The sequence below is a fragment of the Micromesistius poutassou genome (genome assembly GCF_964030765.1).
Source record: "Micromesistius poutassou genome assembly, chromosome: 15".
Lineage (NCBI taxonomy): Eukaryota > Metazoa > Chordata > Actinopteri > Gadiformes > Gadidae > Micromesistius > Micromesistius poutassou.
The window spans coordinates 6,239,021-6,311,109 of record NC_140285.1 but is presented as its reverse complement, the minus strand read 5'-3'; the positions used below and the strand labels follow the sequence as shown (position 1 = coordinate 6,311,109).

Genomic DNA, 72,089 nt, shown 5'->3' with positions numbered 1-72,089 from the left:
TAAAATAGTCTCCACTGGGCTTGTTGGTGTACAGCTTCTTGTCCAGATACTCCTGACTGTGGAGGACAGAAAGAAAAACACATACACATTGCTCTCATTCCATGTTGTACCCTATCTTATAATATGTTAATATAACTCAACAGATATATTCTCCTTCAAAGCACCATGTAGGCTGAATGTGTGTGTGTGTGTGTGTGTGTTATTGTGTGACTGTGTGCGTGCGTGCATGTGTGTGTGTGTGTGTGTGTGTGTGTGCGTGTGATGTGACTGTGTGTGTTCTTGTGTGCATGCATATGTGCATGGGTGCGTGTGTGTGTGCATGCATGCGTGTGTGCATGTGTGGTGTGTGTTTTTCCATCCTCACTGTGCTTGCTGCTCCCTGGCTAGCCGCATGTTGTACTGGTCCAGCTGAATCTTCCTCTCTCTCTGCAGCTCTCTCTCTTTCCTCTCCTCCTCCTCCCCCTTCCTCGCCAGACTCATCTGCTCAAGGTCCCAGGCTGCCTCCCTCGCCCTCTCAGTCTCCTGCTGCTTCTGCACGGCACCACAAAGAGAACCAGTTAAAAAGAACCAACTAAGTCTTTGACAGCACACAGTGTAATGCGACCTTCAATATTTGATTCATCATCTTAATTATAATATGAGAGGAACTTTGTGAATCCAAGACAGGAAATGAGGGGATATATCAGATTATATATACATTATCTGGTAACTCTTTACAATAAGGGTGCATTTTTAACGATTAATTTACATGCTTGGTGCGCGTGTGTGTGCGCACCCATCTGTCTAAACACACGCAAATTAAACACGTAATGCATAATGCAGTCCATGGCGATGTATATTAACAGGGGGACACATGCATATTTTGAACACAAGTCGACAACGATAATGTATACAATACTGGTAACAAACGATGTTTGTTAATGTATTGCTGCATATCATTAAATAGACCCACAGTTGCGACCATCGAGGACCGCGTCCGCATATGTTTTAAGTTGTCTTTGCCGCAATTTACATGATGAATCAGTGTTTCTGAAGTTGGAGAAGAAAACGCTATTCCATGTGTTAATTATGCCTATTATTTGGCCATAAACTGAGCCATTTGAAGTTTGAAATTCATGTGGTCATGCATCTGTCTCAGCGGAGACTGCAAACACGCTGTTAAAAATCAACTCGTCAAGTCAAAATGCGCTGGCTCTTAAAGGGGATGGGAGATGCCACTCTCATTGGTTTATTGCATGTTACACCCAAAACACACCTACGGGTTTCAGCCCAACCCATTTTAGATTTGGCGCAAAGCTAATTTATCTCGCCGTCATAATAGCAACAGCGCCATAGAACCGCCCACAAAGTACTTTGACTTTGCGCCTTGACGTCTGCTAAGTATGCTATAGGCCTACTGCATGAGAAACATTTAGAACGATATTGCGCAACAATCGGGAGATGGGGACCCCCCCGAATATTGAAGGGTATTTTGCACACTGTATATATATATACATAAATGACATTGTCACATGTTATAAAGTCCATGACAGATGCTTATAACCGTAGCATCTACAACACGAATGTCCTCATGAGTAAGTATAGTTGTCAATTGACACAATTTGGTTGCATTATGAGTAAGTGCACCTGTTTGCAGAGCCGCTGTTCCTCTCTCTCCCAATGGATAGCGCTCAGCTGCTGAGGAGTCATCCCCCGCCACCTGTCCGTCAGCACCCTGCCCTGGCCCCTGTCTGCAGCCTTGGGGCACTCGGTCAGTATGTCGGAGGTCACCATGTGGCCCATCTCTGCCAGACTCTGCCCTTCCTCCTTCCGGTGCTGCTCCCTCAGTGTCTCCGTCCGCTCTGCAGCCTGCGTGTGTGTGTGTGTGTGTAGGGGAGGAGGTCAGCATGGCTGTATCTTCTAAAGGCTAAAGGCTGATTCATACTTCTGCATTGAACAGCTGCCATAGTTCCACAGCAGGGCTCTATGTCACCTGCCTTGCCCAGAGAGGCCACCCCCATAGATTACAATATCAAAAAGCATTGGCTAGAGGTGACGGATGCCTGTAGAATGTGATTGGCTCATTCTAGATTTCTGGAGAATTTCTTCTCGCAGTGAAAAACAACACAGATCAAAGAGAGTCTCATTGAAGAAGAGGCTCACATACATATAAACGTGTACAACCCTTCATCTTCAACCTTCTTTCGAGGTCTGCACGTGCAGAACCGTGATCTCCACGGCTGACTACCAGATCCGGGCCCCGGCGCCATCATCCATCACCCCCCCTCTGTGACGGAGATGGGGGGTGACTCCAGGGTAACCTGAACTCCCGCTCTGCGGTTGACTCCACCCGTGGGTCTTGATTTGTTCGACCACGTATTGAAAGCCCTCCAGAGAGAGAGAGATGAGTATTCCACTCTGCTGCTTGTGTGTTTACGAGTGCGCCAGGGCGTGTGAGTGGGTATTAAAGAGGCCACATAATTGACATGGAAAACACCATGACCTGGAACGTTTCTAATGAAGCCTCCCACCGGAATATTCACCCAAGTGTGTTCAGGCAGGATGAAGGGGGGGGGGGGGGGGTCGTCTCAGCCTAAATGTGGGGAGGGCTTCAGAAAAGAGATGAAGACCGTGCATACATCAGAGCACTTACACCAGCCATGTTGCTTAGCACCCGCTAATGGGGTACCCCTCCCACGCAGAAAGTGTCTATGCATCATTTAACATCTTTAATTAGTCTTTCAAATCTTGGGAAAGAAAACACCTGAGCACGTCCTGTCACCATCCAAAACCCTACTGGGTGCTGCAGTGAAGAACCCATCACTATGGATGCAAATGTGTGTGTGTGTGTGTGTGTGTGCGAGAGAGAGAGAGAGAGAGTGTGTGTGTGTGTGTGTGTGTGTGTGTGTGTGTGTGTGTGTCTTTGTGAGAGTGTGTGCGTGTGCGTGTGTGTATGAGTGTGTGCATGTGCGTGCGTGCGTGCGTGTGTGTGTGTGTGTGTACCAGAGCATGATTGTAGTTGTTGAGCGCCATGCGGACAGCTCTCCTACACTCTTCTTCCAGTGCTTCGAGTTCAACAGCCCTCAGGTCTTGATGCACTAGTGTCTTCCTTACGAGTTCCTCTGAAAAAGCACACACACACACACACACACACACACACACACACACACACACACACACACACACACACTCAGACAAACAGACACACACACACACACACACACACGCAAATTGGAAATCACAAACTGAATTGTTTATCCCACACTATAGCAGAGCACTCCCCAGCCCTTTGCTCTGACACATATAACAGCTCTGTAAGATGGGCATCCATCACTGTCACCTGGGAATATGGTCTGTGCGTAGGAGTGCATCACAGTTTGTGTATGGGAGCGTGAAACAAAGGTCCATGAGTTTACAAAGGCTATGCAGTGTGAGTTCACACTACAGTGATCCCTGTGTGTAAATCACCGATACGCTTCTCCTTTGTTCGCCTTGTCTCTGCGTCCTCCTTCTGCACCTGTAACTCTCTCTCCGTCTTCGCTATCTGCTCCCGCCTCCTTTGGTTAGCTTCTACATCCTCTCCCTGGGAAACAAAAGACAAGGAAACCTAATTCTAGAGGTATTGGAATATTGTAGTTAAACTCACATGCATACGATTTGAATTCAGATTGACTTTATTGTAAATGTATGGGATTAGTAAGGCAAGTACTATTCAAACACAAATGCCATGTTAACCAAAGTCAAATTCCTTGTTTGTTTACGCAAACCTGGCCAATAAAGCTGATTCTGATTCTGATTCATGGTGCGCTATATAGGCAGGAATCACATTTAATAAAATAAAGGACAATAATTTAAAGACAATTGTAGCGAGAAATGATTGTAGAAATGAATACGGAGAAATGCTTCATTCAAGAGATCTGCCCCCCACCAAAGGCTTACCAGGAAAACTTGCATACTGGATGGCCCCAGCTCAGCCTCTGGAATCGTGAACTTGGACGCCCCCTGCTGGTAACATTTGAGATCGGCATCACGGGAATCTTCTACTCGCTGATGAGTGGCCCAATACTGAGCAAGGTCACGATTTATTGCAGAAAGGCTCTCCTCCTCTTCTCTATCTTGTTCCAGCTGCGCTCTATCTTGACTCCATCTCAGGTGCTCTGTATTTTAATTGCATTGAAGTATTTTAATATCGTTTTATTGTTTGGTTGAATTAATTGAACTCGAGTCCTCCATACAATCCCTTGTTTACCGAAAGCTTTTTCTCGTTTTCTCTCTGCGTCTCGTTGGAGTTGTCTCTCCTCCACCTGCTGGTCCAAAGTACTCAGGTCCACGCCCATCACCCGACTCCGTGTGTTGAAGATGCGGGCCTTGCGCTCAGCCTCGGCGGTTCGTCTGTGCTCCGCAGCCCTCTCTCTGGAGCCGTCCTCTGGGAGACCCATCTCGTACATTCTGCAGCACACACATGGAGAAGGGAGCTTAAAACGACCCTATTACTAACACTAACCCTATTACTTACATAAACCAAGTCATTACTAACATTGTTAACACTAAACCCAGGCCAATTCAATTTGAAAGGATATGTTTAATAGTTCTGTATGTGACTGATATTGCCTCTATTCAAAGCTGAACTAATTATGTACGTTTTACGCAGTTTTCAATTCCGCAGAAAATGTAAACATACATAATTAGTAGGTCTATAGTAGCTGCCAAAAACGTTTACATTGACTCACTGTTCAGTGTTGAGAATTTACTTTTTAGATTGGTTTCTGTCGACACTAAGTACATATCGGAACGTTTTTGAAACACTTAACACTTACTTCTGACTTTACAGTTCCAATCAATAACGCCTGAAAAGTCGACCCTTCACAATGTTCTTCTGTTAGACTTCTTCGTAACCATAGTTACATTCTGCGCATGCTTAGTTTCGCTGGTTAGTCTTGATCCAAGTTGTAAGTGTATTAAATACGTTTAAATTATTTAAGGCAATCTTTCATCATGTCGGCCTTTTATATTATGGTGTAGGCCTAGCTGTTGTAAATTAACAGTAATGCTGTTGTAAATTATTAATAATACATATGATAAGCTATTGATCTTCCAGCCGTGTCATGTTTTTAATTGCCCCAAAAAAGTCATAGGTACATATCAAATAAATAATGGATTAATGGATGAAATTCTTATATGGCAATAATGATAACCTATCATTGAAAGCCAATGTTATTTTCTCACGTGATCTCGCGAGAGATTATACAGTCACGCTTCTCGCGCGCACTAGTTCTCCTGCTGGATTCTAAAATGGCGTATTGTTGTCACAAACGTAGCGTTATATTTTTGTAATGAGATTTAAACAATGTTCGGTATATGATGAGATTTATGCATGCATCGTTTTTATTTTAGTAAAATAATCAATGTGTTTGCTTGCAGCTTCACTTGAGACGGCTTCTACGGTTACCGTCGCCAGTTGGATTTAACTACCATTTAGCTAACACTACAAGCCACTTTTCCCGCATTAACCGGAGATTGTGCAAACATGGGGCAGTTAAAATTGATAGAAATTGAAAACTTTAAATCGTACAAAGGAAGACAAATTATTGGGCCCTTTCACAAGTTCACTGCCATTATTGGACCCAATGGATCAGGTATGTTGTCAATTTGTGCTAACTAATTAAAGCTAGCGGATCCTGCTAGCTCCTATGTAGCTTGTAACTATCGTCACTGTGTTGTTGAAGATCGGATATTCATGTGTACATGTACAGTTGCACACGTATTTTACTTGGTGTATGATATAATCCCAAGTTTTGCAATTATATAACACCGAACACCTGAGTGGTTTATTTGTAATGTTAGTGTATTTGTATTATGTCCAACATGTTTAGATATCAGTAATGCGTTCCTAAAATAATGCATTTGTTGGAATTAAGCAAATAATGTATAAATTGTAGTGTACGAATTCAATGTTCTCTTCAACCAAGGTGATTGTTTTGTGATTACTTCAATCTTAACGAATTGGTAACATCACGGTGCAACAGTTAGGTGTCATCGCTACTCTTCGCATGACATGTTGAGGTCACATACACTCTGCTGGGGAAAATACAGTTAATTGTAACGTCTCCTGGTTAAATTTAGATGGCTAGATCGGTATCTTGTATATCAATTAAATGTCCTATGTTTTGCAGGATTTTCAAACGAAAAAAAAAAGTTGTGACAAATACATTTTTTATTGATCTTAATTCTTGTCTTAAACTTTAGGTAAATCCAATCTTATGGATGCCATTAGCTTCGTCTTGGCAGAGAAGACAAGCAATCTTCGTGTGAAAACATTGAAAGACCTGATCCATGGAGCTCCAGTGGGGAAGCCAGCAGCCAACAGAGCCTTTGTCAGCATGGTGTACCAGGAGGACAGTGGAGAGGAACGCACCTTCACCAGAATCATCATCGGTATGCCATGCTGTTATGTGTTTTAAATAAAGAAGTTCGACAAACATGTCCTTCTAAAGCTAGCTCTAGCTAGCTCTGTAGTTGGTTTCAGAAAATAGGACGTGCAGCACTAGAATCTTTTGTAAAAGGTTTTTATGTATGCGATTGCACGCTAAATATCAATTTAGAAATTGTTTTGTTAAATTCACCAGAGCTTTGTTCTTTAATGTGTGGTAGGTTCGTCCTCCGAGTACAGAATCAACACAAAGGTTGTGAACCTGGCGGAGTACAGTGAGGAGCTAGAGAAACTGGGCATCCTCATCAAGGCTCGCAACTTCTTGGTTTTCCAGGTAAGACCTAGCTTGCAATGTACAAACACAGATCCCAGGGGTTCACAGAAAATAGGTATTGTTTATTATTAGTCAACACAGTATGAAGACTGTTAAAAAAAAAAGAGTTTCAGTGCTGATGTTTTTTGAGCAATGCATATTATTACTAACAACAGTTATGAGAAGTATTGTTCATTTGGACACTGACTACAAGGCTTTAATACAGACCAACGTCCTATAGAGACATGGTAACAGCCTTGGGGTTTTATCTCTTTTCCAGGGAGCGGTGGAGTCCATCGCAATGAAGAACCCCAAGGAGCGGACAGCTCTGTTTGAGGAGATCTCCCGCTCCGGGGATCTGGCCCAGGAGTACGACCGCAGGAAGAAGGAGATGGTGAAAGCAGAGGAGGACACTCAGTTTAACTACCATCGCAAGAAGAACATTGCAGCAGAGCGCAAGGAGGCCAAACAAGAGAAAGAGGAGGTGCGTTGGGCCTGATTTTTCTAGTGGGCATTATTTAGAGGCTACATATGCCTCTATGCCTCTCACAACAAATAAAATATGGTGGGCTGCTCCAGAATTTCACTAGTTCACCTGTACTACTTGATATAATATCGCATCTCCCTCCCTCTCTCCAGGCTGAGCGGTACCAGAGGCTGAAGGACGAGGTGGTGAGGGCCCACGTGCAGATGCAGCTCTTCAAGCTCTACCACAACGAGACGGAGATCGAGAAGCTCAACAAGGAGCTGTCCCATCGCAACAAGGAGATCGACAAGGACCGCAAGAAGATGGACCACGTGGAGGAAGAGCTGAAGGAGAAGAAGAAGGAGCTGGGCCGCCTGATGCGGGAGCAGCAGACGGTGGAGAAGGAGATCAAGTGAGTCACTGGGATGGAGATCGTTGCGCTCCTCTTGCCCTGGGTTTAGTTTCCGTAACAGGGCAAAGAAGAAGCACTGTCAACTTTGTGTCTCGGCCGACTGCAAAATCCACTTGTTTCTTGCTTTTTAAATTCAAATACATCCAGTTGTGTATATGTAAATGACATTAATGACATGGATCTTTGAAAAAAAATTCACTGCAAAGCGCCCCCTTGATAAGCTTGTTTGTAAAGCAAGTAAAAGTAACAAAATACTGTAGATTTACTTTGATAATCAATGTTGGATTGAAAGTATCCCATGGACCAAAATTAACCTCCGACCCCTTGCTCCCCCTCACAGGGAGAAGGACTCAGAGCTTAACCAGAAGCGGCCCCAGTACATCAAGGCCAAGGAGAACACCTCCCACAAGATCAAGAAGCAAGAGGCGGCCCGCAAGTCCCTGCAGAACGCCCAGAAGATGTACAAGAAGCGCAAAGGGGACATGGACGAGCTGGACAAGGAGATGAAGGCCGTGGAGCTGACTAAGCAGGAGTTTGAGGAGCGCATGGAGGAGGAGGCGCAGAGCCAGGGGCAGGACCTCACCTTGGAGGAGAACCAGGTACATTTATGAATGGGTCATTAAACCCATTAAGAACTTTTGCAGTAATAATAGACGGCTGCATATTAGGTTGTCTTGTTTGGAAGGTTGCAGGCCTTTATTCCAGGACAAGTGGTAACGTTGATATGAATTCCTCAGGTCAAACAGTACCACCGCCTGAAGGAAGAGGCCAGCAAGCGGGCCGCCACCCTGGCCCAGGAGCTGGAGAAGTTCAACCGCGACCAAAAGGCTGACCAGGACCGTCTGGATCTGGAGGAGAGAAAGAAAGTGGAGACAGAGGTATGTGAGCTCAGGAGGTTGATGAGTTTGAAACAATTTCTATGTGTGTGTTCCCTACCAATAAGAGAGTTTGTTTAAAATGCCAGGGTCCAAGTTTCAACTTTTTCCCGTTTTAGGCCAAGATAAAGCAGAAGATCCGTGAAATTGAGGAAAACCAGAAGCGTATTGAGAAGCTGGAGGACTATATCAACACCAGCAGGTACCTGATCCCTTCCTTTGCTGTAATAAACCCATACTGTATTTTGTAAGGGGTGGGCCATGTTGGTAATGGATAAGTGTAAATGTAAATCAGTGGTATTCTGAGAATCCACCTAATGCAAACATTGTAAGCATCACCCAAATAAGTAATATTATAACATGGCAATATTGAAGAAAAGTCAAATCAAATGAGTATATTCTCATCCTGTATCTGTGCTCCTCATTGTTCATCACAGGCAGTCCCTGGATGAGCAGAAGCGCATGGAGGAGGAGCTGACGGAGGAGGTGGAGGGTGCCAAGAGGAGAATCGACGAGATCAACACAGAGCTGAACCAAGTAGGGCACCCCACACAGGGCAGATCTAAACCCTGTGATTGTGTTGCGTCTTCTGAAACAAACATCTATCCAAAATAAAACGATACATACATAAATAAATATATATGGCTCATATTCATATAGGTGTATAAGGGCCATTGCTTGCTGGTAAACTCTGCTTAGCATCTCACAACCACCCCTCTTACGACCGCGTAGGTCATGGAGCAGCTGGGGGACGCCAGGATCGACCGGCAGGAGAACAGCCGCCAGCAACGCAAAGCTGAGATCATGGAAAGCATCAAGAGGCTGTACCCTGGCTCCGTGGTACGGCAGCACCCGCCCCTTCACCAGGCCAACCATGCCTCCTCCCTTTGAAGTGTATCATCAACCGCTGCCTGAATTCACACTGTTCCCGTCTTCTGTGTGTTTCTCTGTGAAGTACGGCCGTCTGATCGACCTGTGCCAGCCCACGCAGAAGAAGTACCAGATCGCCGTCACCAAGGTGCTGGGGAAGAACATGGACGCCATCATCGTGGACTCTGAGAAGACAGGGAGGGACTGCATCCAGTACATCAAGGAGCAGAGAGGGGAGCCCGAGACCTTCCTTCCCCTCGACTACCTGGAGGTAACGTTTGCTGTTGGGTTGAGGATAGTTTGGTGGCCAGAGTGCAAATGTAGTACATAAGTAAATGGTGGTTCAAGTCTAATTGTCAAATGCGTTTCCAATGATAGTTGATCATTCCTAAAACTCGTACATAGATGCTATGGCTGCATGATATAGAAGTTTCAGCAATAGTCACAAATAGCCATGTGAAAGACATTAATTCATGCAACTTTTTTTGCTGCATGATACAAAAGGAAACTTGCAAGGTTCTCATTTTCCGAAGAAGAAAGGTCTGATGTTCTGATCCTTTGACTTGCACTTAGAAGTAAATAAAAGAAAACCAAAGGTAATAAAAAAACGATAATGTTCATTTGACGGTTTATCACAGGTTGCTTTAAAAACAATCTTCCCAGGGCGCTCGTGAACCACAAACTATCAACCAGGAATAAATCAATAATGTTAACATATCGAGCTACACAGACATTGCAGTTAAGGAATGCGAGATGTTTGTGTTCCTTGAGGCCATATATATGCATACAAGATAAATTTGCCTGAACTTTAGTGCGCAAGGCAGAGTGCAGCTTTACTTAGTTATGCGTTACGTAGTAATGTGTACACTTTTTTCATAATAACCCTAATAGATACATAAACCAATCAGTCTAAAATGAAAATAACTTTCTTGCATTTAACTCAAGTGGTTTCTTGAACATGTAACCAAACATGTGTGCCCCCCCCCACAGGTGAAGCCCACTGACGAGAAGCTGAGGGAGCTCCGCGGGGCCAAGCTGGTGATAGACGTCATCCGCTACGAGCCCCCGCACATCAAGAAGGCCTTGCAGTACGCCTGCGGCAACGCGCTGGTCTGTGACAACGTGGAGGATGCCCGCAGGATCGCCTTCGGAGGGCCATACCGACACAAGGTCACACAATGAACATGATCATACACTGAGCATGATCACACACTGAGCATGATCATACACTGAGCGTGATGGCACGAAAAATACATGATCTGTAACAGCTTTTCAATACCACTCCTTGGGAAGTGGGGGTTTTGTACTACGTTTTGTGATACCTCCCATAGTACACTGCTAATGCAATTACTAATTGCAACCATCAACTATTTAGTTATTTAACCAAAGGGATTAATTCGATAGAACCTAGCGTCTCACAATATGTTTTCTGTGTTTCTTGGTGTGTCCAGACGGTGGCGCTGGACGGCACCCTGTTCCAGAAGTCCGGTGTGATCTCTGGAGGAGCCAGTGACCTGAAGGCCAAGGCCCGGCGCTGGGACGAGAAGGCTGTGGACAAGCTCAAGGACAAGAAGGAGAAGCTCACAGAGGAGCTCAAGGTAACTAGAGAGGCCTTTCTGACGGTCATCATGGACAAAGACATCCAGAACCATCACACAGATGGGTTTCATATCCCTCATATCCCAGTTAACATGAACCCTTTTCCCACAACTCTCTCACGTCCTTTGGTCCTAGCCACACTTTCCTCTGCATATTGGGGACCTAAACCTAACACCAATTGTGTCCTTTTAAGAAGTAGTTGAAGTTGACCCTCCGCATTATCTGTGTTTTTGTAGGAGCAAATGAAGGCCAAGAGGAAGGAGGCGGAGCTGCGTCAGGTGCAGTCCCAGGCCCACGGTCTGCAGATGAGACTCAAGTACTCCCAGAGCGACCTGGAGCAGACCAAGACCCGCCACCTGTCCCTCAACATGCAGGTAGGCCGGCCTCAATGTACTATCCTACCAGCATTGTATTAGATCTACATTGTGAATTGGCTCATATTTCACAGTTAGTTTTTTTTACTTGGTCATGTATCACTTAAATTTTTTGTAGGGAATATAATTTACGACAATCTAAAATGTAACTAATTAATCAACTTTTTTCGCCCTTTGTGTTGTGCAGGAGAAGTCCAAGCTGGAAAGTGAGCTTGCCAACTTCGGGCCACGGATCAACGACATCAAGAGGATCATCACGTCCCGCGAGAAGGAGATCACAGACCTGAGGGACCGCATGAACCTGGTGAGCACCACAACCGAGCTAGCTCAGTTTCTGAGCCTCTTCCTGCATCGTTGGCCCTGACACAGCCATGGCTCTGCTCCCCAGGTGGAAGACGAGGTGTTTGTGGAGTTCTGCAAGGAGATCGGCGTGAGGAACATCCGAGAGTTCGAGGAGGAGAAGGTGAAGAGGCAGAACGAGATAGCCAAGAAACGGTGAGTCTCGATGGCGATTGAGCCCTTGGGTCGGCCCCACTTTCTGTCAACTCCTCCCGGCGCTAAACGTCTGCATGTGCCCCTGACTGTGTGTTCAGGCTGGAGTTTGAGACCCAGAAGACTCGACTGGGGATCCAGGTGGACTACGAGAAGAACCAGCTGAAGGAGGACCAGGAGAAGGTGATGATGTGGGAGCAGACCGTCAAGAAGGATGAGGCCGAGATCGAAAGGCTCAAGAAGGTAAAGGCATCCGTTTTACAACTTCACACTTGTTATGTCATCTTCCCTGGGTTTAAGTTCAGCTCTCTTACTAGTGGATCGCTTACTTTGGATCTTCTCTGTGGTCACACATTTACCAGTGGTCATTTATTTATTATTTGTCATTCCACGCTGGCTGTAGGAGGAGCACCGGCACATGAAGATCATCGACGAGACCATGGCCCAGCTGCAGGACCTCAAGAACACCCACCTCACCAAGAAGTCTGAAGTCAACGACAAGAACCACGAGATGGAGGAGATCCGCAAGAAGCTCGGCGGGGCCAACAAGTCAGTGGCTCCAGAATAATTCAAACTTCTGAAATTTTCTGCTGTAAAGAAGTAAAATAGCCATGTTTCAATTGTAATAACTGACGTACGTTTTGACGGCTGCCCTCCGCAGGGAGCTGACCCAGCTGCAGAAGGAGGTGACGGCCATCGAGACGAAGCTGGAGCAGAAGCGCAGCGACCGCCACAACCTGCTGCAGGCCTGCAAGATGCAGGACATCAAGCTGCCCCTCCGCTCAGGAACCATGGACGACATCAGCCAGGGAGAGGTGAGCCCCGCTGGTTGGCGTTTACCACTGCTGATATTGCTATTGCCCTGTTTACTTCCCTGATATCAAGGACATTATGAGGCACCTTGGGGGGGGGGGGGAGAACATGTGTTAAACATTGTCCAATGTGTAAACAAGACTCATCTGAAGTACTTTTCATGGATTTAATTGTTTGTGTTACGTCTGTCTACCTTATATGTCTCTTTGAATATTTATTTTTTGATGGGTTTTATGAAACTAAACTAAATAAGTGTCTGTTCTCTTAACGTTTGACGGTTTTGTGCTCCACTAGGGGAGTCAGCAGCCCGAGGAGCCCAGCAACAGCCAGAAAGCCTCCAGTACGGTCCTGGCTAAAGAAGCCCTCATTGAGATTGACTACAGCAACCTGTCTGAGGACCTCAAGGTAACTCAGGCGGCTTGGCACTCACACAACCATACCTACTTATAAATAGACATCATTGCATAATTGTGTGTGTGTGTGTGTGTGTGTGTGTGTGTGTGTGTGTGTGTGTGTGTGTGTGTGTGTGTGTGTGATACGCAGTATTTGTGGTACGCTCTGTACCCGACTGGGTGTTTTTAACGTAGTCCCACCACCACTGACCCTGTCCCCCCACCAGGACACCCTCTCTGAGGACGAGCTGAAGGGGGAGATGAACACGCTGCAGCAGCGGCTCAACGAGCAGCAGAGCATCCTGCAGAGGATCAGCGCGCCCAACATGAAGGCCATGGAGAAGCTGGAGAGCGTGCGTGACAAGTTCCAGGAGACCAGCGATGGTGAGATGAATGCGGCCGGGCCGGGGTGGTTATTCTGTTTGTGTTGATGGACATGCCTGTTTTTAAAAGCAGCTTTTTTTTTTTTACCTGAGAGGTTTGGATGCATGGTTGGATGCATGCTCGTTCATGTAAATCAGAGGAAGGGTCTGTAATGAGGGCAGAAATTGGAAAATAGGACTTGACGGTTGTAATTATTGTATGCATGTATTGCGTATCTTTTCTTATTATCTTTTAAATGTAGTTTGGGTTGTGATTTAACATTTACAAAAAAATTGTCCTAAACATTTCTCAATTCAAGATATTTTAATATTCATCGACTGACTGTCAGACTGTGTTCACTCATCTCCATTTACACAGTTCTACTATTTGTAGATGGCTGATGGTGCAGCCCAGCCCGACTCACCGGCTCCCTTGTGTTTCAGAGTTTGAGGCGGCCCGTAAGAGAGCCAAGAAGGCCAAGCAGGCCTTCGAGCAGATCAAGAAGGAGCGGTACGACCGCTTCAACGCCTGCTTCGAGTCGGTGGCCACCAACATTGACGAGATCTACAAGGCTCTATCACGCAACAGCAGTGCCCAGGTCAGCACTGAGGACCAAGTGTCCCGCCGGTTTAGCCGTCACACCGGACCAACACAATTTACTCACTCACCGCGGAGGGCTGGGCATTTGTAGTCACTCCATTGTGGCCCCTTTGCTAGGCTTTCCTCGGCCCAGAGAACCCGGAGGAGCCCTACCTGGACGGCATCAACTATAACTGCGTGGCCCCGGGGAAGAGGTTCAGGCCCATGGACAACCTGTCCGGAGGGGAGAAGACGGTGGCCGCCCTGGCCCTACTCTTCGCCATCCACAGGTACAGCCACAGGAAGTGGTCCTGTCCTAATGCCCTTATTAGTGAAGTCGTTTAGAGTTATTTTTTAGTGATTTATCATTTATTTGTATTACTATGTGATTGCTATTTTACTTAGTTTCGACTTCATTGAAACGATCGCAATGAATCACTGACCTCCTAACTAGACAGGGGTGTAGTTTATGTGTTTGTTGATCTCTTGTCTTACGTCATCTCACTAACTTACTAACCTTCATCGCTATGTCAGCTACAAACCTGCACCCTTCTTCGTCCTGGATGAGATCGACGCTGCTCTGGACAACACCAACATCGGCAAGGTGGGTGGAATGCAATCAATAGTTAAATCCGATATGAAACAGATATTCAGTATTCAGATGTACGTTCAGATGTTCAACATGGTTGAACATCTGGTGATGTTCAACCAGAACTGATCAGACGGTGCGTCTCCGTTCTGGTTAGGTGGCCAACTACATCAAGGACCAGTCGGTGATGAACTTCCAGGCCGTGGTCATCTCGCTGAAGGAGGAGTTCTACACCAAGGCCGACTCCCTCATCGGAGTCTACCCAGAGGTGAGCATCTTCACTCTGACATTTGGTGTTGACGTTGCCCAAGGACGTCACTTTGTGTGTATGTCCCACTTAAATGCCCGACATACATGCCTCACAGGGTTGACATTTAAAAAGGGTTATTTATTCTGAAAGAGTAAAAACACAAGGGATTAGGATTTAGGTAGGTTGAGTTTAAGGTGGACCTGCTGCCTTCAGGGTTGAGTTGAGATTCACCAACGCCACGTTTCTTTATTACCAACCTCCAACTGAAGATACCACTAATATTCACAATTATCTCAATATACAACAATCCCAATAAAATAATCTCAAAGTAATAAAACCATCACAGGGTTAAGTTCAGGCTGACTTTCGTGGCTTTATTCATCGTTACCAACTGAAGAAACCAGGCAGATTCAAGGTCTGGATGAAATGCTCCGCTTGCCGTAAACAAGAATGAGATTGTCAGGGGAAGTAGTGCTACAAAAAGCTATAGAAAGATGATATGATGGCTTAGCAGAAACGACACGCCCCCTGTTCACTAGATGCAAAAACTTTTTTTTATTTTCTGTTCCCTCTGTCATCTGCAGCAAGGGGATTGCGTCATCAGCAAAGTCCTGACCTTTGACCTGTCTCAGTACCCTGACGCCAATCCAAACCCCAACGAATAGGACAACACAGCTGTTTGAGGTGTCAATCTGCCACTGGATTGCTCATGTAATCACTTAAGTATTTGCTAGATTGTAATGTCACTTGTTTAATGTTTTTAGGTTTAGTTTGTTTTGTTTTTATTTCTTCAGCGGGAGGGAGTGCTTTATCGAGGATGGACTGGGGAGGGGGTGTGTTCTTTTATAGACAGTTTCAAACTGAATGTGCATTTATACAAGGCTGCGCTTTATACGTTGATAGCGATAGGTCCACACAAGGCTTTCCCCCCATTGAAAGTACAATAATGGAAGTTCAATAATTGTAAATCTTGTGTGAAGCTGTTAACTATTGTTTTTTTTTATATCATGTACTGCTTGTATGTTAAATGCTAATAGAAACGTGTTTTCCCTTCAGATCCTTTTGTAATAATCAAGCTCCTCTTTTCAAGTGTATCATTTGAAGCCCTGGTCAACCTCCGTCTCGTGTAGCTGACACGAATCTGTACTTCTTTATCACTCCTTCTACTTCAACTCCCTTTGTTTGTACTGGATCAGGAAGAACCTTTTGGTTAACGTTCCGGTTAAGTTGTAAACTTTTTAAAACCCCTCATCTGCGAACATACAGACGAGTTGAGCGAGTTCTCAATGTCACTGATATGAGGCAGTGAGCTGAATGGGCCAAACGGTAAACATCACTTTTAATGTAATAGGCTGGAACGTCCTGTTATGTGTCTCTTTACTAACTGTATGGATTTCTTTTGCTTAATAAATACATTTCGAAATATTTTCAATTCACGTTTGACAGATATTCATTTTTTTTATCCAAAAGGGTCAGTCTGAAAGCACTTGGATCCTTTTCTTTTCAAATTAAAATTAGGCAAATGAAGGCTAAGACGAGCTTAATCAAAGACCAAACACGTAAACCACAGAAAAATGAAGACCAAGTGAGACAATCTTTTTTAATAGATTTTAACATTTCCTTGTACAATCTGTACATAACAATAAAGTCAACAATTTGCTCATCAATTTTGAATCAATTGCAAATAATGAAATGCATACAAAAACTTAAGGAAAATATAAGTTATAGAAGTTATATATTTATAGAGGAAGGGCATGAGAACAGATGCTATAGCCCATATAGATCTGTAAAATACATATTTAAAATTATGAAATCAGAATGTACAACAAGGCTTATCATACAGTCTCTTGATGCATAGCCTATCTGTGTTTAGAGCAGTGAACAGCAGTGGCCTGTGGAAACAGTTCAGGAGTGGCGGTTACCTAAGTATGGCGAAATGAAAGTCATAGACACCCTCAATTTTGAAAAAGCGAGAAAGTCGGAAAAGCATTTTTTTTTAACGAATACAAAAAAGTAGTCCCTCCTGGCTGCCTGCAAAGTGTACGGCGGTTGCTATGCAACACACTGTAGCGTCCTTCAGAGAGAAGGCTAGGCTAGAGACGGTAGCTTGGTTCGCGGCAATTTAATCTATCGAGTTCACTCACCGTGTGCCTATTGCTTTACAACATTTCCACCCTCTCCAGCAATCAACATATTTTTAGGCTTCAGTGAACTATGCTATTGCTTTTATATATAAATAAACAGTTCAAGTTAGGCGCGGAGTGATACTGAACTCTGTAAACTGAACGGGCGTCATAGCTGTGTATACGCTCAATATACAACAGTTGGGAACCAATCAGATCGCTTGATTTAAGCCACCCGTTTTATAAATATATAGTCAGATGTTGGTCATTCAAGCCATTTAAAAACATAATCATAGAAATTACATAATGTGAAATTTAAGTCGTTGGTACCAGTCCTAAATTTTGATGATCTAAGTGGTACTGCAGTAGGCCTGCAGTTGCTGCCCTCTGGATTTATTGTTATTTTTGGGGATTTGTTGTATTTAAGATGAGGAAAAATACAGAAACAAAAAAAACGAATTGTGAATGTGTTGAAAGCTTCCTTCCCCAGTTGTAAGTCCCTTGGTTCTGGAACACAAGGAGGTACAGCACATCGGGTGGCCTCCAGGAGGTCCTCATTGGTTTTGTATGAATTTTGGAATGAATAACTTATGTTCCATCCATCCTGCATAACACCTCTATGTTCTAGGTTGTGCAAAAATATTGAACAGTTGTTACTTTCTTTTTTGAAGTGATGTTCAAAAATAATTAGTGAAATTAGGCCCACATGCTTTGATAAAAAAAATAGAAAATAATGATCAGCTTCCCCCAAAGAATATATCCAGAAAACTGAAACTTAACGACCAAAAAAACACAAACAAGATTAATACAAGCGCACCATGAAAAATATGGTTCATACAGCGGTCAACCAGCAGAGGGCAACAAATCCAAAGACAAACATCTACAGATATTGCGAGCAATTCGCCCGTTACAAACTAGTTCTCAAATAAAACACAAACTGTTCGGTCTCCCGGTTACGACCAGTATTTAATCTTTTTTTTTTTCTAGAATGCAGGAAACCATCGTGTCAAGAGAGAATGATCCACTGTATTTTCACAATTCCAATTGGCAAAAAGACCTATCTGTCCTGCCACAACATCATCATCTCTATCATTACGTGATCTGCTTCGCATCACTGCTTCTAACACACACAACAGTTCAAGAAAGTCTTGTGAATCATCACTTGGCAGTTCCTCCATACAAAAAACTCAGCAGAGTGTGTTATTCCATGCGCATGTCAGCAGGCGTGTATTTGTGGCGGACTATTAAGGGATTAATTGTGCTTTCATTGGCATTTGTATGTGACCTCATGTCACCATATGAAATGAAGGTTAAACACATGTACACACACCCTACACACATTCTGAGACAGTAGTAATAGCCCACTGTTGAGAGCGTATGTGTTGCATGCATAAATGATTGAATATTGAATAATTGATTTACTTTAAATGAAAAGACAAAAAGGTGGACTTCAAAATCCTCTTGTTAGGGGGTGCCAGATTTGCCTGTCCTGGGATCAATATACTTTCTTAAGTGACAGGAATTGATCAACACTTAGAAAGAAGAAGCGGGTTCCAAGTCCTTTGTGTTTCTCAGGCCCATGTATAAGCCTTCAGGGCTGGTCTACTTCAGACTGGTCTACTACAGCTAACACTGCGCTCCGTAACACGTAACAGTTCGTTAGTGCTCAGATTTGTGGAAACGGTCTCACAGAGTAAAGGATATAAAAGTAAAAAAGCACTTAAAACCCCCCTCATAGCTGTTATTCGAAGCGACAAGCACTAGCGAAGCGGAGGCCAGCGTCTTTGTGAAGTGGCCTGTGACGGCTGTTAGCCCGGCCACGGTGGGCTCGGAGAGAGGAAGAGGGGGAATGATGGTGTTCAGCAGATGTACCGCCGTAAATATACAGAGATTTTATGACTAGCCTCAAGCAAAAATATAAATAGTAACAGGAAGTGTGTGTTGCTGCTGGCATTGTTAAACGGAACTGGCCTGATGTGCAGCTCAAAAGCACCACAGCCTGGTTTTGGAAGTACAATACCAAGAATAAGAATGGTAGGCGTATATGTAGGGGTTATTTGCACAATAAAACATATTGCAAAATGGGGTTCATACTTGGTTGTATATTTGCTGCCTGTATATTGGCTTCTAACTGAGCACCACTAACCTTCTATGTGAAAGAAAGTGGTTATTTCTGAAGTGCTTCAGGAATTGTGAATCGGAGGAAAACAATGCCTGGAACGTGTTTTACAGCTTTCCTTGATTATTCAACTCTTTCGTCTTTTCTAAGCTCTTTCTTCTTTTCTAAGGGATCTGGCTGAAACTGGAAATGCCCAACGCATACTCTGTGCACGCTCTTGTGTTAAACGTGGAAAAAACCAAAAGAAACACAGAAAAAGCAATACACACATGGCGTAGTGTGTGTGTCTCGACGATAAAACATAATGCCTTACTAGTGGATGCCTTAAAGGACGGTTCTCCTGTTTTGTGGTCCTACATTGTTATGACCCTGTTCTCCTTCACGGCTGTTCTCCCAGTGCGTTGGCTCCACACAGGCGGAGGATACCCAAGCAGAGGGGGCTCGGTGGTGGTTGGATGGTAACGTTTGGCGTAGCTTGGCTAGGTCCGGTCTAGGACCTGTAGTCCTTTTTACTGTAGGGCTTGTTCCCCAGAATGCCGTCCACATCGTGCACGATGGACGAGGTGAGCTTTGGAAGAATCTGTGGAGGTAAGAACCAACCATGGATATAACGGATATTTGTATGGATTTTATTTTTAGTGTTCAGGGCATTGTGCTCAAGCATGCCTACTCATAGCTTGGGACATTGGGAATTGATCTTAGTACTTTTCAGCTGGGGGGTCATACACCGTGCTACCAATTATACTTTCCTTTTCTTTAAGGTTTGAATGTTCAATAATTGTCCAATTTAAATCATTGATTTATTGGAATGTTGCAATAAAAATATCTAATTTCAGTAACCCAAGGCTTCTTGATGATCGGTGACATGAATATGTAATAAGAGGTGGTGCTCTCTGGATACAGAGAGCAGAACTATTCAGACATGATGCCCACACTGTGACAGCAGCAGATGAGGTCCCGCACTCAGGGGGAAAGAGATTTCCCTCCCTGGCTTAAAATAGCACTCTCTACGTCAATGAACAAACAGTCACATGTCAATATGTATACAACGACATGTAAATGCTCCAGAAATCCAATAGGGCAGACATTTGTTGCATGTTTTTCAAAACCCTAGACAGCCAGTTCATCTGGCACTTTACTGCCACAGAGGGACGGGGATGTTCCCCATCCCGGCCTGTATGGGACCACAACTTTAGTTCTCTGGTAGGAAAGCAGCAGAGGGGAACCCGGGTTCTGGGTTCGAACCCCAACATCTGCGGTTTAAACAATTAAAGGTCCATTAAGGTCCCTTTGCAACTACTTCAGTGGACTGTACTGGCCTTTGTTGTGTAAGGTGCCAGTCTGTACTTCCATATAATCCGATCATTTTATTTGAATGTTTATACTATGTTATTGTGTCTGTGGTCGAAGAGAGCGAGTGCCTACATGGCGGCCCGTGGTTTACCTGTATGGCTCCTATGTTCTCCATCAGCTGGTCAGCACTGGAGGCACCTAGGAGGACAGAACTGACCCCATCGTTCCTCAGACACCAGGCTAGAGGAACGAGGCGCAGAGCAAAAATAGCTTTAGAGAAGGACTACACTGGCTGACTGGCTGACATTTAGGTTACGTACGTACTATCCAAATACACACCATTTTCCCAATCTACAACATATCAGTTTCCAAATCTCTGAATGTGGGTTTGGGTGGGGGTTGTTTTCTGTTTACTTTGACTGCTGTGTGTGTTGGGCAAGAGGGAGAGACATGACCCTTTAGGGGACATGAAGGGATGGAGAGGGGGGAAGGGAGGAAGGAGAGACACGACTTGGGAGGGGGACATGTTGGAGGGAGAGAGAGGGAGATGTAGGCGAGGGAAGGACATGAGGGAGAAGACCATATGTCGGGGGTTGGGCCATCTGGGCTGCTGGATTTACAGGTGTATAGTAGAGTAGGGCTGTGCAGTTGAAGCACAGTGTGTTGTATTGTAATTGTACTGCAAGTGTAGTTTATGTAGTAGTGATGCGAGTGTAGTTTAGCGTGTAAAATAATAGTTGTAGTACCGATAGCCAGCTCTGGGGGGGATGTAGTAGTACTTTGAGTGTAGTGTATAACAGTGGCGGCTGCTGGTCTTTCAAAGAGGGGAAGCTCATTTTCGGCCTACATCAGATAAATTGTCAATTGATGTCTATATATATATATATATATATATATATATATATGTATATGTAAATTATGCTCTCTGTTCCATTTCAAGGAAATGCTCTGTCATACCAACTAGCTGTCTTTTCCACTGACTTGACCAGTGTCCTCTCAATGGCCAGCAGAGCTAGGCTGCTTCAACGGCCTTGGCCCATCGTGTTATGGGTGTAGGACTTGAGCTGCTTTAAACAGGAGAAGCTCCTTTCTACACCTGCAGATGTAGCTCTAATTGTTGCCACTAATGAGAACAGATTGTAAAGCTGAGGCATTGCACTGTCCAACTCCATGTCTTTAAGGAACACCAAGAAATCACACAGCTTTCCCCTGTCACCCTGCAAGTCCTGATCTGAATACAGGACTTGAAGTTCAAACCTCAGGCTCCCTGAATCAAAGTGATGGCCAACTACCAAAATGATACTAAACTTGAACAATGGGGAACAATGTGGGAATTCCGTTAAACTGAAGCAAGGAATTGTGTGAATAAGTGTATGAAATGTATGATGAAAATTGTCTAGCAATTTCGCCAAGCAAATATCAAGAAATAGGTTGCAGTTCGTATTTCGACTCGCTTGCAAAATCCGCGATGGGACTGAGGAATGAAGACAGCTCCGGCAAATTTTTATAGTTCAAAATCACTGTCAATCAAATGGCAACTCAGTCTTTCGCAGACCCTCCAATCATCACGCAGAAGCCCAGCGTCCAGGCCAGCCCACTCCTCCATTCACCGCCAAAGACGCTGAGCGTCCATGGGAGGGACATAATCGCAGCATTATCCAATGACCATCGACTTTCGACGCACTAAAAAAAGCTGTTCTATGCAGCCCCACTGAAGTGGAACAGGCAAATGCACTGTGACTCTACGGGAATGTATGAGAAGGAAATCGAGTCAGTCGACCTGCGATAAGCAGCTGATTCTGAACAAACTCGTCTTCGAGATGGACGTGTTCTAACACATTTTTAGTCAATGAAATGTTAACACAACAGTATATATTTGACCATTTCATTTTTGAAATTTTAGGGGAAGCTGAGCTTCCCTTGCAGTCTTAGAGAAATCGCCACTGGTGTATAAGTATAGTTGTAGTACTGTTAGCTAGCAGGGGGAGGGTGTAATGGTACTATGAGTACAGTATATTAGTATAGTTGTGGTACCGATAGCGAACTGGGGGAGGGTGTAGTAGTACTGAGTGTATACTAGTATAGTTGTGGTACCGATAGCGAGCTGGGGGAGGGTACATCCCAGTCGCTCAGCGATGGCCAGCAGCTCCTTCAGCTTGGCCTGCTGGCGACGCCCCTCCTCACTCAGGATCTTGTCCTTCATCCACTGGTAACCCTGGATACACAGTATATAGTACAACAATATGTAGATTGAATGTACATTGTGGTGTATATATCTATGTCTATATCTATAGATATATATATGCATATTTTTTATATTTCACCTCTGGTTATTCCTAACTGTATTGTGTGCGAGGGGATTTGGGCTCTCTGTAGCTATCGGCATGTTCTTCAGATGTATCAAGGTCATTTTATTAAAAAATGTTAATAGATATCTTTCACATTTAGTGGAACTCTTTAAGACTACAACAAACCATGTATTAGTGCGGCCCGTCCTACAAGAACTAAAGATCACAACTGTTTAGCCAGCTGTTGAAGATGTCTAGTGACAGCACTCTTAACCAGTCGAGTGAAATGATCATCCACTTTGATTTCAAAAGACCAATTTTTTGATGTCCTTTCTCTGAAATGATGAGTCAACTTTTGATGTCCTTTCTCTGAAATTATGACTCATCACGATGTGTTTTATCAGAAGAACTGTGCACTGTGAAATTCCACAGTTGACTGAGTCATCAAATTAAGAGGTGCTATCTATCTTACACGGACAAACATAATCGAGTGAGTTGGATTTTAAGCTTAGAGTAATAAATCTATCTTTGTGTTTGCATGAGATCTGAGCTCTATAAGTGTAATAATAGAAAGGCTGTGACACCAATAGAATGTTCTCCCATAGTCCCATAGATGAAAACATAAAAACCATAAGACCAGACTAGAGTACTGATAATAAATCGTACTGATAATAAAACATTTGATTGAGAAGAGGAGAATTTAAAAAAATGATGGAAACAAAAAGCACTAATGGTAATGTAAATGTAAATGTCTGTTTCTGATTGGCCAGTTGATCATAACAACGAGTTATTCAATTGGCTCAGAGTTGAGGGGGCGTACCTTGAGGGACGCCCGGGAGAAGGCGGGCACGCCGCTGGTGTACTTCCCCGAGATAATCCCACATGCCAGGGGAGACCACGTCATGGCTCCCACCCCTGCACACACACACACACACACACACACACACACACACACACACACACACACACACACACACACACACACACACACACACACACACACACACACACACCAACTTTGTGCCTAGTGCTGCCTTGTATGTATCATATAAATAAAGAATATAACATAAAACACGCACACATACACATTTATATATATATATATATATATATATATACACACGTTTCTTTAAATTCTATCCATAATTAATATTACGTTACATTATATAGTACAGAGTAGACTGTACCCAGATGTTTTCAAAGGGTATCAAGCTTGCTACATTAAATAAGCATGTGTTTCACTGAGCTCGCTCATCTTGATAACATCACTATGTCTTGTTCTAATGCTGTGGCTCCTGTCTCCGGCCTCTCACCTATCTTGTGATAGAGCTCCGGCAGCTGCACCTCCACCTTCTCCCTCTGGAACATGTGGTACTCGGCCTGCTCACAGATGGGCGGGATCAGGTTGAACTGCCGCGCCACAGAGTACGCCTCCTGGAAACACACACACACACACACACACACACAGAAGGCCCATGACAACACACGTAGCGACCATAGTTCAAGGCAAGCCTGTGGTTCTTTGCTATATGTCATTCCCTTTCTTATAACCCACTGTCCTGCTTCTCTTCCGTCTGTCCAGTCTATTAAAGCCCACAAGCCCAAACAATTGCACTTTAGAATAGACACAGGGCCTCTGTGTTCAACTCCTAGCGTGTAGTAATAGTAATATCAACCACCCAGGGCCCCGTTTCCCGATAACGATGGATCCTTGCTCGTGAGATCCATCGTACGATGGATCTCACGATGCATCGTTCATTTTAGGGGAGCGTTTCCCGAAACTCATCTTAACATGAACGCGCGTGCTCTGCTCTTACGACGTCGTAGGATTGTAGCTGTCTACTGACACGGTGCTGAAATGGGCTCGGTAGGAGGGGGAGACGCAGGATTGTTGTTGGATTCAACTATATTTTGTGGCAGCAAAAAAATATCTCCCCATCAAGGCCAACAGCAGAGTAGCCTACGAAAAGAATAGACTAAGATGAATGCTACAAATATTAAAACACAATTTATTAGGTCTAGGCCGACATATGCTATATCAGTCCTAATCGCGAACGCACCGTGCGTACATTGTTTCACGGCATTTTCTCCCCTGAAATAATTCTATATTAAAAAAATAAAAAATAGCATGTGTCTGTGTGACAACTAGGCCTATAGCATTTATTTAAATGTGCTGATTTCTGAAACATGCTTTGCGCCGCAAAGAGGGCAGACTTTCTCTGATTCCTGCATTCCGTTTCATTCATTCATTCATTCAGTGATTGACGCGCCGCGCACTCTCTAGATACTTTGGTGTCAACATTAAAAATGCAACGTTCCATTCATTCATTATCATTCAAACGCAGAGGCATTGACATGGCTATTGCTGTTGCTGGTCTAGATCGATTCCTGCCCATATTGTTGGGCAGGGGGTATGATGGTGCGGGCAATGTAAGCGGGAATGGCACGCATCGCAGCACAGTTTCCCGCAGCAGTCTACGTACAGAAAACCACTCTCTCAACTTGGCGATTGTGCACTCCACTAAGGTCAGGGAGTTCGTAACACGGTCCAATAAATAGTGAACTTCATCACAGCCTCACCGACGCGCCTACAGTGCTTTATGGCAAACAATCGCAACAAAAAACGCCTGCAGAAATTCTCCGACACCCACTGGTTTCAGCATGATTCATATACAGTATGTCTTCTGTCATTGATCAATATGAGGACATTTTAACCACGATGGTTGAATTAAAATCAGAGGGAGACAGCAAGTTCTGCTCGCAAGCGACCTCCCACACGAGCAACGGAATCATTAGATTTTATTATATGCCTTGTGATAGGGTTGCCTTGTGACGTGGCGTTTCATCGGTACATTTATTTTTGGAATTTTAAATTACTGCAATAAATTATATTTGTGTTGACTTCTAACATGTCTCTGTCTTTGCTGTTTAAATCTAACATTAGTCTACGAGTAATATATATGCGGGAACCACTGTTTTTGGGCTATTGCGAAATAGCGCCAGCTGGATATTCAGTGGTATTGGATGACGTGTTTTAATAAAACACATCCAATACACGGAATGTCCAGCTGGTGACTCCACTGAGGCTATAGTAACGATGCATCCTAGTGCTTAACGAGTACCCCTGTAGGCGTCGTTAGCTACGAGGGTTTTAACGACGTCGTTACGTAACGATGCTTTCGGGAAACGGTCCGAAAATTCTGCGATGATCGTACGACGGTGTTAACGACGTCGTTAGGCTAACGATGCTTTCGGGAAACGGGGCCCTGCACCACAAGCAGCAGCAGCAAGCAAGCAGCGCTCAACTATTGTTCTTCTCAGGCGTTCTTCTTTCTTTCTTTCTTTATTGTACAAATGAGTTTTGGTAGCCTACCCCTTCCACAATTTTTTACAGATGCTCCATTCCACTTTTAAAATGTTACTATTAAGAAATTCCATTAAGAAATTCGACTATTTAAATATAATTTTTTTTACCAAGGAGGTCTATGGGATTCGCACATTCTCTGACACTTCAACTACTTCAGACTTTGCAACTTGGTCAATTTTTAACCGGTAACCTTCGTTCAAAAATTTTAAAAATCGACACAATCGATCTTCAAATATATCTAAACAGGTTTTCGATATCATTTATACTTTTTTTGGGATCAACAGTTTAATTTCATACCCGCTTTGTATATTTTCAGTTGTTCTTCCGTTGAGGCTTGAGATTTTTTAAATGGTGTGCATGTTTACATTGTTTAGGCCTACTCTATTTAGACTTTTGAATTCTGTTCAAATCTTTTCACTTGATTTAAGCCATTCAACATTTCTTTACCTTTTTAACTATGTGGCTTTATTAAAACATATTTTCAATGTCACTTTGCATTACAGCACTCAGGAAATACATTTTCTAGTTATATTTGGATATTCTCACCATGATCTCCATTGCACTCCAGCGTGACGTGCCCCAGTACATCGCCATCCCCTGGTTGATCACATGGGTCATGGCCCTCACCGTCTCTACCAATCACAACAGAGTACACACACAAAGCATCAGCTATTGGTCAGATACCTGGTTTATAATACAGGACACAATGGAATCCACAGGCAGGAAGACGGAAGAACATGAAAACCAGATTATCGTCTGCATCTTAGGTCTGTCTCTCTCAAAAGCAGGTTATATTCAGAGGCAATGGAGTGTAACACACAGTAATGCATGGGAAGGTAGAGGTAATCACACCAGGTATCCACATTTCCTGCCAGTTTGTCAGGGTTGAAGAGCATCTTGCAGGTCGGCATCCCTGGTTAACCAATTTGGGGTGGCTATGTAGCAAATCGACTAAAAACTATAGTATTCTTTTGAGAAAATAATTTGAAAATATTTATTTAGATTGTTCATTCCAAAAACAAGTCCAGTGTTAAATCCAGTCAAAATGATTTGAGTGGCCAACCTGCAAGCTACTCTATAATGCTCCATAATATAGTTCTTGATCGTCTAAAGACAGAGAATAAGATTGCTCTGTCTGTGAAAACATGTCTTCAAGACCTGCTTTAATAACCAAGGACAGCAGAATAAAGGAGAATAAGTTCTTCCTTTATTTTGTTTTTTTATCTTCAAAATCATCGCCCCAGAGAAGATGTTTCATTATAAAAACATGCTGTTCTTGGAGAACATGCAGGATGATTTGTATCGCTCACTATGAGGGGAGCGTTGGGTTGTTGGTGAACAGATGACCAGGGAGCGACTGATGCAGATGGTATCAACGAGCATTGGATAAGGGGCATATTCAACATTAATAATTGTAGTAGGAAGATAAGATATGGATATGGGTAGGATCAAACAGTTCTAAACTGGGCAGGCTGCAGTCTGGGGGGGGTGTACAATACAGTCAATATATAGATACAATAAAGCAATCCCTTGAAGGAGAGCAGCACTACTGTTACTATTGGGGGAGGGAGGGGTGCATTCCAGCATTTTATGGGATCCATAGAGGGCTGCACGAAGGAGAGGAGGGGGAGTCTGCTCCTAAACGTCTGCCATAAAATGCTTCCTTATAGGGGGTGGCTGAGGGTACCAAGTACCTTCTATGACGAACTTTCTGGACCTAGGTGTGTGAAATGGATCTCCTGGACGAAACAAAAGAAAAGAAAAATAAAGTGAGATTGTGAAGAATTGGTGAGTGACCCTGGGGTTCATAGTTGACCTTGGGGTTACCTTTGTCCTCACATTTGTCAGGACACAGGTGGCTGGTGGGCTTAAACTTTACCAAGCAGATAGCTACCTTGATGGACTACCAACCAATACCAACAAACCTATTGTCCTTCATTATAGTAGGGCTTCAGGGCTCTGCTCTGATGTTGGTGTTTTCAATGGAATGACTTTGAAGGTCGGGAGTCCCTGAACAAAGACTTCATTAGTCCAATTTGTCAAGGTCGCGCCTCAGTCAGGTTTACTGCACGCCATCCAGTTGCGGGGGGCCAGTAGAGGGAACTAGGGCATCGCCCCGCCACCTCCCCACACCCATAAAGAGGAAGATGACCAGGGTAAATATGATATAGTTTGTGAGTAAAATGTATATATCTGCATTAAAATGTAGATCAGAAATATGTTGTCTGAGGCTACTACTAAGAGGTCAGGTATTCCCGGTCTTGCACTTTGACACATAACATCTTGTTATAAGTTGTAGATAGGAGCTTTCTGGGGCGCATCGCACCTGTGTTACGTAAACACCACCAACCACCGGGTGGAGAGCGAGTGGCTTGTGGTACATCTGACCACAAGGGCCAGAATCAGTTGTATCCCTTCAAGCTCTCTCTGGCCCTGGATCTCTGCAGTATATAGATATCTGGAGGTCTGAGGCTGGTTGTGTTAAATGCATCTGTTAAGACACATGACCCTACCTTCCATGGGTGTGTTGGGATCCGGCCGGTTGGCAAAGACCACGTCCACATACTCCAGCTGAAGTCTTTCTAGGGACGCCCTAAGACCTACGTTATGGAAGGGAAACAAAGATCAGATTACTAAGTGTTGCCTTGCCATTGCTTGCCATTTGCCATCAATTTCAGGGTGTTGTGTTACACGCCATCAAAATACAAATTACTATTTAGTTTCTTGTTGCATTAGAATCATTTCCTTCCACTTCTAGTTAAACTGGGGGGAAAAACACATCTGAAAATGTTTCACCTTCAATGATGTGTTTCCTGGACAGGCCTCTTTCTGTTTCTGCCCTGCGAAAACAGTCAGAAAGAAAAAAGGCATTTTAACCGGCTTTGAATACAAAACAATTTGAGAAATGAACATAACTTGTCAGCATAGGGTTATACCAAACTGCCTGACAGCATCACATTTTAAGAAAAACAGAACACAGAATACATACTTTCCTCCCCAGAATATCTTGGTGGTGATGACTAAACTGGAGCGCCTGTGTGTGAAAACAAAGTTGACCCATGAAACGTTTTCATACCTTTTGTTAGGTGGTAAAGGTAATCTTATCATGCAGACTGCTATGTCTAGGGATGCACCAATCCGACTTTTTCAGTTCCGATGCCGATACCGATGCTGGGGCCTTGCGTATCGGTCGATACCCGATATCGATCCGATATCAGCACTACATGCAGAGTCATAATCGAGTAACTAAACAAATAAGACCTCAACAGAACTAAATCGGATAAGAACACCTAGATAAGTCGTTCATAGTCTCTACCTGCATGTAAACAGCATGTTTCGGAGTTCACGTTCTGCGCATGCTCGAAATCTTTTCCGGGGGCCGTGAGCCGGAAGTAGAAGGAGACGGTATATGTGTTGTTGTTGTTGTCGCTGTCGGAAAACGAGAAACGGCGATTTATTTAGAAAGGTGGCGCAGAAGATAGAGGAAACCGGTGAATGTAGTTACCCTCTGAAGCGTATCCCTGGCCGCGGGAGCGCGCATGGCATGCATTCATTAAAGGTGGAAGCACACAGACGCTACGCTTCGATTTCACCCAAGGCTGAATTAAAAGTACATGTTTTCCTAAATGTGGGTCATCAATGAGGTTGTAAAGTAGTAACTTCGGGCACATCTGTCAAAATAAACGTTTTATTCTTCCGACGTCTTTACGATCTTTATTCATACATTGCGCCGCGGCCGAACTGACGGGGATATTCTCTGATATTATGAATCTTAAAGGCCGCGTCGGGTTCTCCGACTCTCGGGTACATCCACAACAAGTAAAGACTCGTAGTGTGGTTTATCTCGGCCATGGGGGAGAAGGAATTGGGGGAATGCCGTATACGGACGGGCGGCGGAGGGGCTGCTCCGGCGGGAGAAAGATGTTTTCAGCAGACAGCTGTCAACTCAGTTCGGGTCGGCGATTTATTTAAAAAGCTCGGTCGTATGCAGACTCCTCCGCCAGCAGAGCCAGCTCCTCAGGCTGGACTTCGCATACGACCGAGGCAACACTCGCTTTACACGCATTGCAAACAGCCGTCGAGCTAGTTGGTGTGCTGAGGCTGAAATATCTCCAAATCACAGACCCCTACGTGCGCTCCATGCTGTCTGTCGCGGCATGCATGACGTAGCCCGTGTCGCGTAATATGTTTTAAAATATTATTTAAAAAGGGACGGATCGGTCTTGCGGATTGGTTTGCTTTTACAGATACCCGATCCAGCTAAAATGTTGATATCGGGGCCTTATTTTTATTGAAAAAATAAATGATGATGATAAAAATGATAAAAATTATGATAATGATTAAAAAAAATTATATTAAAAAAATGCAAAAAAATATATATAAAAAAGCAAGTAAAAAAAAAATAATAAATGAAAAATAAATAAATAAAACACACAAAAAAAACATGCGCAGGTCAAATTTTTTCTATTTATTTTTTATTTGTTATCTTTTTTTTTATTATTTTTATTTATACTTTTTTTTTTAAGAATTTTTTTAAATATATATATATATATTTTTTTTTTTAACTCCCAGGAGTATAACCCTGTAGTGGGTCTGTGTTTTCCTCGCCTCACGCATCATTCTCACCTTTTTCACCCCAAACCAGTTTGCATGCCTGATCCCTAGCTATGTCGCTATGTTTTTGATCACTGTTCCAACAGTTTTTATACAGGACATCAGGTGTACATTCATGTATCAGGTGTACATTAATTCACCAGATGCTCCTCATCAGACTCTACACCAATGATAAGGTTAATGATTATCCTCCTCCTCTCATTCATCAAAGCCAATGAATGAATGGAACTAGATCAAAATGACTCCTGTTACAATGCACAAACATCCCATGATGAGTGAAAAGGGCTTATATATTCTCTAGGTATGAATGAGGCTGATCACCCTACCTCCATCCCTTCTTTTTGATAATTCTTCCCAAGACAAGCTCAGCCCTGTGAAGGAGAGGCAGATAGAGAGAGAGAGGCAGATAGAGACACACACACACACACACACACACACAAACACATCGTCACACCCTTACTCTCCTTACAATAAAGGTGAGGTTTCCAAAGGAGAGTAGGGTTGTAGAATTTAAATGATTGGCTAGATTTACATGCAGGAGCACTGAAGAAATCAAAGTAGGGGTTAGTATGTATATGTGTGTGTATATGTGTGTGTGGTGATTTTGTTATAACAACTTTATAGGTTGTTGTTCGGTCATTTTTGTTCTTCTGCTCATAAATGCTGTCTCTCGCGCGCGCACACACACACACACACACACACACACACACACACACACACACACACACACACACACACACACACACACACACACACACACACACACACAGACACACACACACACACACACACACACACACACACACACACAGATTGCACTAACAATGGTATTTGCTTCAACTGGATAAATACGATTTCCTGTGCTACTTTCTAAATTGTGTACATTGAAAGGTCTTTCAATGGTTTAATGTCCTATGTTATGGATTGGGTCCTTAAAGCCCATTATAGCATATTATTATCATATTATTTAAGCCCCAACAGTTCTGCCAGAGCCCTTGGGGGTGGCCAATAATCTGATTTAGAATGTCAAACACGTCCACCATCCGCCTATCCATCTGCCTATCTATATGTGTATGCATGAATATGTGTGTGTGTGTGTGTGTGTGTGTGTGTGTGTGTGTGTGTGTGTGTGTGTGTGTGTGTGTGTGTTTCCGTGCGTGTATACATGTGTGTTTCCTGTATGTGTATTATGGGTTGCCGGTGCGGAACTCACTTCCCGGCAGCGTAAACCTCTGCGGTGTCAAACAGGTTGATGCCGTTGTCGTAGGCCAGCGTCAGCAGCTCCTCCGCCATCTTGAGAGACAAAAACAACCCAATTCATTTTTCATCTGACTCGTTCCACATCTGAGGTATGAGGAAATGTGAGACTCATTATAATGTTCAGTAAAATTTGTTTTTCTCTTACAGGCTTTCCATATCAGAATGAGAATTAGAAAGCGATTAAATGACTCCTTTGTGATCCTACCTCATCTGATATCTGGCCCCCAAACGTCACCCACGTCCCTGCAACACAGAGAAGAAAGTGGTTAAGTTGTTCAACTCCATGCTGAGAGAGAGAGGGAGGGAGGGAGGGAGGGAGGGGGAGAGAGAGCGAGAGCTCACCTAATCCAAGACAGGAGACCCGTAATCCAGATTTCCCAAGATTTCTGTAAAAAAACAAAATAGTCCCCTCTTCATTAAAGTCAAACATTTAGGGTTAGAACTCTCTCCTTGCAACGCCTCAATCTAACCCACAGAACCTTTACATATGATGGCTATTATAGCAAGCCAAAATAAGGAGACAATCAATGTAATGGTGGCATAAAGAGTCAACGAATCAGGATACTCCTGTATAATATCATCATTCGAGTATTCATTCTTCTTCAAGTTTCCTGATCATGTCCAGTATAAGACAGAGTAAACTATATCATATTCGTTTTTTTCTTATTTTCACACTACAAAGTCCAAATACTATGGATACATAAATCCAATTCTTCGACTTTCTTTCTTTGGCTCACACAACGTAGACCAACACCAGTGAACCTCCAACATGGCCGACCCTGAGTTCCAATAAAAGCGTGTCACAGCTCACTGGACCACAACGCCTACATTAACCAATCCTGCAAGTTAATTACATGCCATTGTACCAACACTCCCACTCTCACTCTATCTCTCCTTTCAGCGAAAATGCTTCAGCTTGAATCCATTCAAACATTCAAAATCTAGATGTGCCCAGTGGCCTTCAAGGATGTGTTAATAAAACCTTGGGTTGGATGAAGCCACGAGAACACAAAAGACGCTGTGAGGTACCTTGAATAGATTGAAGAAGAAAACACACGGCTGCTGACTTCAACCATCAGCAGAGGAGGAGAAATGGAACATTCTAGGCCAGCCTTTGTGGTGTTTCTGCGTGTGTGTGTGTGTGTGTATGCTGTGTGACTTGTAGGTTGTGTGCACGCACATTATCACACTCAATTTTGAAAATAATAAAAGAAAAAATAATAAATAAATAAACCTCACACCCCGCACACAGACGGCTGGATATATGAAGATGAAGGGATGTTTTTTTTTTACAACATTTTCAAAACTAGATGTAAAATCTAGCTTCTCGATCTGGTGATGCTGAAGAGTCAACGAGCAAAACTTCCATGAGATATTCCAGCAGAAATCAACATTTCACATCTGTCTTTCATAGTATTCTTTATGATGTAATAAAGTGTGTAGTTATAACAGTAGGGCAATGGCCCCAAGCTATCTCTGGAGTGGTTTGTGTCTGAACCAGGCTCCTGAAGAGGTGTTAATAATGTGAGTATACAACCCACGCACACACACAAACAGTTTTGTTTTTTTCTAACACACTGCCGCTGTTGATTGACAGCAGGCTGTATCACTTCTACTACACATCGTACCACTTATTAGCATACAATATATAATATATAATAGCATGTGCATTTCTCCTTGTAATACCATTTGTATTCATATATTAGTATATATAATATATAATATATACTAGCATGTACATTTATTTTTGTAATACCATGTGTATTATTCATACATTAGCATTAGTAGGCCTATTACTTTTTTAGATTACGATGTGCAACCATGATCATGCACATACACAAATACACTCACACACTTTGGCCCCACCCAAAGGATACGCAATCAGTCCTGTGAAAGTGATGACCAACTGTGTTCACCATGTGTGTGTGAGTGTGTGCAACATGACCTTCACACCTTTCTTTGTGAAGTCCGGACCACGAACATGCAGTTTGACAGGAGATTGAAACCGGCCGCAGAGAACCTTTTTGTTTGGTTTATAAACGTGCCACATTCCCCAAGTAGTGATGAGTAGACCCAGGCACTTAAACATCAACACGAAGCAAATGACATTCATTTCATTTAAAAATAGACACGGTGTGAAATGTGTTCTTAAACATCACACAGTCTACGGGTACACACATCCACACAAGGCACCGACAGGTTGACACGTGCACAAACACACACGTAGGCCGACAAACTCGACACAATGTTGAAGAGGAAAATCGCTACGAGAAGCATTGCCCTGTAGTAGTCCACCAACATTGTACATTCTGGTACTTTCAACTTAATAAATTAGCTTTCTTTGACTGGGAATTGGGTTAGACAACAAGCTCCATGTGTAGATGATATTTGTGTACTGCTGAAATACTTAGTAATCTTGCATGAACATGAAGATTTATGTGTCAGCAACACTGGCCATTCGGATCACACAACATGCTGATTTTAGACAGTCAGAGGTAATGTTACAGGGAAGATGAATTATTATTATTATGCCTGATCTACGATTAAAAATTGTTTCTACAGTACCGGAGCAATCTGGACTTAAAACATCCCTCTTAAAGTACTTGCAAGGACTACCTCTCTCTCTCTCTCACTCACACACACACACACACACACACACACACACACACACACACACACACACACACACACACACACACACACACACACACACACACACACTCTCTCAGGTCTGGACAGGATCATCCATTCACATAATCACCATTCCCCTGTGGGTCCCAGCAGATGTGACGCCCTTCTGGGGGAGCCACAGTTCTTTGGAGCGTAAACACAGGGCCCCCAGGGCCACAGTTCATACCAGTGTAGAGACTGAGTTGTGGCTGCAGCCTTCTAATGGCTCATCGTAAAGTGGACTATTGCAACATACTGGTCCCATCTCAGCATGGAGTTAGCTTGGCATCATTAGGTCTCCACATATAATTGATCCTTATCTATAAGGAAGTACTGCAACTGACTAGTGACTACACTACCCTGGTGGTCTCTTTAGCAGACATAGGTAGGGTGTTAAGCATAGCATACTACCTAGCCATACTATGTTTAGCGATGTTTTAATTTACACCGTCCTTGTGTGCGATCACAATGTGAAGTGTTTAAAGTCATGTGAGCTGTCATGATGTGCGTACACTCCAGGTGTTCTTTTCACAAGCCATCCAACAGTTGTGATATTTATTTTTATGTCGCAGCAGCCCCAGCACATTGGTTGCAGTGGCATCTGGTCTGCAAGAGGGACTGCATCAGATGAAGGTGCATTAATTGAATTTAAGTTCAGACCTTAATCTTAGTTACAGTCTCAGAGAGCTTCACAGGCCACATTATACAACATGGCCCTAAGACCAAGCTCTCTGCAGGACAAGGAGAAGCTCCTTTAATCAAGATAGAAACCCAGAGAAGGAACACAGAAGAGGGATGGTTAGGTGTGCAATAGGTAGCCAAAATGGGATTTACCTGTACTTTTACAGTGGTACGCGTGCACAAAGTAAACTGCTACACTCTGGCCGTGTCCCAATTCAGGGGTTGCATCCTTCGAAGGATGCGTCCTTCGAAGGATGCAGCCTTCGTAGACCGCGAAGGCTGCATCGAAGGCCGAACGAGCGTTGTGGAATGGGACGGTCTAGCCTACGGAGCATTTCCGGATTGCGCAACCAGCCGTTAACGTCCTCTACCTTGCGTGACCACGCGCCGCTCCTGTCTCCTAGCAACCCTGACAGCTGCGGTTCAAACCGGACAGTGATATATGATATGATATATGTGATATATACAGATATATGGAGCCAGAAATTATCATTTTATTGGTTATGTTTTATCTTTTATTGGAGGAGTGGGAGAAGATTCACCGCCGGAGCCGGCGGGTGAAGAGGAAGAGAGGACGTTGGCTTAACGTTAATTAGTTTAACGTTATATGTCTAGCGTTAATGTAATTGAACTTTGACAATAAAGTTACATATTTAAAATGGTCCCAACCTTACTTTTATATTAAAAAATGTTTTACGTAGTTTTGTCATTAAATATGTATTCGCTGCAGCTGCTGCTTCCGCTCTCTCCGCGCCATTTCTGAAAAAATATCCAACGCGCAATGAATGTTGGGATACGTTGGGCCGTGAAGGATGCATCCGATGCGTCCTTCAAATCCGGGAAACGAAGGCTGCATATCTCGGCCGCATTCGAAGGACCCTTCGAAATGGGACAGCACTTGACGCGCCGCTGTGACGTATGCGGTCTTCAAATGCGTCCTTCGAAGGATGCAACCCCTGAATTGGGACACGGCCGACATGTTAACTATCACTGGTCAGGCTCCCAACTCAAACTGCCTCCTCCCTTCTCCCCCTCCATCATTTGCACACATCGCCTAGCAACCACCAAGTTCTTGTTCATGTAAATAGTGGTTCTTCACCTCCTTCTAGCTAGTGTAATGGAGAAGCATACAGATACTGACATCTCCACCTGGGGGTGATTGTCCTCCCCACCATGAATTATTAGCTTATAAGTATCCCATATGATTAATTTCACTTTCACTTTTCACTTTTGAGCATCTGGGAGATGCTGATACATGCCTTTCCGTGTCATTGAGTGAGTGAGTGAGTGAGTGAGTGAGAGAGTGAGAGAGAGAGAGAGAGAGAGAGAGAGAGAGAGAGAGAGAGAGATAGGAAGAGGATGACATTTCACTCCTTTTCTATGATAACCGATCAATAATCAAACTATTTAATACAACCTCAGGTAACCTAATGTCTAGGGCAGTGCCCTGAATGTGCTAAGTAAGAACTAATGGACTCTTTAATACATAGGAGATATCACAAGCCAGGAAGACAGGAGTCTGGCTAGACGGTGGTATAGTCTAGTGGTTAAGGTGTTCCACTCCCAAATGAAAGCTAATGGCTTTGAACTGCAATGTCTGCAGACTACCTGTAGTTGTCCTTGAGCATGATGCCCCTGACCCCTGCCTGCACATTACAACTCACATTAGAGTTGTAAAGAGAGAAAGCAGAAAATAGCAGAAGAGAGCAAGAATTTGAGGATATGCATGTTATGCATGGGGTAGGTGGTGACCAGCTGAACAACATAAAGGTTACTCTTCCACCAAGCACCATGTCAGCACATTTATTTAACACAAGTTATTACCAGTGTCAGTTATGGACGTCAGTCCTTTGTTCCGATCTTGCGTGTCCGATCAGAAAAGTCGCATTGAAAACACGTGCGTAACCAAGGCCACTGATTAGTCAGAAGAACAGATATTTTCACACAGTATTTATTTGCTAATAGCTGATGATGGATTTCAGTGGAATCCAAAAAATACCCACTTAAATGATAGCTCTTAAATCCTACCTCCAACATCTTACCTACAACATAATGACAGGAATCTGACTTTAGTTTATGCAGTGTTTCCCACACATAGGCCAATGTGTGGCGCTGCGCCACAGATTGAACAACGAGCGCCACAAATTGATTCCGCTTTTCTTGTTTATTTTTACTTGAACGCGTTTTTTAAATGTAACTCCGCCAGCCCGTAATCGCGCCCCCGTAATGCTGCCAGTCCGACATGTTCCCATTCCGACAGTCCTGTGCCCGTATGTAAATTAGCCATGTGCGCCAAACAGAAGAAGGGCCCTATCTTGCGCCCGGCGCAATTGACTTTCTACAAAAAAAAAAAAAGCGGTAAGTTGTAGGCCTACTTTTAAATCAATGCATCTGCAAACACCGTACAGCAAACACATATGTTCTTGACCCAGACATCGTGTACAAGCCCATTACTTTTAGGATTGAAGAGTAGGCCTATTTGATCGTGAGAAAACATAGGCTAGTTTTACCGCGAGTGAGTGTTTAAAAGAATGAATGAATGCGGGTGATGCTTGGTGCGCGTGTGTGTGCGCGCCCATCTGTCTAAACACACGCAAATTAAACACGTAAGTGTATGAGAAGGAAATCGAGTCAGTCGACCTGCGATAAGCAGCTGATTCTGAACGGACTCGTCTTCGAGATGGACGTGTTCTAACACATTTTTAATCAATGAAATGTTAACAACAGTATATATCTGACCATTTAATTTTCGAAATTTTAGGTGAAGCCGAGCTTCCCTTGCAGTCGAGAAGTCGCCACTACGAAAGAATGCAATGCAACTAGCGGGATCTAAACAAACTAAGCTCCAGCGAATTACTACAATGCAGAAGTAGTGGAGAATGGCGAAACACAGCAACTCTAGCCTACTCTCAACCAAAATAAAACTAATCGCCGCCCGGTGCAGCAGTGTGAGGAGTTGCGAGTTGCAAGCAGTTGCGTCGCGAATCTTTGGTCTGAACTGGGCTTTAGCATTATAAGCAGTGGCGGTTTTAGGCACGGGCGAAAAACGAGACACACGAGAAAGAAAATGATCCGCATTTTCTATTAACGATAATGCCCCTCCCCCCCCCCCCCCGTCAACAAATCCGCCACACATTGCTACCTGGTCTGTGGGAAACACTGTTATATGACTGTAAATCACTCTTGATGAAAAGCATCTACTCAATCCAGGAATTGAGAGCAATGATGAGGAGCGCTGAACAGAGTAAATAGGTAGTGAGTTATGCCTGTGTGGCTGTTATTAATGCTGTGGAAGATGATAGGAGGCGGAAGCAGGATGTGGTCTGTATAAATCACAGACATGCATATGGAGATTACATCCATGTGTATTTGCATATTGATATACAAATAGACATGCAAGCAACACCACATACACACACACACACACACACACACACACACACACACACACACACACACACACACACACACACACACACACACACACACACACACACACACACATACAAACACATGCAAATCACAAAGTTACATGCATGCAGGAGTGCACATATAAGCACTCACACATATAATGCACTCTGATGCACCCCAAATGCACACGCATTTGACAAATAATGGCCCAACAAATTAGAGTGGGTAGACCCACCCATTCTGGTCCCATGCCGGTGATTTGAGTTCGCCCTACAGAAGTCTGGAGAAGAGCAATACATTCCTTTCTAGTTTCAATATGTTTTTTGCGGGAGCCAATCACCAAGCTGGCTTTTCCCCCTGGCGCGCTATTGGCTGGTTGAACACAATGACAACAGGGAAGCGACGGCAAGCAGCCAATTGCATACAGAGTCAATTTAACTCCGCCTGTTGATCACTCCTCTTGTGCTGAAGAAAATGACAGCAGCTTCCCCAGACCAACGTGCAATTGGTAGCAATAGCCAGGCTACCAACAACAACTGCTTTGCAAACAAACACACACACACACACACACACACACACACACAGAATAGGCATCCTGACAAACAAACACAGAGAGATAGTATAGGCATCCAAACACACAAAGACACACACAAAGACACACACACACACACACACACACACCACAAAATCCCAGTGAAATGCTATTTCCCAAACAAATATTTGTAACGCTTGAATTCTCAGACAAAACCCGCAGCGTCAGAACCCAGCCGTGTGGGAAAGCCCAGCTGCTGTCTAGCTTTTCTGGTTGCTTCCCTTGTAAGGGCCTTCCGGAGGCTTCCATGGCTGGGAAACAAAGGCCAGCCGCAAGGTAGCTGGAAGAACGACAAGTCATTAGGAAATGTTAACCAGGAGCTGACATTTAAAATGGCCGCCAGAGGGTTGTGTCCAAAAAAATCCCACCAAAAAAATAACCAGTTGGTAGAATGTGGTTTAATAACCACAAAAATTAGGTTATCAAAAATAAAGGTTGGATACACACTATATAAACCAAAGTCACTTCAGCCAGATCACTTTCTTTAAATGATATGCCTTGACAACACATCTTTGGTGGTTAGCTCCGTTTGGGGAACCCCTTGGCCTTTAGAGCAGCCATGCCCAATGGAGCAAGTGATGTTGCGAATCATTCCCCCGGAACACAGCTGGCAGCAACATGAGAACACGTTATATCATGATGTATTTGCATAACATGGCTGCGTTTCAGTTGAGCGTGCAGCTTATAGAATAATGGTGTTGCTCAATGTCATTATGGGCCGAGCCATCAGGGCGATTCAGTTGAGCATGCAGCTTTTGTCCTTAATGAATAGTGATACTCAATGACATTAAAATAGCCGAACCCTTCTGCAAATTCTGGTTGCGCATTCATCTGAATCATGATTTGATTCAGATACTGATTATAAATCGCGGCCTACAGACTCACTCCAGTGGCCGCCTGAATCAAAACATGTAAATGTTCCTATTTTGCATGGTTCATTAATCAACCTCTTTTTAAGTGACATTTCCAGCATTCCATTACAGAGATTGAAATTGAACATCTGAGATTTAGTTGAACAAGTTATTTATTTAAAATAAGTTGAGAGATTTATTCCCTCTGAATTTGAGACCGTTCCAGGATTCTTCAGTTGGAGGGAATACCCAAACATCTTTTTATCTTTTTTTAATCTTTTTTTTAAAGACTGTTGTTTTATTCTTTCACTCTTGGGACCACAAGTTGCTTTCTTCTTTTCTTTTTTCGGTTGACCAGTATGTTGCTCATTAGAAAGTACTGTTCCTCCTTCACGTCACTGGGTCCGCTGGTTGGACGACCAGACTGTACACTACAGTGGCTGCTCCTGTTTGAGTGACCGGTGTGGGACATTTCTTTGAGAATTTCTTCTGACCTCTTCTTCCAGATGTCGTAGTTTAGAAGGATTTATTTTTGTTGCTACTTTGTAAATAATTATAACTCATTTAGAACTGGGTATCTGTGTAATAATTATCGTTAGTGTTTTTCTTTTGGTGTTTTTCTCTTTAGTGATTGTTGTATGAAGTTGATTCAACACACCCCTCTATCCAGAGCCACCAACAGGGACGTCAGATACAAGACATTAAGGAGCAGTGGTCTAGCATGGGACAGAAGAATCTGCTTGCTCATGGTTTGTTTGCTCTGGCATTACCAATTATCACAACTATGCAAAATAGGATTGATTAGTCTGCAACGTAAATTCAGAAATATTTTCTGCTCATTTTCTTTTCTTTTTAGTCCTATAGTAATTTGGGAAAATGTATTTCCTTCATCATTCATTATTAAATCCTTTATACACACCAGGCCATGCAGACAGGCCTGAGGTGAGGTGTGCAGAGACAAGGGCTAGGCACCAAATATGACTCCAGAGGGTTTTGAAAAGCTACTTTACTTTCCATCTTAAATTAATCCCTCAAACTAGTGTTTCAGGGATTTGGATTAAGGGTTATCAATTGAGCGCCCTTATGGGTTATCGTCAAAGGAACACATTTATTTCAAACGGAGTCGGTTTAATTCTAAACGAGTGCGGTGGGGGGAGATGGGTGATACACTCCACATCCAGTTCAAAGTACAGGTCGCCTGTTCAGTCACTACCTGCTGAGAACATAACTAGCCCACATGGATGTCATTGTACATATGACAAGATGAAACGGGTTTGGGGTTTCCTGACGATGTTTATTTATATTCGAGAGTGTAATCCGGGAAAGAAATGTCAGACAGCTGACGGTGGAACCTAAACATCGTGTTGACGTGTGATTTAACATGCGTCTGCTGAGCTGCGCCTAGCCAAGGCTATCTGCCGCCTGCAGTCCTCACTGCGTGCACACATGGAACCGCGATCAATCCCTTCCAGCCCTCAAAATGTAGATCACTTTGCGGCATGTTTAAATCGTGCAACGACACATTAAACAAGCAAAACATCGTTCCCGTGTGGGTATTTGAGCGGGTGTCTAGGGTGCAATCCTGGAACGGAGCATTGCGCCGGGGCGGGTCGAGGATGGGGTCAGGACCAGGTAGCCCTATCTTACCTGTACTTCATGCCAGTGCGGATGCTCTGGTCACTGGATGAGGGCATGTTCTGCACGGAGAGTTGCCCAAGGCTCCGGGCCACCAGGGCCACGGCGCGGAACTTACTCCTGGTGCTGGGACTGTTGGCATTCTGCCGGTTAAGCCGGTCCTCCGTGCTGCGGTTTGAATTCCGGTGATCCGTGCAGACAAAAGACACCTGCATGGCCGAGTATGTCGCCCCGAGAACCCCAAAAAACAACAATAATGTCAATAGAAGATTTTGCCAGGGGTCCGTCGGTGTCCCTCGTGGTAAAACTGCTATACACCTGATTGGACTACCTGAGGTGCAGCCGTTCCGTAGGTGTGACTTTGAAAAATATACTTCGTCTCTTAAATAAACAAAACTGCAAAAAACAACTGCGAACCGATACAATAAACAAATAACTAAGTTCTCAGCATGGACTCTCGTCCGCCGCTGCTGACTTGATGCGCAATGCTTTGATTTTCAGATCTCAGCGACACTCTTTGGCCGTCACGTTTCCATCTGCTCTCTCGCTCTCGCCCTCTCTATGCTCTGCCCCCCAGTTTCCTCTATCTATGCTCTCTCTAACCGATATCTTCTCCCTCTTTCTCTCTAATTTCCTCTTTCTGCTCTCTCTCCCCTCGCTCACTCTCTCTTTCTGCTCTCTCTCCCCTCGCTCACTCTCTCTTTCTATCTCTTCTTTCTCTACGCTCTCTCTCTCTCTTCTCTATTTAAATGCTCTCTCTCTCTCTCTCTCTCTCTCTCTCTCTCTCTCTCTCTCTCTCTCTCTCTCTCTCTCTCTCTGAGTCTGTCTCGCCCATTCACGTCTTGATAAGGGGATTTGGCCCCTTCCTTTCCTGCCTTGTGTGTGTGTGTGTGTGTGTGTGTGTGTGTGTGTGTGTGTGTGTGTGTGTGTGTGTGTGTGTGTGTGTGTGTGTGTGTGTGTCCGTGTCTCAGAGTAGACAAATGTGCAGCTTACAGTGAATGGTTAACATAAAGACTGCTATAATGAATCTGTCAGAATCAGAGGTTCAAGTATTTGTGGGTCTGCTTCACAGTGCGACTTTGGAAAGTGTCCCTCGTTAGTCTGGTCTGTAGTGAGTTATGGAGCCTGACCTGCATGCACTATATGACGACCCAGTCCCAGGTGTAAACGCAACACTCATGACTATGATGACAACCAGTTCTTCACACACACGGGCAGGCAACTATTGTGGCTGTGCGCACATGCGCGCACACACACACACACACACACACACACACACACACACACACACACACACACCATCATCATTTTGATTGGCTATAATTATTGGTAAGATATAAAAAAGATGGGGATTTCCCGGCTAGTTCATAGTATTAGTTGAACCGAAGGAAGCGTTTCTGATTAAAATCCTGATGTTTGGAGAGAAACAGACTCAGGATGACCTGCACCATGCACTCACACCAGTGGAGGCTTCTCCAGTGAGGAGAGGGAGGAAGATCCTCTTTAACATTGTTGAGAATAAAAAGTGTAGATTGCCCAGACTACTGTAATGAATTAATGCCCTTAAATATGACTACTTTAATGCCTTTGTATATTTAATGTTCGTTTTCCCTGGGTAAAGGGAAAACCTTATCCCCCTATCGCCTAGTGAATATTACTTCGGGGAGGACATTCCTCCCTCAGCCTCCATTGACTCCCATTCATTTCTCGGGAACTACTGGTGGCCGGTGAATAACATGGGGGTCAATGGGAGAGAGGAGGAAAGTCCTTCTCTGAGTGGGTGGGACAAGACAGTGCGGCTCTGTTCGCTTATATTGGCGTTTCCACCGAGCGGTGTGGTTCGGTTCGCTTATTGGTGTTTCCACCGCCAAAAGTCAGCCGAAATAAACGTGCTGAGTCTACCTATTTTTCGGTACTCCACCGTTGGGTTACCAAGCTGTCTGAAAGGGTGGCGAAAACGTGGAGTTACACACGCTGTTATTCTGAAATCACTTTAAAAATATCCAGTTTGGTATGACCAGGTAACTGATATCTTTGCAACACAAACAGTGAGGAGGATTGACTTGATCTATAAACAAAGTCCCTCAATCTTAATTGGCTTAACACCATGACCAACATTCTGAAACATCCATTAACATCCACATTTGCCTCAAACAATGTTAGGCTTACAGCCCATGTCAATAGTTGTGAAATTATGTTCTTGTTGTTCTTTTAATTGTTTGTTACTCTGACCATTCTGTTTAATATTGTGGAAAGGATGTTATTGAATGATTCAGAGCATGATGCATTTTAAATGGCATCACTTTTGGTCTTGTGTCTTCATTTTTCTTAAAACAATTGTAGCTGAAAATAAACATAGCCAAATCACAACCAATAGCTTCAGTCATTGAGGGCAAAAATAGGCCCAACGATAGGCCCAGATTTTTTTATTTAGTTTTACAAATCAAGAGTAGGCCTGATTTGACTAATTGGCTTTGCATCCTTTCCTTCTGCCCTTGTAGTCCAAGACATGCTGCCCACCAGCTTTCAAAGTACAATGCTGCCACTGGTGGATTTGTATCAATTTTATTCACATAATTATCCCTCCCTGCTATTTTGTAGTTCACCAAAACACCCTGAAACAACTTGAATCTCACACTTATGTCACCATACGCCACTAACAGTGCAAGCAGGCCAATGGCAACCAAGCACGCAGTCCTTCCTCCCTCACTTTAAAAATCACCAGCCGCCACTGACTCACACCCACATACACCAGTGTTACATTAGCAACCACATTTCTGATTGGTTGAAAGTCATTTTAAAAGAAGCAACCGATTGCATTCAGTTCCACCTCAAGGTACCGTTATTACACAGCCATGATGTGAGCGAACCTTTAGAGTGCTTCCACCCTGAAAAGCTTTTGTTTCCGTTGAGAGTAAAACACGGCTAATTCCCAATTTTTTTTACCCACCTTATGTCACTTCAAACAAAGACCTGGGAGATTTCATCAATCAAAGCGCTTTCCAGTGAAATGCCTTCTGGGAAATCCCGACTCTGGGAGCAGGGATTCTCTAATTGATAGCTTTCCCCCAGGAAATCCATCGCAGTGGTTTATTCAAGGAAACGCTTCTGGGCAACCAAATTAAAGGAAACCCTGTAGTGTGAACACATCTAAAATAATGCTATGTATACTTGAGGGTTCACCAGGGGCGGACCTACCATTAGGCAAACACAGGCAATTGCCTGGGGCCCCGAGATTTCCAGGGGCCCCCAAACGTCTCATACAAAACTGATTAATAAAGTTTTCTTCGATTTAAAGCAATTATTATTTTTCTTAATTCGCCCGCTTAAAAATCCATAAAAATGCTTAATCTATCATGATCTTTTGACTGCCCCCCCCTCCCTTCTCATGCAATGGACTATTCCATGTTACTGTGCATGTGCAGGCTTGATTCAGGAAGACGGTACCAAAACAAACTAGTTGGCACGGGTTGAGAAAATGAAGCGGAGTTATACGATATATATATATACAGTGCAGAACGAGAATGTGGAGGGCCCCAATGACTGGGTTTGCCTTGGGCCCCCAAATGACTAAGTACGCCCCTGGGGTTCACCTAGATTGAGATGCCCTAACTCATTAATGACATGATTTCTCTATTAAAATGTGAATTTACATACTTAAATGACGTATGACCTCAAACTGAGTTTTGAGTTATTCAACTCTATCTCATAGTTTTAAAGTGCCCAAAAAATGCATTATGTAAAAAAATTGTTCAATGTAAGAATTCTTCATATATCTTTACAGCCATGGTATACAGCTTTTTCTTTTAAGTAGTTATGGCGCATGCCATCGCCAGGCGTTAGACTGCCAAGTATGTTGTCTAAATGACATTGCTCTTTTGTCAACTGTAACTAATAGCATGGTGATTTCACAGCTAGTTTTCTTTTTTTAAAGATTTAAATACCAAGATGAAGCTGTACTCTGGCCCTAACCTCCGGTTTTATTCAGACACTTCATGAAAGACCTTGCAATCTGACTTCTGTTAGATAGAGCCTTTAACACGGTTTGGTCATTTCCAAATAACTTAAATATTCTTAAGGTATGGTAATGAAAACCAAAAATAAACGTTTTGATTTGATCATATCTTGTCTTCCTACTGCAATTAGTTTGAGGCATTTGACAAATTGTATAGCATTTGGATGGCTTATGGCGTGAGCTCAGCCAGTTAAATAAAGGATGAGCTCAGAGAACAGGGACCACCGGTCTAGAGAGGAGCTGCCATGTAAAGGAAGAGACAGTACACAAGCTCTGTCTGTGTGTCTCTCTGTCTGTCTGTCTGTCTCTCTGTCTGTCCCGGTCTCTCCCTCTCCTTTCCTTTCTGTCTCCAGTAGCGTCTCTCTTGTATCTTCTCCTTTCTGTTCATCTGTCTCTCTCTATTTCTCTCTCACTAACAAACACACACAGACACAATGAAGACTTGCCATGTATAAGAAGATATACCTCTCTTCCGCTGCCCATAACCATCTCTGTCTTTCTCTTTTTCCCTCTTAGCATCTTTTCTTTGCTATGTTATACTTCAAACTTTCAAGGTCCCATCTCAGATAAATAGTCTATGCAGTCTAGTCTATGCAGTCTATCCATTCTATGTTAGGACAGTATAAAACAGTAAGTATTATACAACATACAACTATAATCATACATTATCAAACGGCTTTGATGAATACTCGATTCTGATTGGTCAATCACGGCATTCAGCTGTCTGTTATTGCTGAATAAGAGACTGTTGCTATGGACGCCATTTCCGACCATCAAATAGAACAGACAATTTTTAATTAGCAGAACTAGTGGAACTCAAGACCCATATGGCTTATGTCTGGGGCCTGCATCACCCTGTCATGGTTTAAAATGCGATAATGACCGGCTTGCTGTTCATCATCCCTTACTTAGAACAGTAAGCTCCAACCAAGTAGTTTGATCGAACAAGAGGCATTCCATGAGTGCTGATATACAGTATAACAGCACTGGGACTTTTAACTATAAATCACCGCTCTACAGGTTTTTTGAATAACCGTTTATTACGTTGACAATTGTAAGCTGCATGTTAACTCATGCATTTGGAGGATTAAGTGATCATCATACGATGACATAATGTATACGCATGAATCACCTGTCTATACTGTACATTAGGATTCACTATGTGTGTGTGTGTGTCGGGTTAAACGCGGGACAACCAACCAGGGGCAAGGATAGCAAACGCCTGCCATGACTCAAGGTCAAAGGTTAAACTTCATGCCAACAGACCTGGGGGTTTACAGACGCACGCTGTCTGAGTAAATAATAGCGGCAGATATCAATCTCCCTTCTCCCAGCCAACATACACACACACACACAGACACAGACACACACACACACACATACACACACACACACACACACACACACACACACATTCAACCACACGCACACACATTCATGCACACAGGAATGCCAGCAGACCCCAAGACGCACGCACACACACACACACACACACACACACACACACACACACACACACACACACACACACACACACACACACACACACACACACACACACACACACACAGGTCGACACAGACATAAACAATAAGACTAACACTTTTACACATTAACTTTTTTCATAAACTGTAACAAAAGCGACACACATTCCAAAGACATGAGACAGAAGGAGGAGCAGGGGCAGCGCGTAGATTGAGGGGCCAGAAATAGCCGGTCCCCTCAGGGGGCCGTGGTGGAGGGAATGGGGGAGTTAAAAAAACACAATGCCAGTCATGCGATGCATGCCCGCATCACAGTGGACTGGCTGGAAACAGCTGCCCCATTTAGCCTAGCGTAAGCCCTAGGACCGGTCAATTTGCGGAGAAGGGAGACATTAGCCATACATGAACACACTCACGATCAGAGACACATACTGTTGACATGACATTCACACACACACACACGCACACGCACATGCACACACACACACACACCATTTATACACTGTTTATACACTGTTCACCTACACAGACACGCACAGTTCAACCATTCATGCAGTGCAGTCACAGTGCTATTCTGGATGAGCCCCAAGTAGCATTAGCCAAATAGCCTTAGCAGAGCAGACACAGGGCTAAACATGCTCTTCGTAGGCTTGCTAGTACTGCTGGAAGGTGTAGGATCCTTTAATGAGGGAGATCTTGGTGGTGTGTGTGTGCGTGTGTGTCTGCGTGTGTGTGTGCGCGTATGTATTACTGAGGCAGAAGCTTCTTCAGTTGACCTCCAACCCCCCCTGCCCTACAGGGATGAAATGATTATGTAAAGTTACACTTGGCTAGGCTATAAATTTAAATAGCCTAGTCATAAACTTATGTAGAAGTAGTCATAGCACAGTGGATGGTTTACCACGTTTGAGCATTTCAGATGTGTTTTTAGAGGGAATTTCTTAGGGGCCACAGATCTGATAGTGGTGAGGACCAGCAGGGTCTGCACTGGACTGCACTCCACATCACAACAGGCTCAAGTTACCAGAGACTATTCTGTTGCATCCCCGCCTTTTCTACTGCCAAATGAAACACTTTTGTCTATAAACGTGTTATGGGGATATCTTTCATTTTATTTTAAACTGTACAATTACACACTGAATAAATCAACTGCATGGATGCAAGGATGCCAAAAGCTAACAAAAATACACTCTAATCCGGAGAAAGCTTTTTGGGAAAAATGGAACGACAACTGGATATGGCCCAAATAAATGAGCAACTAAATAAATAAATAAAGGATTTTAAATGGAGACATTGAATTTCTGAATACATTTGGGTGCTTTCTCCATTCAAACCAGACCATTTCCCCCAGAGGCCAATCTGCCATTAACAGCTAGGAAGTGCGGGATGAAAAGCACGGAGGTCCTTTGTTAAAGGACGGCAGGGTAAGAAGGCAGGGTATCCCACTCAGTAGGAAGGAACCGTAATTTGCACATTTTAAATGTGTTTTTATTTTTTTCCAATGGTAAGTTAATTACATTTGATTTTGTACACAGTGTGGCAAAAACACAACACCAGCCATGTGTTGTCAAATAGATAGACAGTATCCCTATCAATAAAAGCAATATATATTCGATCTGGAATGGACCTACATATCTATCTCTAAAACTGCAGTTAGATTATCGAGGCCTGGTATCTGTAATATTGATTTATTCTATTATTTTCGTCTACTAGTTTATTTAGATATAGTTCCATCTGCTGGACGAAAATGTATCTGCAGTGGTAAGCAACTGCAGATATTGTCATTAAAAATCCTACCTAGTCAACATCTGCAGTAATAAACAACTGCAGAAATTTCCATCTACAATCATGATACTGAACACCCACTTATTGCTGGACCACATTTTGTTTAAGTTAAACTATATATGTGCCAGTGAGACCAAAATATATATTTTATACAACTTAGTAGGTCTTGATCTTCAAGGCTATTTTGAAGATTTTAATCAGTCCTTGATAAAACTGGTCTCCGCCAACCAGTTAATGATGTTCCACTATGCAGTGAACTCCAGTGCTTTGCTTTTCGTAATGTCAAAGTGCCGTTCTTCATCGTGATGAAGGGACACAGACGCAGAGGCCAGGATGTGTGTGGATTAGTCTGCCTCAGTCTAGGAAACATTAATGCTGATGGCTGCGTCCAGGAGAGGGTTAATCCTACTTGACACTAACAGTACAATGCCACTGTGAGTGGGGCATATCATATACAGACAACTCAACAACAGACTTGTACATTTAATCCTGAAAATGTATTGAAAAAAAAAAAAAAATATATATATGGATGCACACACACAGACACAGACACAGACACACACATACACACACACACACACACACACACACACACACACACACACACACACACACACACACACACACATACACACACACACACACACACACACACACGCACACACACACTGATACACAACATCGATCATTATAATACTTTTACTCAACAACCTGGTCTAAAAACACAAGTTGGCAAGAGGAAATCTCTTTGTGTTCGGATTTGAGCTGAAACAGGGGGTTCACTTTCACTTTAATCACATATCAATACTCAGCTGTTGACAACACCCATGCCCTTGGCTCTCCGGTTACACCCTCTCTGCCCTACTTCGTGAAACCAATTAATTGACATCAGAGGCTGGGGCAAGGCAGAAGTCAACGAAGCACCTCTCGATTTATAAAGTCGTATTATCAGTGAGGTGTATAGGGCCCAACAATAGCCACAGCGTAATCCAATAGCACTGCAGTAAGACACACCCAAAGTATCCACAAGCTGCTCTTTAAAAGGCGAGGTCAAAGAGATGTACCCATGGGATACCTAACACCACAGTTTGGTCCGAGGCGCATTTGGCCACTGATGGGATGGGGACGTTTGGTGTCTGTGTCATAGTCTTTCCGTGGGATGTTTTTGTCTTTTCAAGAGCAGTTTGTTTTTTTGCTGCCATCTACTGGTTCAAATCAACCACCCTAAACAATTGGTGCTATTATTCAATATACTATCTAATGGTTGCAAATTGTTATTAGAACCTATGGCTTTGTCTCCGAGTTATGATATAACCAAAAGGAATAACATTGTCTCTCGTGGTAAAAACTGAAACTGACACTGCAGAATCACTAGATTAATATGCAAATGCTCATCACACACACACACACACACACACACGCACTTGGGTCACCGACCAAAGGATACGCAATCCTGTGAAAGTGACGACCAACTGTGTTCACCGTGTGTGTGTGTGTGTGTGTGTGTGTGTAACATGACCTTCACACCTTTCTTTGTGAAGTTTTGACCACAAACGTGCACTTTGACAGGAGATTGAAGCTAGCCTCAGAGAAGCTTTTTGTTTGGTTTATAAATAGCCACATTCCCCAATAATATATAATAATATGATATGTTATAATCATTATTATTCCAAGTCTCAACTAAGTGTTCTCAGTCGTTCTGGGAAGCTGTTAAAACAGAGTGGGCCGGTGGGAGTTAACATGAGGTGAAGTTGGCCAGCACCTCTGTGGCGTGCCTTCCACTCTCAGCAGCTGATCGAGAGAGTCACTGCCAAGACCGGCAGACAAATGGACAAAGAAAGAGAAGTGGGACACTAGCACTATCTAGCTGTAGATCACAGCCGGCCGAACAGGAAACATGAACCCCATTTTCCTACTGGAGTCTTAGGGGATGTCTGTATTAGATACACAGCGTGACTCCCACAACAATGATTTGAATGACAATTACAAAGTTAATTTAAGTTTAAATTAATGAATTGATCCTTAGTTCAATGTATGTGTATTTTCAATATATGAATATACTCAACAACTCAACAACAGAGTTGTTAGTTTAATCTTGGAAATGTACAGAAAAACGAACTTAAATGTGGATGCACACAAACACACACACACACACACACACACCAGTTGTGCCTGTCCATATCATTGATGTCTGTTTACTTGTTACAGACTATCTAATGTATGTACCTCATGCTTAATGGATTCGTCCGCATGATACGCCTGCCTCTGACTGGCCCATGTGACCAACAACACCAAGCCAACGACAACAACCTCCCATGCGGTGGTCTCCCACCACTAGTGGTCTCCTACCCCAGTGGGGGTCTCCAACCACTGGTGGTCCAACCCCCGGAATGAACCTCCCTGCCGGCCTCAATCCGCTTACCTGTACCGCATGGTGGTGGTGTAGGACACACACTCGCGCAAAGACACGTGGTTCATCTTGAGGAAGTCCTCCAGGTTCTTGAGCTGCGCGGCGGCGCGCACCTCCCTCAGCCGCTGGAGCTCGGCCAGCTGGCTGCTGCGCTGCTGCCGCTCCTCCTGCTCCAGGGCCTGCTCCGACAGGAAGCAGCTCAGCCCGCTGCGCACGCTCTCGCTCATGGACGAAAGCGACAGCATACGGCCACCTCCGGCGCTGCCGCCACCACCGCCGCTGCTGATGCTGCTGCTTCGCCGTATCGCCGTACCGCTGACGCTGTCCCGGACCCCCGGGGGTCCACCGACGCCTCCGCCGCCGGGCTTGGCCATCTGGGGGTTTTCCACAGGGCTGACGCTCATTTGACGGCTGAGGCGTCGGCTGTGGCCGCCGCCCCGCATATCCACGCTCCTGGCGGTCGCAAACATGCCGGCGTGCACTTAAGTGCGCAGGCGGGTCGGATCAGGTGCTGGTGGTGGGTCAGGGTGGGTGATGGTGGGGGTCCCACCACCACTGGATTCTGCGGTGGAGCTGGTGGTGCTAGTGGTGGAGATGGCGGTGGAGGTGGTTTTGAAGGGGGATGGTGATGGCTCTGGTGATGCTGGCAATGGCAAAGAGTCTCCACCCGACACCCGGTGCCGGACGACTTGATCGTGCGAACGGCGGTCAGACAGACAGACAGGGAGGCCGTGAGCTGTGGAAGGACAGACCGAACCCGAGTGCGAGCGCAGGTCGGGTGTGAGTGTGGCGACTGGCGGTCTGTGTTGTCGGCGAGGAGAGGAGAGGGGACTGTGGGCCAGACCAGAGGCTTTAAATAACACCTGTTCCTCTGCTGATCTGGGGGGGGGGGGGGGAAGCTGGTGGGTAACCAGGGCCAGCTTTACGCATCAGGGGCTGTAGTGTAACTAGAGCTGGACGGCCTCTGTCCGCCGTCCCCCCTGGCTTCACAAAGCCCTTAACCCAGGAACGCTGTGCTTCTCTGGGTGAAGTGATGTGGTCGTTGGGTCCTAATGGGTGACTCTCCGGGTATGTGAAGCGGAGCGCGTGGGGAAGTTTATGGGTGATAAAAGTGTCTGTTAAACGCATGCGATTGGTCTTCGGCGTTTTCGTCAAGGATTGCATTGCATGCTTCGGGTCTATCTTGGGGTTCTGTCAGTGGGTACATGCGTGACCTTCCTCCTCCAGAAGCTTTGTGAAGATTTGTGTACAGACAACTACAGGTATGTGCTCATGCTACAGGTTACCTATTTTGGATCTGTGTCCATATTGAATATTATGCAGTTCAATATGTGGTTCCCACAAAATGTTAATGCTATTCAATATTTGTAATAGTCCACTTGTCACTACTTTTCACTTAGAATGTAAGAATACAGGAGAAGGCTGCACTTGAGGCGTCATCTTAAATGGGATCTATGGGCAAACACAGATTGTCTTAATTCCATCAGATATAAGCATGGAAAATATAGATAGAAGAGGAAAACTACAAATCAAATACCATGTATGGATATTTCCTATCTGTACAGCCAAAGCCTTGCCAAATTCAAAGGATTTTAAAAGAAACATCAGACAATCAAACAAAAAAACCGATCTAATCTTTGACTAAAACAAATGCCTTATTCCTGTTCTGAATGTCTCTTTATGGACTGCATACAAGGCTTCCATTATCTTACTATACATATAGAATTTTTCAATGTCAACATGAAAGCTCTAAGCAATATCACATGAACCATGAGTTATGGCACTTTTAATTTAAAATTCATAATCGCAAGCTCTCATCCTTCCACTCCAAGAGCTGTCGAAACCCTGAATTCGTACACATGCAGTTCATCATTTTTAACACCTAGCTACCATGTTCTCCTTCCTCCTTTACCAAAGCCTGATCTTTTCCTTCCCCTACATTCCTTCACTGCCTGGTACCACCTAAGAGAGCGAGAGAGAGAGAATGAGAGAGACAGAGAGTATACAGCCAAACTATTTAATATTTCACCAGTCTCCGTCCCTGCTGTCTCGTTGCTGGAGATGACACACATACTCTACTGTTTCCCGGTGAGAGAAAATTGATTCAAGAGGAGAGAAAGGTGAGGATAATACAAACCAGAGAACCGCCATGTTATACGCCAGACTACCTCGGCCACCTTCCTCGGCCCCCGCACCAGACCCTGGTTACAACACTATACGTTAGGCTACTCCCAAGGGTGACCCCCAGCGTGTGTGCATTAGAGATGCGCGGTTGGCGGTTGCAGCCGCGGACTCTGCGGCTAAACCGCGGATCGGGTGGATGACATGAAAAAAATATATATTTAAATTAAATTTGGGCGGGTGGTGGTTTTACCGATCAAATAAAAAAAAAATATATATATACATATACATTGTTAAGTATTGTTATATATTGTTACCTACATCCGAAAAAATGAGCACACTTTGAAATAGTCAAATTTTCATCAGGCAGTAATTTGGCCTAGTTGCGTGTATGCATGCTGCTTTGTTTATTGTCGGAGATGGCTGCGCAGGCGAAGGTAGTACGTGAAAAGCTCAAAAAGGGAGAACTAGAAACCAGCCAGTCATTGTAGCCTACCACTCGTGGAATAAGGAATTAAAAAAGAGATTATGGAGTGATTTGACTCAGAAGTGACATTGGTCAATGGCAGCGCGAGATGTTCACAACAAGTTAAACTTCTAGCTCAAGAAAGAAGGTAAGAAAAATAGTCTGAAAACTTTGATTTGCAAGGCAAACAACAGTTTTGGGGTTGTTAATTATGTACCATTAAAAATGTGAACTTGCATGTTGCACTGTTGTGTGGCTGACTTGCAGCGAATATCGGAATTAATAGGCTCGAGTCTGCATTTCTTTCATATCGAGGCTTGCTTTATAGCCTCGCGTCAGCAGCACCGTGCGTCGCCTACAGACCTAAAAACAACCGGCGGATGGCGGGCGGGTGCAGTTTTGAAAATTGGTCAAAAACGTTGGTGCGGATGGATGGCGGACGGATGATGCGTTTTGTGATGTGGTTGCGGATGAAATAATATCCCATCCGTGCATCTCTAGTGTGCATGCAACAGCTACCAGCCGCAGCGTCTCCCCCCCCCACACCTCCCTGCATGCGCTGCTTGCCCGGGCGCCGCCGTGTTTCACCGTCTACTCACCCGGCTGTTTGGCGTGCGGCTGATGTAAGAGTTCTGGACCACACTGCTCATGGCGGACACGGTGCCGAATGGGCCCAAGGTAACGATGGGAACCTAAGTCTAGCTCGACCCGTTCTTGGGCCCAGGGTGGACCACTGAGAAGACTCCAGGACCAGTGATGACAACCACCCCTGGACCACTGAGAAGACTCCAGGACCAGTGATGACAACCACCCCTGGACCACCGAGACGAATCCTGGACCCGTGAGAAAAAATCCAAGACCACCAAATAGGTCCGACTGTTGACAGATGTCTCCTACTTTGTGACAAGGTGAAGACTTCTCTCTACATCACCTCCACCCACCTCACCTTGTCTACATCCTCCTCCACTTCTGCAGATTCCTTGACTAGTGACAGGAAGCCACAGAGGAAGTCTTGTTGTCGACGGTGGTCTCCTCCTACTCTATGACAAGGCCTGTACTGGAAGCCTTCTCGACGTCACCCCCACCCTCCGGCTTCGATGATGACAGCCCTACTTCTGCTCAGTACAGCCTGTGCGGCAGCAGCAGAGCCCAGTGTATAATCCCACAAGTAAATTATTTAGCTTCACGTTGGCACACTAAAAGCTTCTGATTGTCTGAAGCAGCAGAAAGAATGCTAAAAGCCCTCCGTTCTACTACTTGTCCGCCCCGGTGTGTGTACGTGTGTGTGTGTGTGTGTGTGTGTGTGTGTGTGTGTGTCTGTGTGTCTGTGTGTCTTTGTGAATGTGTGTTTGTGTGTGTAAAACACAAATAGTCTTGCTCTGCATACGACAACAACAAGATCAAAATGGAAACATTCAGAAATATTTTATGTTTTTGTTCACTGCTAAGTAATCCGATTTCTTTATTCAAGTCAAATGGTGAGGTCCAAGGAAAATATCAACGATGTTTACAGAAAAGCTATATTTCACTATTTTCATACGGAAAATGTACATTCCTTTATATCCACAGGGGACGCAATCCTTTCCCATGCGAGCTGTGTATTGCTAGCTTTCACTTCAATGCAATGAAAGCGTCACATGTGCACTTTCTACCAAGTCATGGTCCAAAACAACACCATTGCATGATGCTCAACAATTCAGGCTCCCAAAATGTCCTCTTCAAAACAGTCTCATCTATAATTCAGGAAAGAACATTCTCCAGCCACATCTAAGTAGAATAACAGCCACCACTAGTTAAACACAACTAGTATGTCAAAACCAGCTCCACGCAACTAGTTCTAGACCAAATCTGTGCAGCATGACTGACCGCGGCACCGCAGGTCAAAGACAACACAGATCTATGACCTCTGGTGGAGCTGGTCTGTTTGCATACAGGAAATATTCCAAGAGGATGTGGTTACCTGTAAAACTGCAGTTGTTTTCTGGGACTGCCATAGCGTGCACTGGAGAGAGAAGGAAGAGAGAGATTCAGGTGAGACATGGATCTTACCTCCAGTCGCTTAGATGGAAAGGAGGTGTGAAAAACACCAGGGAAATTAAATGACAATACAGGGAAGACTTTTCCTTATGATACTGTTAGTAAAAAAAATTGGGTAGTAATGAACGATACCTGCTTAGGAGAGAAAGCTATTACCCAATAGCATATAGGAAATCTGAATGGAAAATGTTCAAAAGATTGTACCCAACCATTTTGTAATGCACCACAACATTAATGTAAACCACCTATGTACATACTAGATGAAAATAATTCCAAATCTAGATGTGCCTCAATACATTTTATTTCTCAAATTAAATGTACTGGTATATGTCCTGTGTTGTTTTGTCACATTCTGGCCAGTGGAGGACAATACTGTAACAGGATTGTTTGCGGTGTGGTCCCTACCTGTAGATGCCTGGAGACGCATGCTGTTTGCTGGAGAAACAGGCAGGGGACTCCATGTTGGACTCAGGATACATGAGGCCTGGGGGCAAAGAGCACAATCACTGCTGTTAATGTCTCTCTTTCTGTCTCTCACTCACTTTCTCTTTGTCTCTCTCTCTCTATCCATCTCTCTGTTTCTTTGCTTCTCTTGCTCTGTCTCTCACTATGAATCCCTCTTTCTCTGTCTTCTCTATCCATGTCTCTCTCCATCTCTGTCTCCCTCTCTCCCTGTCTCAGTCTGTCTCTGTAGTATCTCTTTCTTTCGCCATCTTCTCCATTTCTCTCTGTCTTCCCTGCTCCATCTCTTACTTCTTGGTCCTACTCACACTCTCAAAGAAATGGACTATACATATGCCTATACATATTTAATAGACAGACCAAAGAACAGAGACCAGAGAAATGTTCCCTTAAAACCCAGCTTGTTTATAATGGTAGGACAAGGCCACTGTGATGACAACACACTTAATGTCCCTTTAAACTTTAAAATGTCAGTCCACAGTTTTTCTGTGGACTGAAAAACTGTGGACCAGAAGCAAGTCCAGAAGCAAGCTAGCTAGAAAGGTCAAGCTTACCACGTGAACCTGGTATATTTCACCATTTCACACATGGCAATCAAAGGTATAGCCTACACATCTCTGAACACATCAAAACATGTCAACAAACTCATGTCTTCTGCCAAGATATGATTTGCAACTAACTTCTACCTCTTTCTCAATATCAGATTACTTACAACAGAACCTAATTTCTAATTATAATGCAGATGTTCATGACTATTTATCCTACATTACATTTGAAAACTTTCTCTTTAAAGCTATGTTATTTAAATGTTCTCTTAGAAGGGAAGATATATTAAATAGTATAGGAATATCTTAGAGGAATATTAAAGTCTAGGTGAAAGGAATACCTGGCCATGCTCACAAATCGTAAAGGGAGATATAAAGTACCCACATTTTAGTAGATTAGTATAAAGCTCCACCAGAGGGGGCCATTTCCACACAACATACTAGTATAGCTGCTGGACACTTCACATCATGGTTTAGAATAGAATAATCAACATTTCTGTACTTACTCTGTGTTGCTTATAACAGATAGGCCTGTGAATTGCTAAATGTATATAAAAAAGATGCAGGCCTATGTGTATCTTTAACAATGCTTTTATATGAATTAAGATTAGTACACTTACACATCTTATCATAATAATACATAAGTAAAAGCACCCTAAAAGGTATAAAGAAAATGTCAAGCATTTTTTTACCCTCCCACTTAAACTTAACAGGACCAAGCATCAAATGGAGGGAAAACTACAAAGTCTTTCGGGATTTTAATAGGAAACATTTTGTTTGTTTTCCCTGTTTAAAAGGTTTTGCCTTATAGCTCAGCTGGTAATGCGTAGCTTTAACACTGCTAAGGTCAAAGGTTGGGTTCCCACTGTCTTCAGTGCACTAAAAACCTTGACCATCTCATGGGAAGGCATTTTGCCATGATCAAACATGTCAATCACGTGCTGTTGTTCAAGTTTTTTAAGTTGCTGTTCATCCTGCTTTGCCCAGGTGTCGATTTTATTCTGAGAAATGACCTAGCCAGGGGCAAGGTTATGCCAGTCCCAGAGGTACTAGACAGCCCTGATTTTAAATCTGGGTCTGACAACAAAGCACAAATTCTTCCTGACATTTTCCTGCTTGTGTAGCTACAAGGTAGCCTGGAAATCCAGGTAGCCTGGAAATCCAGACCTCTAGAAAGCTATAGGGTCTGGCAACGAGTAATGAAAATGGCTAAACTCGAGGGGTTGCCCCAAGCATGCATTTGAAAATATCACTGCAAGCAATTCGATAACACTAAGACCAATCAGAAGAATACAAGGGGTGACGTATCCAGACCAGCGGAGCTAACCAATAGATAAGACTTGCTGTATCCGATCTGTAAAACAGCTACGCTTTTGGCCCGCCTATATCAGATACACAGATGTGATTGGTTAATGTGCTGGGAGAGGGGCATCGGGGAGGGATTATATTACTCGTTCCCAGAGTGACTTGCTGAGCAAATTCAAATTGTGCTCTCGTGAGAACTCTGGATTTCCAAGGTAGCTACAAGGGCTCAGTCAAAGAAATACGGTCTTGACTTTATTGACTAATTTCTGGTCACAGAGCATTTTGATGCTGTTATGACTAGGTCCAAAAGTCCATCTGAGAACCAGCCTGCTGACTTTTGACTTTGCCAAAAGTGGTTCAAACTGATCAGGGCACCAATTTTAGGTTCTGGGTATTTGCCCACGTACTTAGGCATCACCCATGGAACATCTAGTCCTAGTTGAGTAACCTATTGCCTTCCTAAGAACTATCATAATAGATATAGATATAGCATAGATATGTAATGTTCAATTACATTTTACACGTTTATTTAACCATTCACCATGCCAGTGTTAATGCTTAGCCCTACCAGCTGAGCTGGAAGGGGAAATTCATCAGAAAGAGGGAAAACATACATAGTCAGGGTGTTATTTTTTTTACCAAAGAATATAATCCCAAAAACTAGGACTGCTATCAGTCACAAAAGGTATTCACAGCCTTTGCACCTCCTAACTCCAACGACTGTCCCTTTCCCACCAGTCACCAGACCATTGGCAAATGACCGCTACAGTTCAAGCAAATGACAGGAAGCAGGGTGAAACACAATACAGCCATAACACAACTGTACCATCAGCTAATCAAGGGGCAAAGAGCTCATCTTCATACAAAGAGTTCTAAATGAATCGACTGCACGTTTATGATATCAGAATGAGCCGTTCTGATATCTATGAAGAGGCTATGAAGAGGGCAAGAATCTATTCCAAAATAATCAATGACAAATAAGCTTTGCTTGAATGGATAATTCTCAATAGGTTTGTTAGTTAAGACAGAACCAACGTTTTGTTAGCAAACACTTTCCAACCTTTGTTTTAGCTGCATGGAAACCTTCTCCTTTCAGCTGATCAGGTCTGTTAAACTGCCAGCTTACAGTCGCCTTTCAGTTTGCCCAAAAAATATAAATAACTTTAAAGCGACATTTGCTAACAAAATAATGTATTTTTCAAGTTCTGCAATAATTTGACAGAAAACATTAGTGACAATTTTTAACTGCCTATTCATGCCCCAAATGTCAAAAATCTTTGGCTTTGGCTGTCAACTGTCAAACGATCAATGGTGGTCATGGTGATGACATGCTTGTAAGAAGTCAACAGGAAGCATACGTGCATGAAGGGGGGGCTTTTGAATACGGCCTGTAATCAGTAACTACCCTTGAACTAATAAACAAATTAGTTGGCTTTTTCTATTTCAATGAGGGAAATTGTATGGCAAAGACATCTATTGTGTTGACAAACACAATTGCTCTAGCTGTAAGCCAGACACCATCCTGCAGCATTTTCTTTGAGCGCGAGAGAGAGAGACAGAGAGAAAGGGACGTTCAAGGTAAAATCCCTTGGCTCATATTACCTCTCATCCTCAAAGTCATCCTCACCAACACACACAGGGAAGGAGAGATGTGGTTGAAAGAAAGAAAGAATTAAACTAAACAACAAACAATTATGTTTTTTGGCTATAAGAACCAAAAGTTTGTTTCCCATTGCAGCTTTAGAAACAAGGTAGTCCTAGTCAATCATAAAGTCACACTTTGCTTAGTCACACATCATCAAATCCATGCAGGCAGCTTCATGTAGCAGGTCCACGATGCTACATATTGACTCATTATGTGTAGGCACTCTATGTTGTGTATGTATGTCATATTGTATGTGTATGTAGCGATGTGTGTTGTGTACATAAAAGTCTTTTGTGTGGGAGGCAAAAGCTGATGAAGTCCTAGGGGCCCTCTTGCTTCCCCTTGACAGAACACCAACACTACTTCTCCCGGACTCCCGAAGCTTCTAAACATCACAACCTCCTCCTCGTCCATTTCAAACTGTGAGGGACCAAATCAATTGGTCGGGGAACGGACTCGCCTGGAGGGAGGAGACAGTATCAGTGGTTATGGAGGATTCACACTGGATATATTTAGCCACAGATCTTTGAATACATCTGCTTGGAGCGGCCTGTAAAACGCCTTGGAGATTAGATGTTAGTGATAAAAAAAACCCGAAAGACGTAGAGATATGAGCTGTTATCTCCGGCTAGTTCCAGTAGTGTAAAACTTTTAGAGATAGAGAGGAATATTTAAAGTCTAATTTAACTCACTGTTTCAGCTTGAATTTGAACACTATGAGGAAAGAATGTGTTTTTGTCTGCGAGTTCTAGGAAGGGGTTGGGGTGTGCCATCGCCATGGTTATGACCCACGGCAACTTTGCAGTACTTTTTATATATAGTTTTAAATTATTTATTTATTATGAATTATATCGAATCTCATATGAATCTTTCGTAGCTTGAAGAGATGGTTCATTTCTGATAAGGATTTCACACCGCCGAGTGACCATCCTGAGAGCTAGTGTGTTAGCCTACTAGGCCTACTAATCTCTTTAAACAGATATATGCATGTGAATAAACACTCTTGAATGTCTCGTAAGAAATTGATAAGACAAAGTTGCTGGAAAACGTTATATATACGTAATATATATAGCAGTATTTTGGACTGAGCATATGATGAAACTGTAAATCTTCGTCAGACGACCCAAATGGTGTCCGAGTTGCACATTGACATTCGTCAAGTTGTTTAACGACGATACAACTTACAACTTTTCATGAATGTTATTATTTAAATATATATATAATAAACCCATTGATAAATCTTCATATAAAACGCTTGATGAAGTTGAAACGTCACCAAGTCACCGTCTACGCCATTACCCCACACAAATTCGCCAGCTTCTTCTATGTTTGTTTCACATTTTCAAAAATCAAAAGCAAAAGGACAATAAGCTCCCAAACATACAAGCAGCGCTCTTGAATTAAGAAAAAAAAAGCCTATATGTATAGCCTATTAGAAAAAGCACATGGCCTACTAAATGGCCTAATTAAAAGGCAAAACATTAATACCGCTTTGTGCAATTTCACTTTCTCTCAAACCGGTGTGCCCAGTCACCGCTCACCCTGCACATCGCTCCCTGCAGCACTTGCTACCTCAGCACATCCTACCCCAGCCCAGCAACTCTGCCCACCGCTACCTCAGCCCACCGCTACCTGCAGCATCCGACCTCAGCCCACCGCTAGGTAGCCTACCTCAATGCATCGATCACTACCTGCAGCATCCGACTTCAGCCCATCGCTACCTGCAGCCTCGGTACCTCAGCCCACCGCTACCTCAGCCCACCGCTATCTGCAGCCTCGCTACCTCAGACCATCGCTACCTCAACCCATCGCTACCTGCAGCATCCTACCTCTTCCCTGCTCACTTATCTGTGCGCTGAGACAAACAGACGATTAAATACGATACTTTTGTTCAAGACAGAGACGCTTACCAAATTGCAAACACCCACCTATATCCTCTGGTCGAAGGATGCGCTGGTCGGCTCTTTGGTCAAAATAGTGGAACCGGCTGAACGAGTCGAGTTGCCCGATCTCTTCTGAGTGACAGTTGGACGAAAGAAACGGTGGAAGCTCGAGGAGGAGATGGATGGAGGGGGAGACTGGGGAGATGAGGAGCTGTCCGCTGAATGACGCCCCTGGCTGCTGGACGCTATAGAGCGAGTGAGCGGAGGAGCATAGCGGTCAGTGAGTATTATATTTGGAATGTATGTGTGTGGCGTAAGGGGGTGGTTGGTAAAGGCTAGTATAGAAAGAGCATAGAGAGCATATGTAATGCACAGATGCAATGAAGGAGAGCAGAATGAGTGAGCGTGAATGGGAGTCAATGGAGAAGAAAGTGCTCGCTCTTTGCTTCGGGCAAGTTGTGTGCACTTGGACATGCTTGTAATGCAGCGACATTTGACCTGTACAGTGACACGCACACGCAAGCACACACACACGGTCCTACATTGAATTACACCGCGGGCGAGACCCCCTCCGAGCGCCCCACCCCCCTCCCCCCGAAAAAAACAAACACAAATATGTATTTTTGTTTTTTGGTTTATCATAACAATATGAGTGAAAGATAAACTTTTCTCAATTGCAAGAAAATGGAGATGTGACTGACTTTAGCCCACTAATTTCGAGTATTGCTCTACACCATGCCTATATGCGCGTGCCGTCCATATGGGCAGTTGGGGCGGCGAACTACTTGCAAAAGCATGCTCCCAAAAAAATAGTTTGTAAATCATTGCTCCAAGTCTATTTTTAATAATGTGATTGTCATATTAACTATCTATAGTTTCTGTAGGCTTTCCGACTTTTTTGTCTGTTGACATCAAATTTTGGATGATAGTGGTGGGCGGCGATTCTAGCTGAGTTTAACGTCTCATGCAATGTTGGGGCAGGGCAGCTCAGCGATCGCGTTCCTCCGTATGTTTATCACAGGGTCCCCTTCCCCTTCTCACACCGCTTCTGTGCACGGCACCTTCTCAGCAAGCAGGGGCGCCTGCAGCCGGAGGGGGCGCCAATATGCCAATTCCCCACACAGTGATATGATAGATTATAGAAAACCGCTTCGCGGCGCGGATGATTTTTTTTTGCTCTCGTGTGCTCGTGCCGCCCCCCATGTGTCATGTAATTATGCCCGCTGCCCGCTTCGCCCGTGCCACACACACACACACACACACACACACACACACACACACACACACACACACACACACACACACACACACACACACACACACACACACACACACACACACACACACACACACACTTTTCATGTTTAGTCCTACCATTTTACTTGCTGGTGAAACGGCCTATACCTGTCACACAGATAAGAATCTGCGAATGTTAAATGGATAACAAGTCAGTTCATGGCCTTTTCAAAGAAATATGAACTGACTGACTCAAAAGGATAGATCTTTTATGAAAAGAACCATGCCACTTTCAAATCCACACTGCAAACAAAGACATAAAATTAAAATACAACAAAACACACATCTAACAAAAACCTCGTCATCAACGTCCAAACCCCACCGGGCCAGTCCTCATTTGAGTTTGGAGGCTGAAGGTTAAAGTTAGTATAGTGAGTTCGTTTTGTTTCCACAACTCCAGGATAACTGCCACCTAGCATTTCTCAAAGGCATTGCCATTGCCGAAATGGGCAATGCGTTTTTGAAGGGCACTTTATATATCTATTTGTTCTTTTTGTTATAGCAAGGGTCAAGTTTCTGTTGAGGTGTAGGATAACATGTTTACTGTGACTTTGCAAGGACAAAAGGAAAGTGAAATGTACATTTTCACTTTACAGACAACGAGCCCAAAAGACATCAACTGCTAACGTAAACAGTGTCAAATATGTGTGAACCTATCTATTAATATCTAGCTATAGTGAATATTTTCTCATAACCTTACCACATTGAGTTCCTTTGTGAAGCTACCTCCAAACAATGCAAAGACCAACAATGAGATTGCCACTGTCCAAGGTGCTGATTCACTTACAGCCATCACCGAGAACTGTTTTGATTAAGATGCTTGTCAGAATATCAATGGTATGTCACCTTGATTTTTGCAAACATTCAGAAATGCCAATGTAAAACGCTTGTTCATGAGTTTTGCCATTATTTTACTTCCATCCCAAATTAACTGGGTGTGATGCCTACATAGTTTATTAATGTAAATCATGGACAAGGGCAAGGCATTAAGATATACAGTACTTTTATAGTACAAGGTACAGTAGCCCACATTGGTTAACCATGCGGAAACTTATGTTTGTATTGAACCCATAGACTGATTCAAATGATTTGAGCAGTGGTTAGGCGACTCTGCTTCAAAGTGGCGCATTGGACAAATGGCCACAAGAGAGCAGTATTGAACAGCCAAACGTCATCCCTGTTATCCAAATTGTGCCACGGAAAGAAGTAAGGAATGTAATAATGTAGAATTTTAATAAGTAACGGAGCATTAACTAGGGAAGGGAAAAATATTAAACCGAGAATTAAGTCCATTTAGCCTATAGTTGGAATCACAAAAACATTATTAAACTTATTTTAAAAGGGAAATTTCATAAACGGTATATAAAAAAATGCATTTAATGATGGTTGAATCAGTCTATTCAGAACGGCATTTTAAACACTATTTTAAAAGAAAACATAACTAATCCTAGCTACAAAGACAAGCCTTTTATTTTAAGCTCATACAGCAACTGCGCTACTGTAAAATTGGCATTTCTGCATTTTAAGAGAAACTTTATTTAATTTATCCCATGCTCGAAAATACGAAAACACGGAAAATCTGGGCCTACCAGATCGCTCAAAAACACGGCAAATCAGATCGCTCTACAACCCCAGCGAATCCGGTCGCTGAATACCTTAGCCAATCCAATGGCTCAAGAAAACCCAGGCAATCCCATCGCTCAAAAACCCCAGGCAATCAGATCGCTCGAAAACCCCAGGCATTCCCATCGCTCGAAAACCCCAGCCAACGGGATCGCTCCAAAACCATAGCCAATCAGGCCGCTCGAAAACCCCTGCCATTCAGATCGCTCGATTACCCAAGCCAATCCGGTCGCTCAAAAACCCTAGCCAATCCGGTCGCTCGAAGACCCAGACCATCAGATCGGTCGATTGAGTCGTTAGCCAATTAGAGGTGTTCCCTAGACGGCTCCTGATAATTCTTTGGCCACAGGCCACGCCAGACCATGTCTGTTCAGGATAGGAAAACAAACCAGCCAACTCAGTATTTTACTATGTTACAGTGTAACAGTGTCAGTTAAGATGCCTTTGGTAAAACATATTGTAATGCACCAACATCATGTGAGCTAGGTTATATACAGCTTAAATTCACAGTATTAATACACTTGGACCGAATGATGTGCATTTTGTTTCAGGAGTTGAAGTGGAGTCCAGCTAAACAACAGATTAAACAGAGGTTTAGTTTGGTTCCTGTCAGCCTACTTCCCTCTTGTCTAAAAACCCACCAAGCAATGTTGGAAGCTACCCAAATTACAGAATTTGGCCGTGTGTGTCTGCTACCCCCCCCCCCCCCCCTCCTAAACACACATTCCCTTTCTTTCGGTGACTTATTTATTTTAAATTGAGAACCAAATGAGCTTATGGTGCATTCGCTGCTAACGAGGGGATGCTTATTAAACCTGCTTGTAAACCGGGTACCTGGGTACGAGCAGGGATTAGGTGAAGAGGGATGCCCTGACAATGCTGGTTCTGTTTGAGCTGAGCTGAACAAAACACACTGCTGAACACTTCCTTTGAAATATCCAGACTTCTCTCTTTCCCCAACGAGGTGTCTTTGTTTCTCACAATGCAAAGAAAGCTTCAGTCAATTCAGAACCAAGAGGAACAAAAGCTTGGATCAGTACTGTGTGTATTGAAATTCAACTTCTGTAGCAAAACAATCCTGAATGCTCCTTCTATGGAAGGGAAAATTACGATAAATTCAGACCTCTTTTTTTGTATCAACTAACCATATGCTTCTCTGTGTGTCCTCCTGTCTGTGTATCTGTCTACCTCTACCTCTACCTCTACCGTCTGTTTGATGCAGTCCAGTGGTTTGGGTGTAAACCTCTTCAAATGACCACTTCTGGTTGACTTTTAGCTACGACAATACACCAATATTAAAATAAAGTGAATTGCTTCATACTCACAAATAGATTAGACGATATAGCTTCATAAACCTTTTTAAACAGTGCTGTGTGTGATGGATGAGTGGGTTGTAAAATTATGGAAAAGCAAACACTCTTCTGAACTGAGCCTTGTGAGGGATTAACAGTTCATCCTCAAGTGTCTCTTCTCTCTTGTGCATTTCTAATGAAGTGTAAAGCAGTCAAAGGATCCCCCAATACAAACAGTGAGATAAACACTAGGATGACTTTGGTTTCACGTTATGATTAAGAATCGTTCACATCTAAAACTGTAAGCCATACCTAACCTTCAAGTGTACTGTTTAAAGAGGAAGTTTTGATGCCAAAGTTTCAATGTAGCAGACCTTTTTTTGTATTTATTAAACAGTGAATGCCGATGTATGTTAAATGTCACATTTCTTGCAGATGTAATATATACAATGAGACATATCTCATTAAAACCTGATTAACTTAAGAGTTAAGAGGTAAATACTCTGTGTTCCATCCTATAACAATTCAGTACCGACTATAGGCCAATGGAGGGCAGTATTCCCTATACTGTAATTAAGACAACCAGAAACTAGCAGGAATATCACTTTTCTGCATCATGACTATGACTATTAAGATAATCATTCTATCTTTCAGAGCTTTTCAGTAAAGAAGCAAAATTCCTGCACAATTTCAAAGTACATACAGTACATTAAAAATACATGTCCATCTCATTCTCAATCTCAGCTAGTGAGTAATATGTATTTCTATGATTAATTCAGCTTACATGTGATTTTACGCCATCAACATTATTCATTAGAGGTGAGACCGTACATGGTAAAACAGCTTAAAAATATACACACCACAGAGGCTCTGCTCAATGCAAATATGTAAATGAAAAACAACTAGGTGTACTTTTTAAAGCATAATTTGTTAAAGTGGAAAAAACTGAATTGTTGACTAACACATTGAGAAACTCTTTATTTGTATGGAGAGAAAACATACAATGTAAAGTAAATACAGGATAAATCGCTGTAAAAAAGTGGCCAAAAAAACCCCAAACCAAGCCCTTCTTTACCCGCCACTTCTCAACACTAAGTGACGCCCCTTAAAAATGACAGTTGAAACTGTGAGGGAATCAAACTCACCTGAAAGTGTCTGATAAATGTCAACTGACACAGTTCATTTTTCTGTAAATGTAATTTATGAGCAGGTATGTCTATCTTGCTGAAGGATGCCTAAAGTGAGACTTCAGCCATCGGGGATCAGACCTAGAACCTTTGAACACCCTACCCACAACGCTGCATGCACATGTTGTTGAGACAGCCTGGGCAGCAAAGTACCTGAACGGAACATGCATAGAAGCATCCCTGATGTGAATGGACACGACCTCCTTCCCCAGCAGTTATGGTTCCTGTTGGAACACGTTTAGCTCATTAACACCTTCTAGAGAACAAGCCCTTGGCTTGGCCTCTCCTAATAATTCTCTGAAGTCAGGAGAACTATGACATGTCTGAAGAACCCAGTGGGGCCAGCCCCGAAAGCCATGTTTACACCTTTTGCTTAGTACTGTCAGTCGATCTTGGTCATCTTTATGAACAGTGTCGAGGGCGAGAGGAGGTGGACTCAATAACACAAACATAAACTATGAATGTTTTATTGTATATTCATATAGTTTTGTATTTGTTTCCTTTATTATAACAAAAAGATAGCAAAAAAAAGAAAAGAAAAAAAAGAAGCTACTACTCTTCTCCTGAATAATCAAGTAATTGTTTTGTACAGCCCTTAATCACAGTTACAGTCTCAAAGGGCTTCACAGGCCAACATCAGACAAACAGCCCCTAACTCTGAACTCTCTGAGGGACAACTTCCCGTACCCCAAACGGAAGAGACCTTGAGAAGGAAGTAGGAACCTGATAGCCGGTGAATGCCAGGACATCCAGTCATGTTGGCAACAACAGATGATTTTCAGCACAATATGACTCACCATCACAAGACATGCATTTATACATTGCCTGACGCCTAAAGGATCAACTCCATCAACCACATTAGATTAACTGCTGCACTGTTGCTCATTAATAATCATTCAATTCAATTGTCAAAAGATGATATAATGCATTGGGTGTCTCGTTCATATGAACTGGTTTGGTTTACACACATTACAGTGTGCCAAGGTGAGCTTGGCTTGTTTTTAACACTGTGATATATTAGAGGTGAAATGATGGCAGCAGCCATGAGTTATTAAATAGACCCAGTGCTTGGAGTAAGTCAAGCTACAGTTTCCAACTTGGAGGGTTCATTCATCACTTGTGCTGCAGTCATTTCTAAACATTTCTCCATCAGTCATTTCTGTGACCCATGGCCTGTACAGAAAGAAACACACAAATACCAAGTGCACCCGTGGGCTTTCTGTGGACTTGGAATTGTTTGTTTATTGGCGTTCCTTGGAACTTGGATTTCACTACAGTATTCCAGATTTCTCTGCATTCATGAATCATGATCGTCAAGTTTCAACATATGAGGCGATGTTGACTCAAACTGAATATCACTGTGGTCTTAAGAGCGCAGCTGTGCGATGATGACATCATCCTTCGCCCCAGCTGGGTAGGCATGGCAACCAGACCAGCTGTTGGCTGTCCGAAATCGGCCTTTGCAAAGTTTGGCTGGTCACATATTTTGGGGGCGAAAGAGCCTTCCAGACACCTGTCCTTTTTTAAGTAAAGAAAATAAAGTCTCTTCTTGCTCTCTTGTTTATTGTTTGATGAAATGTAGGATATTTTTTTACAAACATTCCCCTGCTAAGCTAAGGCATTCCATTTCAACTTAGGTGAAGCTTTGATTTAAAAGAGTTTAGGGTTAAAGGTAAGCTAGGTTAGGATGACAGCAGGAAAATGTAAAACATTTGATAAAATAATTCTCTGTGCCAGTGAGCCCATATCATATTGTCTATCTTTTAAACAATTTAGTATGTATTCTATGATCTTGAACATAGCAGTGCAATTTTGTCACTTACTAAAATAATCCTGTCATTTTGAAAAAACGGGTATAAATTCCTATTTTTCTTACCAAGCCAAGGTTGCTATAATGTTCTGCTCTGCTCAGAACTCAGGTCCCATGCCTGGGGTCCCTCCTCAGGCAGTTTGGCATCACGTCTGCGTCTGAGAGATGGTTAAGCTTATCAGACAGTGATAGTGAAAGAAAACAACATAGATCATTATACAGCAGTACTAGCTTAAAATAAAGTGCCATGAGCTGTGTCCATCAGGACATTATGGAATTCCCAGAATTCTCCGAAACACATTTTTCAAAATATTGAAATCTCGAGCTGTTCAACATTGAGCTAAAACGGGTTAACTTACGCTTTAATAAACTCATTAGTTAAAACACCACTCCTGCAGCAGTAATCTAATTATCCTTACAGGATTTATTACTTTTTGGCATGTTGCATTTGCATGCAAATAACTGATCTCACTGACAAGTCAGCGAGATCTGCATCAAGCCCACATGGCCCAAATAACATTTGCTGGAAAATCCCAACAGTATGTCAGCTACAGCGAAAGCAGCAGTGTGAACCAATGCTCCTCATCCACCAACGGTAGGGCCTTCAGTGGATGAACACCAAAGACAAACACCTGTGACGATATTTGCCGCAAATTAACTTTTAACTAGTACTTACTAGTGCTTTTAGTACTTTGGATTATTAAGTACATTTGAACCAATACTTTTAATACTTAAATGGATTACATGTAAGAGTCAGACATTCCTTCTCATTACTGACCCCTTTGGTCAGTAAGTGAACTACAGCCTGCTCGAGCTCCCGACATTGATAGCTCTGTTGGATGAGACAATTACAATCATAAACTGATGTTTGTTATAATCATAAATTGTGAGCTATAAGCAGACAATGGGAGCGATGTGAGTTGCTATTATGCACACACAATTTACCATTATTAGCAAAAGAACAGACAATTTTTCCATTATCATTTTTCAATCAGATTACAACCTATTCAGCCACTGGCAATTTGAAGCTATTTATGCATGTAAAAATAGTACACGTAGTCCCTTTAGGTAAAAACTATTTGAGCTCACGTCTTTTACTCAAGATGTCGCAAGTTTTACCAGAGCCACCTTCAACGAAGATTTCGGTATTTGTATGACTTTCAGTACTTTTTATTCACCATTGTATTTATACCATGTTACATGACAACATGTGAGGAGAATGTGGACAGGAGGTTTTAAATACACTTCCATAATAATGTGTCGGTGAGCAGAAAATAATTTGGTTAGGTAACATAATCCCTCCGCTTCCGTTATCTATTGTGATCGAGATATGAATCACAGCTTGCTTTTGTTTTGCTGAATTGATGGGCACCTTTGATGGTCTCTTCACACCTGGATAACAATGGTTATAAAGGAACCACAGTGTTCTCTATCATATCATGATCACTTAGATCTCCATTCACACTCAACACATTGAACATGAATTATTTAAACTCTGTGCAGGTGCTGTTGGAGGGAACTTTTTACAGCTGAACTTTGTACAGCTGAACTTTGTACAGATCCTTCTCGATTAGCAGGTCTTGTCTCTAGATTAAAGGGTCTGTGTCCTCACGTTATCTTGGGAGTGCACGTGTGAGTATGTGCACAATGTTGTTGTGCACATACTCACCCTGGTATAGGAATTACAGTGGAATGGCTGTGGAAGACGAGGGAGGAAAAGAGCTTCCTACATGAAGAGATAGATACAGAGAGAGATGGACATTCACATGATATTATTGCCCATATGAGGAGACATTCAGAATGTGTCATGGTTATGAATATCAGACATGAACAATCTACATGATAACTCAAAGAGAGAGAGAGAGAGAGAGAGAGAGAGAGAGAGAGAGAGAGAGAGAGAGAGAGAGAGAGAGAGAGAGAGAGAGAGAGAGAGAGAGAGAGAGAGAGAGAGCAGCTGCCCTGGATGAAGTTGGACGGACCAACACGGCCCCTCTTTTCTTTTCTCATTACACAACTCTTCTGGTTCTGGCACAACATCAATAGCTGGCTCACCATCCGGATCCCCCCCGACACACACACACACACACACACACACACACACACACACACACACACACACACACATACACATACACATACACACACACACACACACACACTTTCTCACAGATACACGCTCTCACACACACAGACAAACACATCTGTCTAGGAGCAGTGAGATATCAGGGCACGGCGGGACAGGGAAGGGGGGTGTGAGGTGGTGGGTGGAGGGGTAAGGGGGCAGTGCAGTTGGGGTTTGCGTTTGGAGGTTTGGAGGAGTGGGGAGGGGCGAGGGGGGGTATAGCAGGAATCTCAGCTGTTCTGCCCGTCAAGACCCTGGGAAAGTAGCTCTCCACCCCCGCCCCGCTCTAACATGTCCCCCCCCCCCCACCCCCCCGTCCACCCACCCCAATTCCTTGGCCTCCATACCTCCTGTGTACTGGGCTCTCCTCTCTGGTCTCCACCCCGACGTACCACATCCATGTCTGGGCTTACTGGGGCATTCTCTGCATTCCCTAGTGGTGGTGGTGGAGATGGTGGTGGTGATGGTGGTGGAAGTGGGGGTGACTGTGTGTGTTGGGTCGTCTGGGACAGAAGAAACCGACCAGGCGGGAGGGAGGGAGGGAGGGAGGGAGGGAGGGAGGGAGTGGTGCCCACGCTGGAAGTTATAGTTACTCAAAGTGCTGTTTGGAAGCAGAGGAGATGAGAACTTTGGCGGGATTCAGTGGTGAGCCAGGTTTTCTTTTAAAAGTCCCGCTGACAGACTGGTATGGTGATGATGTCACATTTTACTGAACCCTGCCCCATCTCCCTGTTCACACACAGCCTAAAAATCCCCTGATTCACCCGAGTGGATCCTTGTGGTTCTGTGGTTTACAACAATCCCGCCAACGCAGTCTTGAAGGATGACACTTTCTTTTTATTCACTAATATCACACGTCTGAGATGGTTGGGAAGAGATTGAAAGAAAGACAACCATATAC

General features: G+C 43.5%; 3 protein-coding genes across 7 annotated transcripts in view; 1 reads left to right on the top strand and 2 right to left on the bottom strand.

Moving 5' to 3' along the window:
* The window catches only part of ribc1 (RIB43A domain with coiled-coils 1), a gene marked incomplete at both ends in the record, with an annotated part of 4,453 nt that extends 26 nt beyond the window's left edge, over positions 1-4,427 (bottom strand). The window contains 7 exons of the mRNA XM_084479799.1: positions 1-56; positions 365-444; positions 1,627-1,848; positions 2,983-3,101; positions 3,448-3,562; positions 3,919-4,136; positions 4,229-4,427. The exon at positions 1-56 is cut by the window's left edge and continues 26 nt beyond it. Of these exons, the coding sequence (XP_084335925.1) occupies positions 1-56; positions 365-444; positions 1,627-1,848; positions 2,983-3,101; positions 3,448-3,562; positions 3,919-4,136; positions 4,229-4,427 (1,009 nt within the window). The remainder of the gene's footprint in view (positions 57-364; positions 445-1,626; positions 1,849-2,982; positions 3,102-3,447; positions 3,563-3,918; positions 4,137-4,228) is intronic.
* Positions 4,428-5,262: 835 nt separating this feature from the next.
* smc1a (structural maintenance of chromosomes 1A) lies at positions 5,263-16,214 on the top strand. Its single transcript, XM_084480359.1, has 26 exons — positions 5,263-5,615; positions 6,226-6,414; positions 6,631-6,743; positions 7,003-7,206; positions 7,362-7,600; positions 7,941-8,199; positions 8,338-8,478; positions 8,595-8,677; positions 8,913-9,012; positions 9,208-9,315; positions 9,431-9,616; positions 10,336-10,515; positions 10,797-10,943; positions 11,181-11,318; positions 11,506-11,622; positions 11,707-11,813; positions 11,912-12,053; positions 12,214-12,359; positions 12,472-12,625; positions 12,918-13,028; positions 13,243-13,399; positions 13,822-13,976; positions 14,096-14,247; positions 14,492-14,561; positions 14,704-14,814; positions 15,381-16,214. Exons 1-26 carry the CDS (start codon positions 5,507-5,509, stop codon positions 15,459-15,461), a joined length of 3,699 nt encoding a protein of 1,232 aa, XP_084336485.1. The 5' UTR covers positions 5,263-5,506; the 3' UTR covers positions 15,462-16,214.
* Positions 16,215-19,528: 3,314 nt separating this feature from the next.
* Positions 19,529-56,497, bottom strand: LOC311359931 (voltage-gated potassium channel subunit beta-2-like; the record flags this gene model as incomplete). Of its 5 annotated transcripts, none has more annotated exons than XM_084479977.1 (15): positions 19,529-19,618; positions 20,483-20,571; positions 22,426-22,546; positions 23,440-23,534; positions 23,933-24,053; positions 26,533-26,618; positions 27,681-27,725; positions 28,500-28,586; positions 28,783-28,826; positions 28,976-29,020; positions 30,927-30,971; positions 31,814-31,893; positions 32,066-32,103; positions 32,203-32,246; positions 51,407-51,636. In XM_084479977.1, 15 exons carry the CDS (start codon positions 51,619-51,621, stop codon positions 19,529-19,531), a joined length of 1,245 nt encoding a protein of 414 aa, XP_084336103.1. The 5 variants fall into 5 exon arrangements, with proteins under 5 accessions (XP_084336103.1, XP_084336104.1, XP_084336106.1 ...); XM_084479978.1 differs by lacking the exon at positions 51,407-51,636 and adding an exon at positions 41,713-41,915; XM_084479980.1 differs by lacking the exons at positions 27,681-27,725; positions 51,407-51,636 and adding an exon at positions 56,424-56,497.
* Between the last annotated feature and the right edge of the window lie 15,592 nt (positions 56,498-72,089).

Coding starts and splice junctions, on each gene's coding strand:
- smc1a (XM_084480359.1), top strand. CDS start 5,507: ATGGGGCAGTTAAAATTGATAGAAATTGAAAACTTTAAATCGTACAAA. Junction 8,678..8,912: donor GACTATATCAACACCAGCAG/GTACCTGATCCC, acceptor TGTTCATCACAG/GCAGTCCCTGGATGAGCAGA. Junction 13,977..14,095: donor CACGCAACAGCAGTGCCCAG/GTCAGCACTGAG, acceptor CCCCTTTGCTAG/GCTTTCCTCGGCCCAGAGAA.